This window comes from Leucopleurus acutus, assembly GCF_964270905.1.
Source record: "Leucopleurus acutus genome assembly, chromosome: 18".
Lineage (NCBI taxonomy): Eukaryota > Metazoa > Chordata > Mammalia > Artiodactyla > Delphinidae > Leucopleurus > Leucopleurus acutus.
In genome coordinates, this window is record NC_139160.1 from 1,298,869 (window position 1) to 1,356,725 (window position 57,857).

Consider the following 57,857-nt stretch of genomic DNA (forward strand, 5'->3'; position numbering starts at 1 on the left):
CACATATTAGAAAAAATGAAAAAAAGTGAAATAGATTTTAATTATATATTTTTCTTAACTCCAAATGCTATTTCAACATGTAGTCAATATTAAAAATTTATTGAGATATTTACTTTCTGTTTTTTTTGCACTGAGTCTTCAAAGTCTGGTGTGTATTTTAACTTACAGTATATCTATTATAATATTCAGACCAAAGGAAACCATAAACCAAACAAAAAGACAACATATGGAATGGGAGCAAATATTTGCGAATGATGCAGCCAACAAGGGATTAATTGCCAAAATATACAAACAGCTCATACATCTCAATAACCCAAAAAACAAACAATCCAATCAAAAAATGGACAAAAGATCTAAATAGACATTTCTCCAAAGAAGACATACAGATGGCCAACAGGCACTCGAAAAAATGCTCAACACTGCTAATTACTAGAGAAATGCAAATCAAAACCACAATGAGGTATCACCTCACACCAGTCAGAATGGCCATCATCAAAAAATCTACAAATAACAGATGCTGGAGAGGGTGTGGTGAAAAGGGGACCCTTCTACACTGTTGGTGCAGATGTAAGCTGGTGCAGCCACTATGGAGAACAGTATGAAGGTTCCTTAAAAAACTAAAAATAGAACTTCCATACGATCCAACAATCCCAATCGTGGGCATATATCTGGAGAAAACTATAATGCGAAAAGACAGGGCTTTCCTGGTGGCGCAGAGGTTAAGAATCCGCCTGCCAATGCAGGGGACATGGGTTTGAGCCCTGGTCCCGGAAGATCCCACATGCCATGGAGCAACTAAGCCTGTGTGCCACAGCTACTGAGCCTGTGCTCTAGAGCCCACGAGCCACAGCTACTGAAGCCCGTGCACCACAACTACTGAAGCCTGCTCGCCTGGAGCCCGTGCTCCGCAACAAGAGAGGCCATCGCAGTGAGACGCCTGCACACTGCAACGAGGAGTGGCCCCCGCTCGCTGCAACTAGAGAAAGCCTGTGGGCAGCAGCGAAGACCCAACATAGCCAAAAATAAATTCAAAAAAAAAAGATACATGTAGCCCAATGTTCATAGCAGCACTATGTCCAATAGCCAAGACATGGAAGCAACCTAAATGTCCATTGACAGATGAATGGATAAAGAAGATGTGGTACATATATATAATGGAATACTACTCAGCCATAAAAAAGAATGAAATAATGCCATTTGCAGCAACAGATGAACCTAAAGATTATCATACTATGTGAAGTCAGACAGAGAAAGACAAGTATCATACGATATCACTTATATGCGGAATCTAAAAAAATGATACAAATGAACTTATTTATGAAACAGAAACAGACTCATAGACATAGAAAACAAACTTATGGTTACCAAAGGGGAAAGGGGGGGAGGGATAAATTATGAGTTTGGGATTAACAGGTACACACTAGTATATATAAAACAGATAACCAACAAGGATCTACTATATAATACAGGGAACGATATTCAATATCTTGTAATAACCTATAATGGAAAATAATCTAAAAAAGAACATATACATATATATATATAGGTATAACTGAATCACTTTGCTGTATACCTGAAACTAATGCAACTTTGTAAATCAACTCTATTTCAATAAATATTTTAAAAAACCCTAACAATATTCAGACTAGTCACTTTTTTTTTCTTTTGGCCACACTGCACGGCATGTGGGATCTTAGTTCCCCGACCAGGTATCGAACCCAGGCTCCCTGCAGTGGAAGCGCGGAGTCCTAACCACTGGAGTGCCAGGGAATCCCCCAGACTATCCACATTTTAAATGTTCAAGTCACAGGTGGCTAGTGGCTACTGTATAAGGGCATCACACGTGTAGGAGCAATGGTTAACCAGGACCCCCCATGGCTGAGAGGGAAAAGTGTTGAGCTGTGGATAACAAGAATAATATTGTAGAGCAGATTTTGGTTTGCAGAGACGTTCCCAAACATTATCTCATGCAATCCTTGGAGCAACCCCATGAGATAATTATTTTCACCACCGTTTTGCAGCGAGAAAATCCAGGCTCCGAGGAGTGAAAGTGGTTGAGTAGGTAATGCAGCCGGCTCGTCTCCCCCGCCACCAAGGCATCTCATCTCCACACAACCTCCTGTTAAGCAGAGACCGTACAATCTAGGCGTCACTGAGGAACACAAAGCCCCTTTCATGAAGAATGCGAGGGCTATACCTCCTCAACCATTCTGGAAAACAACACCCCAAGAAGGAATGCTCACATTAATGTGGGCAAAGGCCAGGATCACTCACACTTTAATGCTCATAAGAATTTCTAGATGGGCTTATTTAAAATGAAGATTCCTGGGCCCCAAACCCAGACATTCTTATTCAGCAAGGCTGAGGTGGGAACTCAAGAATCTGCATTTTAATCAAGAGCCCCAGGGTCCTGATACAGGTGGTCCTAAGGCCCATGAGTTTCCATAGATGACCTGGGAGAGTGTGCAGGACCTTGAAATAAGAGTCCTACTGGAGAATTCCCTGGAAGTCCAGTGGTTAGGACTCCGTGCTTTCACTGCTGAGGTGCTGAGGGCGCAGGTTCAATCCCTGGTCGGGGAACCAAGATCCTGCAAGTCGCGTGGCAAGGCCAAAAAAAAAAAAAAAAGAAAGAAAACATCTTACTGAAGAACTGAAACTCATATCAGAAGGTTGTTTGACCTCAGGCAATTCCGGAATCCCGGAGAGGCAGCAGGTTCACAGAGGAAATCTACACTCTGCTATACAAGAGGATTTAATGCTAGGTTAAGATGATTGTCATGTATTGCATATAAAAGGAGGTTGTGGGCTTCCCTGGTGGCGCAGTGGTTGAGAGTCCGCCTGCCGATACAGGGGACACGAGTTCGTGGCCCAGTCCGGGAAGATCCCATATGCCGCGGAGCGGCTGGGCCTGTGAGCCATGGCCGCTGAGCCTGCGTGTCCTGAGCCTGTGCTCCACAAAGGGAGAGGCCAGAACAGTGAGAGGCCCGTGTACTGCAAAAAAAAAAAAAAAAAAAAAAAGGAGGTTGTGCATTTTTCTGTAGTATATATTGATGAAATGTTTAGAAAAAGATTATCAAATAAATGTTACCATGTCATTCCACATTGGCACGTATTTATTTATATACATGTGTATCCACACAAAATGAATGAAAAACACCAAAATATTCATAGTTGTTATCACTCTACCTCACAGGGTTATGGATAATTCAAAAGATTTCTTCTTTCACTTTGATATTTTCTTCTGAATTTTGTGCAATACATGTTATTTTAATAAAAAATAAAACATTTCAGGAAATAAGTAATCATAGAGAAAGGTCTTGAAAGATCAGTCCAACTAGTAGTTACTTCTTTGTATAGATGAGGTCTTAGGAAAAGTTTACATTTGGTAGGTTTTTAAAAGACCCATGTTTTCTCACTTGGGTGATAAATGAAGACGATTCATGTTCAATATTCTTGCACATTGAGTGTAAAACTGAAAAAGTTGGATCTGTCGGGTCCTCCAAGGCTGGAAGCTGCTTAAAGGAGTTTCTGTCCATTGGCGCCAAGCTGCCCCGGGCACTATGCATCTCATGCCAGGTAAGCAGAGATGGAGGAGCTGAGGCTCCAGGGTGTGGGGACCCGAGGGAGGGACAGGGCACCTCAAGTTCTGACATCAAAGCCCAGGGGAACCTCGTGCCTCATAGGGCCAGGCAGATCTGAAACCTAAGGGGCGAGACAATCCACAGCTGCTGATTTAGCATACAGGTAGCTCTACCCCCAAGCCAAGTGTTCTCTGTTTAAGATGAGAATGTTAACGTGCGGGCATCACAGTTTCAAGGGACACATCTGAATATGTGTGTGTATTTATATTTTTACATATAAAAAATATATATATAATGTATATTTTCTAGAAAGTGCAAGCAAATTTCTAAAGGCAGGAAAAAAAGTGTTTCCAGGCAGCCTCTCCAGTCCTGGCAAGCATGGTACAGCCTTCCGTGGGGCACACGCTCCTCGCTGAGGGCCTGTGGGTGCCCCGCGGGGTGAGTCCTGCATTAGGTCCGGGTTTGGACCGGCCTTGTGTGCTCTTGGACAGTTCCTGAGCTGCGATGACAAGGATGCCAAGGGAAGGCGTCTTGAGCCGCCCTCGCTGGGACCCTGCCTGCATCCTTGGGCTCGCAGCTGGGACTCAGGGTCTCCACACCTGAAAGAAAAAGGAAGAAGAGTCGTATAACTTGGCAAGGTTTTTGTGAGCCTTCCATGCACTAATTCATGAGAAGTGCTGAGCCCTCACAGATGAGTAAAATGGAGAAAACTTTGCCAGAAATCCCAGCCCTGTGGTTGCTTAACCGCCAGTTGCTAAGAGCAGGGAGGGCCAAGCACCTGGCGCCCACACCTCCGGGCTTGTCCCCGCCGTGTCCCAGCCCACATCTCTCCTTGAAGCTCACCTGCAGGTCTTAGCATTTACTCCACCAGCTTTTCTCCTCCTTCTTGGTGTCACCCCCTCCTCCTGGGCAGGTTTCATGGGAAGGTCAGGATCTAAGATGATGGAAAGGGCTTTGATGGTCCCATGTGGCCTTCACTCCACCTGGCAGGCAGCACAGCAGACGGAGCTGGGGGAGACAGCAGGAGCCCCCTCTTCTTCCACAGCCAGGGGAGCAGGCCAAGTGCATGGACCTTGGGGGCCACAGAAACCTAAGGACTCAGGACAAAACAGGCATAAAAAGAATGGGGAGGAATTGTGTGAAAATGGCTAAGCCACGTCAATCACTGCAAAACTGCCAGAAAAATTCTCATTTGATGAAAAAGCAGAGTAACTATTCCTTCTGTTCTGTACAGTGGGAAGGTGCATTTCACTCAACGGGACACAAAAATAAACTTTAAAGAAGGAAAAAGACACTGCACAGCATGAGCGAGCTGCTTCTGAAGGAGGCCCCTCCTGCTGCATCACACACAGGACCCGGAGAACTTGCGCTTCTGTAAAGCTCCTTTCAGGGTGCTCGTCCTGACTGAACTCCCACAGCACCCCAGCCTGTACCACCTCCCCACCCCCTTTCCAGCACTGAGCTCCAGGCCCAGCTTCACCAGTCAGCTCCCACTGGTACCAGTCAGTGTGCTTTAGGAAGGAGGTCTGAGGGCCCTCTGCAGAGAGCGTTTGTCTGGCTTTGAGATCAGAGCAATGCCAGCCTCATAATAAGAGTTGGGAAGTGTTCTACTTTCTGGAAACATTTGTGTAGAGTTGGTCTTATTTCTTCCTTAAATGGATGGAAGAATACAGCAGTGGAACCATGTAGGCCTAGAGTTTTCTGTATGTAATAAGACATTCCTTCTCTTTTAAGAGGCTTTTATATCCTTCTGGGTATTCATCCACTTACTTAAACAGTGATTGAACTAGAACTGCTACATGCTTTGGGCCATATTGAAGGTCTCCAACCCAACTGAAGTGACATGGGCTGAACTTCTGAGGCACCTTAAAAAGCTCACTGGTCTCTAGATTGTTTGTGAGCTATTTTTGTTATGTAGTCTTACAACAGACACGAGGATTGGCTGAAAACAGCTATAATTCAGCACTCTATAACAGTTTAAAACCCAGATACCTGGCCAAGAAGCATATGAAAAGATGCTCAACATCACTAATCACTAGGTAAATAAAAATCTAAGCCATAATAAGATATCACTTTAATAGTGGGTGACCACTATTAAAACAAAACAAAATGAACGTGGGCTGTGGATCATTTGGGCATGCTCCCTCTACCTTTCTCTAGCTCACTGGTATCTCCCAGAGAAGAGCTTATACGCTCGTCTGGAGTCCCAGTTTTTGCAGCTGCTGCCCAGGGGACACCTCCAGATAGCCTGGCTCTGGTGGCCAGTGGGGCTTACACTTGCAGTCCCACAGGGCTGTATACATTGCATTCTTTTAAAAGCTGCTGCCTGAGGGTCTGGCTTCCAGTCAGCCTGAATCCAGGTGCTGAGACCCTCCCCTTTGGGACATGGCAGGTCTTGGCACACGCCTTTTACTGGGAGCAAGTAAAAATATCATAGGCTGTTTGAGCTGCATGTAAATCAATGAATTGAGAACACACCCTCACGCCTTATACAAAAATAAACTCAACATAGCTTAAAGACTTAAATATAAGACATGACACCGTAAAACTCCTAGAAGAAAACATAGGCAAAACATTCTCTTACATAAGTTGTACCAATGTTTTCTTAGGTCAGTCTGCCGACCCAATAGGAATAAAAGCAAAAATAAACAAATGGGACCTAATCAAACTTACAAGCTTTTGTACAGCAAAGGAAACCATAAGCAAAATGAAAAGACAACCTACAGACTGGGAGAAAATATTTGCAAATGATGCGACTGACAAAGTATTAATTTCCAAGGTACACAAACAGCTCATACAATTCAACAACAACACAACAACAACAAACAACCCAATCAAAAAATGGACAGAAGGGCTTCCCTGGTTGCGCAGTGGTTGAGAATCCTCCTGCCAATGCAGGGGACACGGGTTCGAGCCCTGGTCTGGGAAGATCCCACATGCTGTGGAGCAACCAAGCCCATGAGCCACAACTACTGAGCCCACGTGCTGCAACTACTGAAGCCTGCGCGCCTAGAGCCCGTGCTCCACAACAAGAGAAGCCACCGCAATGAGAAGCCCGTGCACTGCAACGAAGAGTAGCCCCGCTTGCCACAACTAGAGAAAGCTTGTGTGCAGCAACAAAGACCCAATGCAGCCAAAAATAAATAAATAAATAAATATAAAAAAAGAAAAGAAAACCCTCCTTTATTAAATAAAAAACAAACCACACAAAAAATTTCATTTACTTAGTTCTTGCCTGTGCATTTTCTAGGCAGGCATTTAAAAAAAAAAAAAAACAACAACAATGGGCAGAAGACCTAAATAGACATTTCTCCAAAGAAGACATACAAATGGCCAACAGGCACATGAAAAGGTACCCAACATTGCTAATTATTAGAGAAATGTAAATCAAAACTACAATGAGTTGCCACCTCACACTGGTCAGAATGGCCATCATTAAAAAATCTACAGGGGCTTCCCCGGTGGCACAGTGGTTAAGAATCTGCCTGCCAACGCAGGGGACACAGATTCAAGCCCTGGTCTGGGAAGATCCCACATGCTGCGGAGCAACTAAGCCTGTGTGCCACAACTACTGAGCCTGTGAGCCACAACTACTAAGCCTATGTGCCACGACTACTGAAGCCTGTGTGCCTAGAGTCCATGCTCTGCAACAAGCCACCATGAGAAGCCCGTGCACCGCAACAAAGAGCAGTCCCCTCTTGCCGCAACTAGAGAAAGCCTGCGCATAGCAATGAAGACACAATGCAGCCAAAAATAAAAATAAATAAATAAGTAAAAAAAAAAATCTACAAATAACAAATGCTGGAGAGGCTGTGGAGAAAAGGGAACACTCCTGCATTGTTGGTGGGAATGTATATTGGTGTAGGCACTGTGGAAAACAGTATGGAGAACAGTATGGAGGTACCTCAAAAAGCTAAAAATAGAGTTGCCATATGATCCAACAATCCCACTTCTGGACAAATATCTGGACAAAACTATAATTCAAAAAGATACATGCACCCCAAAGTTCATAGCAGCACTATTTACAATAGGCAAGACACGGAACCAACCTAAATGTCCATTGACAGATGAATGGATAAAGAAGATGTGGTACATACATACAATGGACTACTCCTCAGCCATAAAAAAGAATGAAATAACGCTATTTGCAGCAACATGGATAGACCTAGGGATTATCATACTAGGTGAAGTAGGTCAGAAAGAGAAAGACAAATACCATATGATATCACTTATATGTGGTATGACATGATATCACTTTTATGTGGTATGACACATATAATGACACAAACGAACTTATCTACGAAACAGAAACAGACATACAGACGTAGAGAACAGACTTGTGGTTGCCAAGGGGGAGGGGTGTGGGGGGAGGGATTGTTTGGGAGTTTGGGATTAGCAGATGCAAACTATTATATATAAAATGGATAAACAACAAGGTCCTACTGTAGAGCACAGGGAACTATATTCAATATCCTGTGATAAACCATAATAGAAAAGAATATGAAAAAGAATGTATATATATGTATAACTGAAACACTTTGCTGTACAGCAGAAATTAATTTACACATTGTAAGTCAACTATACTTGAATAAAAAAAATAATAAGCTGTTTGGACAAGCACAAGATTTGAGAGACAACCAAGAGCTGGGGCAGGGTTGAATGACAAATTTCACCTCCAGCACGAGGCTGCTCCTTCAAGACTGGGAGAGGTAGTTGTTTTACCTACTGTATAGAAACCAACACAGAAAGTCAAGCAAAATGAAGAAACAGAGGAATATGTTCCAAATGAAAAAATAAGATAAAATCTCAGAAGAAACTTAATGAAACGGAGATAAGTAATTTACCTGATAAAAAGTTAAAACTAATGGTCATAAAGATGCTTACTGAAATGAAGAGAAGAATAGATGAACACAGTGAAAATTTCAACAGAGAGATAGAAAATATAAGAAAGTATCAAACAGAAGTAACAGAGCTGAAGAATATAATAACTGAAAAATACACTTAAGGGTTCAACAGCAGACAAGATGAAGCAGTAGAAAGAATCAGTGAACATGAAGACAAGGCAGTGAAACTCAACAGAGCAGCAAACAGAAGGAGAAAAATAACTTGTTACATACAAGGGAACCCCCATAAGACTCTCAGCAGATTCTTCAGCAGAAAAAAACTTTTCAGGCCAGGAGGGAGTGTCATGATATATTCAAAGAGCTGAAAGGGGAAAAAACTTGCAACCAAGAATACTCCACCTGACAAAGTTATCATTCAGAATTGAAGGATAAAGAGTTTTCCAGAAAGCAAAAGCTCAAGGAGTTCATCACCATTAAACTAGCCTTAAAAGAAATGTTAAAGGGGCTTCTTTAAGCTGGAAAGAAAGCTGTAAGACATTGAGGAAATTGAGAAAACAATCTCATTTACAATTGCACCAAAAAGAATAAAATACCTAGGAATAAATTCAACCTAGGAGGTCAAAGACGTACATACTGAAAACTATAAGACATTCAGAAAAGAAATTGAAGAAGACACAGCTAAATGGAAAAATATTCTATGCTCATGGATTAGAAGAATTAATATTGTTAAAATATCCATACTACCCAAAGCAATCCACAGATTAAAAGCAATCCCTACAAAAATTCCAATGGCATTTTTCACAGAAATAGAACAAACAATCCTAAAATTTGTATGGAACCACAAAAGAGCCTGAAGAGCCAAGCAATCTTGAGAAAGAAAAATAAAGCTGGAGGCATCATGCCCCCTGATTTGCCTATCTGGGATAAATCCCACTTGGTCATAATGTATAACTCTTTACACATTGTTGGATTTGATTTGCTATTATTTGTTAAGGATTTTTGCATCTATGCTTATGATAAATATTAGTCTGTTGTTTTTCTTTCTTGTAATGTCTTTGTCTGGTTTGGGTATTAGGGAAATGCTGGCCTTACAGAATGAGTTAAGAAGTGTTCTCTCTTCTTCTATTTTCTGGAAGAGATTGTAAAGAATTTGTATACTTTCTTCCTTAAGCGTTTGGTAGAATTCACCAGTGAACCCATGTGGGCCTGGTGCTTTCTGTTTTAGAAGGTTATTAGTTATTGATTCAATTCATTATAATAGACAAAGGTCTATTCAGATCATCTATTTCTTCTTGTGAGTTTTTATAGAGATTTACTTTTTAAACATTACTTTTAATTTCTAAAAGTTAATATATACTCATAAAAAATGTGGAAAACAAAACAAGATTGAATCACAATTATCCATTACTTTCCAACTCAGAAGAATTTTTTAATATTTTTGAATATTTCCTCCCAGAATGTTTGTGTGCATATATTTTAAAAACATAATTGAATTACTTTATTTATAATATTTTATGCTTCCTTTAAATGTAACATTCTATTACCAGCATAGTTTTAGTCATTAAGACCTTTTGTTAAAAAATAAATTTATTTATTTATTTATTAATTATTGGCTGCGCTGGGTCTTGGTTGCTGTGCGCAGGCTTTCTCTAGTTGCAGCGAGCAGGAGCTACTCTTCGTTTCGGTGCGCGGGCTTCTCATTGTGGTGGCTTCTCTGGTTGCGGAGCACGGGCTCTAGGCGTGCAGGCTTCAGTAGCTGTGGCACACAGGCTTCAGCAGTTGTGGCACACGGGCTTTAGCAGTTGTGGCGCACGGGCTTAGTTGCTCCATGGCATGTGGAATCTTCCTGGACCAGGGCTCGAAACGATGTCCCCTACATTGGCAGGCGGATTCTTAAACACTGCACCACCAGGTAAGCCCCATTAAGAACTCTTAATAAACATTTTCCAAATAGAAATGTTAACTTACATAACATCCCTGTGTTTCAGTTTTCTCATCTGTAAAATAGGTTCAATAATATACACATCTCATAGGATGGTTGTGAAAAATAAATGAGATAATGCATGCAAACGTGTAAAGTGCCTAGCATGTAGATTGTTAAAAATGGCCATAAATTCCTCCATCCTACGTGCATGCCCTTTTGTAGTGTGTCTTAGCTATAACTGACCAGGAAGTAAAGTCTACTTCTCCACTTCCTTGATTCTTGGCATGGCTTTGTGACTTGCTTTGGCCAACCGAATGTGGCCAAAGTGAAGTTGTGTAGCTAATGAGCCAAGTGCTTACTATGCCTTGCAGCTTCTGGTCTGACTCTACTGGAACCCTGAGACCACGATGTGAAAGACACATGGCCCAGACAACAGCCATAGCCATCAGCTAGATAGGGAGGTGAAGTACCTTAGCCCACCTAACCCCCTTCCTCCAAGCTGAGCTCTCAGATAACCACAATTACATGAGGGAAACCAGGCGAGACCGGAACTGCCTAGCTGAGACCAGCCCAAATAAAATGGTTGTTACTTTAGCTTCTAGGTTTTCAGGTGGTTGTTACACAGCAATAAAAAGATAACTGATACAGTGATGATTAAATACTATTATTATTACTGCCATATAAATCTAAAAGGTGAGACTATGATACTGGGATACTTATCTAAGCACTTTAAAATGTCTTTAAGCATTCAACACATATTTTACTGTCTCATATATATAAAGCAGAATCTTAATATTCAGGCCATGGTGGACATCAATACCACAAAGAAATCTATTCACATACATTTCCTAATCCCAAAGAACTAACAAATAAATTACTGGAGATCTTTCTTCATGTGTAACCTTTTTTTTTTTTTTTTTAATATTTTTTGGGGACTTCCCCGGTGGCCCAGTGGTTAAGACTCCATGCTCCCAATGCAGGAGGCCCAGGTTTGATCCCTGGTCAGGGAACTAGATCCTGCATACCACAATTAAAAGATCCTGCATGCCTCAACTAAGACCCAGCATAGCCAAATAAATAAAAGAATAAATAAATATTAAAAAACCCCACCATTTCCCACATGAAAATAAAAAATAAAAATATTTTTAAAATTTTATTTTATTTTTCTTGGCTGTTCCGCTTCCCAGGCATGAAGATCCCAACCAGGGATTGATCACACGCCCTGTGCAGTGGAAGCGTGAAGTCTTAACCACTGGACCATCTTAATCCCAAGATTAGTACATCTTTATTTGAATGTGCAGGGTAGTGAATTGCCAGAAATGTATAATTAAGTAATTATGACAGCAATGCTATTTTTTTCATGAAGTTTTCATGAAATCATTTACCCTTGGGCAATAGAGGGAGTTGACGGGAAATTAGCCTCTTATTTTGTCCCTCTTGCCTCACTGCAAAACGAAACAGAATCTACAAGATGATGATGGTGATTACAATGGCTCACATTTGTTGAGTGCTTAGTATATATAGCAGACACTATGCCAACTATTTTAGATGCATTTATTCCTCATAACAGGTTATTTGGTATTCTGTTATCCTAATATGGATCAGGAATCTGAGTTGGAGCAGTTAAGTGATTCAAGATTAACCAACTAGCAACTGACTGAGCTGAAGTTGAAACTTAAGATCTATCTAACTTCAGAGCCTAAGCTTTTTAAGCATTAATTAAGCTTTTTAGTTGCCTTCCACAACTTGCTTCTGGTAAATACACTGTTGACACTCTGCAGACTCTTGAGGAATAGCATATCTGTTTAAAAATCACTTTCAGGGGGCTTCCCTGGTGGCGCAGTTGTTAATAATCCGCCTGCTAATGCCAGGAACAAGGGTTTGAGCCCTGGTCCTGGAAGATCCCACATGCCGTGGAGCAACTAAGCCCATGCGCCACAACCACTGAGCCTGTGCTCTAGAGCCTGCGAGCCACAACTACTGAGCCTGCCTGCCACAACTACTGAAGCCCGCGCACCTAGAGCCCGTGCTCCTCAACAAGAGAAGCCACCGCAATGAGGGGTCCATGTACCGCAATGAAGAGTAGCCCCTGCTCGCCGCAACTAGAGAAAACCCACGTGCAGCAATGAAGACCCAACACAGCCAGAAATAAATAAAATAAAATTTATATAAAAAATAATTTTCAATATAATCACTTAAATGCTTAAAACGGGGGTCACTTAAAAAAGTGAGAGATATTTCAACTCTCTGAAAAGCAAATGTGACCCGTCATTCTGTTCCATTGGCTTAAAATGTACTGTAAATGAGATGGTTCTGAGAACCAGGGAAGGGTTTAAAAAATGGACTCCCAAATCCCATACCTCAGAGTGTGTTGTAGTGGGAGTAGCCTTTAAAAAACGCTACCAACCGCCCCTAGCTGTAACGCGAAGAATGACTAGAGATGACACAGCAAGACCACTTAGGGACATCAGGACTGGTTCACGGCAGCACTGCTTGTAGTGCTAATGCCAAGCAGGCACGTATGCTCATTTGTAAAAAATACACTTTTTAGGGGAATATAAAACAACCTATCTTCTAAGTAATAATTATACTGCCTCTAGGCTTAATTCTTCTAGGAATGGTTATGGAAATGCATATATTTTTTTCTACTCTTGGTAACAAGCAGATGCTTTTCTGAGAGTGTTTACATACACCTTTTTCTGAAATAGAAACCCATAAATAAATATTGTGCTTATAAATGCCATACACCTGGTCTCCCACAGATGTACATGAAGGAAAAATTTGAGAAGTTTAATAACGCCCCCAGAGAGGTTCAAATTTACAATCCACAACTTTTATCAAGAGTCAGAAAATTCTATAAAAAATATATTCTATTAAATCTTTTCCAGAAACATGTTTTGTACATATTCATGAATGCCTATTTTCCTGCCACCAGAAGCTGTCCTTAACCTCAGCATCAGAAATAGCCATGGAGCTATAGTCACTGATTAAGGAGTATTCTGTAAAACTTCACATTACATATTTCTGATTTTAATTAGGATAATTTACCTTTCTCTCAATTTGAAATGCCGGAATATGTAAAAGAAAGAGGGAGAAAAGGAAAAGTGAAGAAAGCTTGATGACCTATTTTCACATACCTCAAATGTTCACTCTTTAAAAAAGTTTTGTGGTAAAATATATATAACATAAAATGTATGATTTTAACTATTTTTAGGTGTACAATTCAGTAACAGTAAGTATATTCATAATGTTGGGCAACCATCACCACTGTCCTTTTCCAGAAATTTTCATTGTCCCAAACAGAAACTCTGTACCCACTAAATAATAACTCCTCAGTCCCATCTCCTGCCAGGCCCAGGTAACCTCTATTCTACTTTTTGTACCTATGAAGTTGTCAATTATAGGTGCCTCATATAAATGGAATCATACAATATTTGCTCCTCTGTGTCTGGATTATTTCACTTGGCATAATGTTTTCAAGGTTCATCACTATGGTGGCAAGTACCAGTATTTACTTCCTTTTTTAAAAAAATTTATTTATTTTTTGCTGTGTTGGGTCTTCGTTGCTGCACGCAGGCTTTCTCTAGTTGCGGAGAACGAGGGCTACTCTTCATTTTGGTGTGCGGGATTCTCACTTGCAGTGGCTTCTTTTGTTGCAAAGCACAGGCTCTAGGCACACGGGCTTCAGTAGTTGTGGTGTGTGGGCTCAGTACTTGTGGCACATGGGCTTAGTTACTCTGAGGCATGTGGGATCTTCCCGGACCAGGGATCGAACCCGTGTCCCCTGCATCGGCAGGCGGATTGTTAACCACTGTGCCACCAGGGAAGTCCACTTCATTCCTTTTTGAGGCTGCATAATATTCCATAGTATTCATAACCATTCATCTGTTGACACTTAGTTATTTCCACTTTTTGACTATTGTGAACAATGCTGCTATGAACATTGGTGTTCAAATAGCTGTTTCAGTCCCTGCTTTCAATTCTTTTCAGTATATACCTGGAAGTGTAATACTCATTTGAGTAAATTCTAAAGAAAAGGAGAATGGATGCATATACTTAAATATTAAAACGTGTGTTCAGAGCTGGACCTAGAAGGCCAAGTGAGGTGGATTAAGGGATGCCTGAAAAACTACCTTAACTGTTTTATGATAAAACTATAGTTCCACTGACTCAAGGTACTGGGAAATTCTGTTTTGATGAGAGCTTATTATTTGGAAAGGTTCAAAATGAGAGCTTCTATCTAAGAAACTAAACCTCCCCAATATCACCAATAAAAGGTTGTGAGGTTCTTCATTTTCAGTTTCAGTGTTTTCCCTTTAACTGATTGACTAGAGTGCCCTCATGTGTCTGTATTTTTATACTACGGTGGTTTTGAAAAAGATTTAATATTGGAATCAGAACTGGGGAGGAAATTTAAGTATCATGCTTTAAAAAGTTGAATGCATGCAAGGTCCCATCCCTAACCAACTTAAAAAAAATTTTGTTTTTACAGTGATGTAAATCACATGCATAAAAGACGATCTAAAATGTATAGCTACAATGTGAAGAATGAAAAACCACGCCGCTTTTAGTGAGAAAGAGTACATTACTAGTGCCTTAGAAACTCCCTGGATGCCCTTCAAAATTGCATGAAGTTTACTCTCAGAGGTAACACTGTCCTGAATTCAGTGTTTTCATCCCCTTGCTTCTCGTTATAGTTTTAACACTTGTGTTTGCTTCCCTATATAGTATTTTTTTTTGGGGGGGTGCATTCCTATTTTTGAACTTTTCATAAATTGAATCTTATTGTGTTTTCTGTGACTTGCTTTTTTTATACTACCTTTTCAAAAAGCATGTTGATTCATTCGTTCACTTTCAAGTCTTTATGGTACTCCACTTTATAAACAGTCTTCATAGACATTCAGATTGTTTCTAGTTATTATGAATAAAGATGTTAGAACATTATTCAACATGGTGCCTGGTGCTCATGTGTAACAGTTCCCCTACAGTATACTAATAGGAGTGCAATAGATGAGTCTTAAGGGGTGCACATATCTAGTCTTTCTAGGTAATGCTGGTTTTTCCAAAGTGGATGAGAGTAGCCCATAATAATTCCCTTTCCTCCAAATCCTTGCCAGCACTTGGTCATTGGACTTTTACATTCCCGCCAATCTAGTAGAGTGAAATGTTATCTCATTGTGGTTTAAATGTGCATTATGATTATTCATGAGGTTGGGCATCTTTTCCATGTTTCCATGTAATCTGTGTTTTCTCTCCTATGAAATGCCTATCATGTTTTTTCCCACTTTTCTATTGGATTGTCTTTTCCTTACTGATTCATAGGCATTCGTTTTTTCTTTAAGGTGCTATTTTTAAAAAATAGCAAGAAATAACATTCATGGAGAAGAGTATGCACAACACGAAAGCACTGTTTATAAAGAATACTTTTAAATCAAACAACTGAGTAACCACCACCTAGGTCAAAAAATAGAATGTTCTCAACACTCCAGAAGCACCTCCTCTGACCCTCCCTGATCACAGTCCCCTCCTTTGCTCGGAGGTAACTACCATTCTGACTTTTGTAGTAATTACTTCATTGCTTTTCTCTTTATAATTACATCACCTGGAAATGCACCCTGAACAGCATAGTTTAGTACTGCCTACTTCTGGATGTTAAAATGGATTCCCACAGTAAATATTCCTTTGTCTTTGGCTTCGTATACCCAGAACTATGTTTGCGAATTTCATGCTGTTTTGTGTAGCTACTGGTTGCCCAAAAAGTTCCTTCGTTTTTAAGCAAAAATAAAAGACACATTTTTCATTTTCACCAAGAACTTTATTGAACAACCTATTCACCCTTTTGTTCCACTACCTTCTGCCATTTTTCAGGCAACTTCATAATTCCATCTTCCCAAAACTTTTTATCTTTTTGAGCAAAGAACTCTTCCGGCTGCCTTTCACAGTCTTCCAGGGAATTGAAATTTTTTCCATTAAGAGAATTTTGTAAAGACCAAAATAAATGGAAATCCGAAGGTGCAATCAATGTCTGGTGAAAACAGCGGATGAATCAGAACTTCCCAGCCAAGCCATAACAGTTTTTGCCTGGTCATCAAAGATACATGCAGCCTTGCATTATGCTGATGGAAGAGTATGCATTTTCTGTTGACTAATTCCAGGCGCTTTTCTTCGAGTGCTCCTTTCAGTTGGTCTAATTGGGAGCAGTAGTTGTTGAAATTGTTTGGTTTTTCTGTAAGGAGCTCATAATAGAGGACTCCCTTCCAATCCCACCATATACACAACATCACCTTCTTTGGATGAACTCCAGTGATGTTGGTGTGGTTGGAGGTGGTTCATTTCGCTTGCCCACAATCTCTTCCGTTCCACATTATTGTACATTACCTGCTTTTCATCGCCCGTCACAATTTGTTTTAAAAACGGAATGTTTTCGTTATCTTTAAGTAGAGAATCGCACGCGGAAATATGGTCAGTAATGTGTCTTTCGCTTAACTTATGTGGAACCCAAACATCAAAGCGATTCGCAAAACCCAGCTGGTGCAAAGGATTTTCAGCGCTTGATCTGGATATTTTGAGTATGCTGTCTATCTCCCACGTGGTATAACGTTGATTGTCCTCCATTAATGTCTCAATGTGATTGCTATCAACTTCAACTGGTCTAACCCGAGCGAGGAATTTTACAAACCATTTTTGACACGTTCGATCCGTCACAGCACCGTCTCCACACGCTGCACAAATCTTTTTGTGCGTTTCAGCTGCATTTTTACCTTTCTTGAACTAATAAAGCATGACATGCCGAAAACATTGCTTTTTTTCTTCCATCTTCAACAGTAAGATGGCTACACAAAAATTCACCAAGTTTTATAAGTCTTTTTTTAAATACACGCTGATATGATAGCTGTCACATACAATCTAACAAAACTTTCCAATGAAGTGAAAGACAACTAGGTACGGCTAGAGACAGCTTACCGGGAAAAACGAACGAACGTCTTGGCCACCGCAACAGTCCGTTCGTCCTGGTTGCCGTATGCCACCCACTGCTGCTGGGCAGTTGTGCTGCTGCACGGTCTACCACAATTCACTGAAGTATCGTCGCCTTAGACACGTGGGGGGGGTTCCAGACTTCGTCCTTTTTAACGACGCCGCCAGGAATATTCCTGTAGCGTCTCCGGCTGTCCTTGAGCCAGGTTTTCTCTAGAGCAAATCCCACAGAGCGGAACTGTTAGATCGCAAGTACACGCACCCTTCACGACCCTCAACCGCCCAGCGTGGGCGCGCGGCCTACGCCGCCGCCAGCGTCAGAGCGTCCCCGCGGCCCACCCACGGCGCAGGGCAGCGCGTCCGGTTTCCGCCAAGCCAGCGGGAGCCGCGCGTCTAAAATCCAAGCAGCCTAAGCCAGTCCCTGCGGTTTTAACGCGTCCCCGGGTTAGCGCTGCGCCCGAACGCCTTCTGTGTTGGCCGGACACCTGGATCCCTCCGTTTTAAAGCACTTGCCCAACTCTTCTGCCCACTTCCCACCGGGATGTCTGTGCTTTTCTCCAGGAGTCCTTGGGCCTCCCGGACACTAGCTTTCCAGACACCACACGCCTCTCGGGCGTCTCCTCCGGGCCTGCGGCTTGTTTCTCTGAGAAGCCTTTTTCTTTTTTTTTTTCACTTTAGTCAGATTTGCCAGCCTTCTCCCGTTAGCGCCTGTAGTACCACGCACCCCACCCCTTGGCCGCGAAGGCGGCCCACGGTTATTCCCAGAGCGCGCTCACCCTTACCTTCCATAGCCCGGCGTCCGCCTCCCTCAAGCAGCCCCTCCGCGCGCGCCCGTCCCTCAGCGTCTAGCTCGCTACGCCGGCGCCCGCCCTTTCCCAGGACGCAGCGCGCAGGCGCGCCCGCCGGGCCCCCGCACCGCACCGCTTAGTGCGCCTGCGCCGAGAGACGCCCCGCCCTCCACGCCGGTCGTCTATAAATTCTCGAGCGTCTCCTCGCGAGAGCCTTGATTCTCATGCTCGCTGTTGGGGTCGGAGGTCAGGGCGAGCGTCTAGCGGGCCGCAGGAGAAAGATGGCGGTGGAGTCGCGCGTTACTCAGGAGGAGATTAAGAAGGAGCCCGAGAAGCCCATCGATAGGGAGAAGGTGCGGGTCTAGAGAGGTAGAGGGGGCCCCGGGGCGGAGGGGCGGCCGGGAGGGGGCGGCCGTGCGCGGGTGGAGGGGAAGGAAGGGGCCGCGCTCGCCGCCGCCTGACTCTCGCCTCTCCCGCCTCCAGACCTGCCCGCTGTTGCTGCGCGTCTTCACCACCAACAACGGCCGCCACCACCGCATGGACGAGTTCTCCCGCGGAAACGTGCCGTCTAGTGAGCTGCAGATCTACACCTGGTGAGTCAGGGCCTGGCGTCGGGGCGGGGGTCGCTGGGGGCCCGCCTGGCGCGTTTTCGGTTTCTCCAGCGCTCGGGGCCTCTGGGCGCAACTCGCGGGAAGTCGGGGTCTTAGCTGTTGGAGAAATGAGTATTTGCTTATCTTGTGGCGCTTTTATGTCTGAGGTTGAAACTTTTGGGTTGTAAAGAATTGAGCCAAGGTTGCTGTCACTGTCTTGGCTGCTTGGTACGAAAGTGACGCGTAGGTCGTTCAGTGCGGTAGCCGCCCCTAAACTTGGTCGAGTTCGTGGTGCTAGAATAACATGGGGCGGGGGAGTGGCGCTGTTGGCTGATATTTGTCGTCCTCGTAGAGCGTCTGCACATAATACTAAGCCTTAGGTGTCCTAGCATGGTTTTTGTTGTGGTGCTTAATGGAGAAACTTTTGATGTGTGTTTCCTGAAGACCTGCCCCTGAGCGTTTTCCACTCAAGCGTACCTTTCCTGCCCCGCGTCTGACTAGGAGCGTCACATACAGCAAGCTGCATGCAGCTCCTTGGTTGGACATTATCGTGGCTTTTTAGTAGCAGTAAAAGGTGTATAATTTTTAAAAATACATCTAGTGTGGTAAAATATATATTTGCCATTTTAATTGTTTAAGGGTACAATTTGATGGCATTAAATATATTCACATTGTGCAACCATTACCACTATTTACAAAACTTTTAAATTCCCCCCAGCAGAAATTCTGTACCCAGTAAGCAGTAACAATGGGAATTCCTCCCTTACCCCAGTTCCTGGTAGACACTCCTCTATGTCTATATGAATTTATCTATTCTAAGTATTTAATATAAGTGCTCTCATATCGGATTTGTCCTGTTGTGTCTGGCTTATTTCACTTATGTTTGCAAGGTTCATGGTTTAGTATATAGTAAAGTCATTCTTTCTTAGGGTTGAATAATAGTTCATTGGAAGGATGTGCTACATTTTGTCCGCTTGTCTGTTGATGAACACTTAAGGGGTTGTTTCCACCTTTCAGCGAAATTTATGTAGTATGATTCTAGTTAAGTATTGTTCCAGGATAAAAGTTCAGGAAGGTTGATTTAACTTATAGGGAAGAACTGTTATCAATAGATTGATGAACACCTCTGTTCAGATGTTAAAAGTCTATATTTCCTCCAACAAATTAAGAGTTCCTATTTGCCAGGTGCTTTGCTTAGACCCAGAGGGTATAAAGAGGGTACTGCCCCTCTCTAGAGTAAACACAATCTCAGAGAGAAAGCAGATGAAATAAATGCTAATTAAGACTTTAGGGTGGAGATGGCAGGGTGAGACTGTTCCACAGACTCTCTACTCTCAATCAAGAAAGAAATTACAAAAATTTCCTGTCCTAAACTGTCCTGTCCATAAACTGCAACCAAACTAGGAAAGACAACCTTATGTTATACCTCAAAATGGTGGCTAAAGAAAGACAGGATGGTTGGTGAGGGGTAGCACAGAGCCCTGCTGCCACTCCCAGAAGCAGTAATGAGGGAAGATTGGGAATTCTCAATTTGTAGAAGTAGACTGAGGGGCCAAAGTAGGAGGCCTTAAGACAAATCAAGGAAAAAGGAGTGAGGTCCAGAGGAGCCCAGCAGAAGCTAGTTGAGTTTGCTAATGTCCAAGGCACTGTGTGGAGCTGTGGGAATACCCACACAGGAGTGATACATCCTGTGCTTGGGTGACCACTAAACAGGTTATGGGAAGAGAATTATGTAGATCACTGTAACGGTTCAATCAGAAACACAGACCAATAGGAGATGTAAAGAGATTTATAGCAAAGAATTGGTTCACACAATTGTGGGGACTGCTTAGGTACTTAAGTCCCTAGTCTGTGGTGCATAACCTGTGGTGCAGGTTATGATGAAGGGCAGGCTGGAACTCTGCAGCATAAGCTGCTGAATTTCTTCAGGGAATTCAGTAGCTCTGCTCTGAAGGCCTTTTCAACTGATAGCATGAGGCCCACTCATTGATTAAAAGGGTTTACTCAGATTACCTAGGATAATCTGCCTTAAAGTCAACTGATTATAGACTTTAATCCCATCTAAAGAACAGCTTACACAACACCTACCTTAGTGTTTGAATAACTAGGGGCTGTAGCTTCTCGAAATTGACACATAAAACTGACCCTCACAGTCACCTAGCAAAGGCTTCAACCCCGAGAAAGCTCTTGCATTTGTCGCCTGTGTACTCACCTTTTAGACTGCTAATCAGAAAGCAGCACTTGGCACTGCAACTGTTGGTTTGGGGAGAGTCCTCAGCAGGTGGGAAGCTTGTGGAGGACTCCCACTGTTTAGGACTGACAAAAGGTGTGAAACGAATTCCCCACGTTCATTATGAGCAGGATGACAATATGTGGGAAATGTTGTTGGAAAGGAAGAAAGAGTCCTTTCTGGTACATAAGTATACACTGTACATACCAGGGAATAATTGACACAGAATAAACATCATTAGAATGTCAGGTTAAAAAAAAAAAGTTGAGATGAGTTGGAAGCAACATACAGAGATTTGAATAATGAGAGGTTGAAATAAAGCTGTGATGGTGGAGATGGAGAAAAAAATAGATTTGATCTGTCTTTTGGCTGTGCCACGTGGCATGTGGGATCTTAGGTTCCCGACCAGGGATTGACCCTGCACCTACAGCAGTGGAAGCGTGGAGTCTTAACCACTGGACCGCCAGGGAAGTCCAGTTTGATCTGTCTTTAGGAGGTAGAAACAACAAGATAGAGATGGGAAGAACTGAACAATGCTTAGGTTTGTGACCTGGGCATCTAAGTGGGTGACGGTAGTTTTGAGGGTAATATGAGAGGAAGGGCATGTTTTGCGGGGGACACTGTTGAGTTCTGTTACGGGCATATTGAGGATTCAGCAGCAGTAGAGAACGGAAGTCGATGTGGTCATCGTGGATGTTTTTGTTCTCACTGCAGCTGAAGCCATGGTTCTACTTGAGGATAATGTGGTAGAGATGGTATAAATAGGGTGCAGAGTTAAAGCTAGATGATGCCTTGGGTGTTTGATTCCCTGCTCGATGCTGTCCATTGGAATTGTCATCTTTACAGGTGCCTTGTGTCCAGGGTCATTGTATAGCACTCTGCAGGCTGTGTTGCTTCAAGTTCCAAGTCCTCTGTTTCATGTTCCCAGTTGTCAGGGAAGAAAACAATTCAGAAACTTAGACTGTTGCTTATAATACAAGATGCTTATATTTTAAAAGGTTTTTCCAGATTGTGCCATATTAGCTCAAGGGACTATATTAAATTCTGAGTTCAAATAGAAGTTGGCAGGGCAAGAATATATATTGTGAAAGGAGCCTATGCTTAGTCTTGAAAATTCCATAGGTTTCATTGGCTTTAGGAGTCCATCTATTGTAAAACTCATCAGAACATTCAGTCTTAGAAAGGAGATGCTAAAATGTAGAAAAGTATGTCTTTGAAATAATGAAAAACAATTATTTTAAGAATTTGGATTAATTTGAACTAGTTATCCTTAAGTGGGTAAATCACTAGGCCAGTGAGATGTTACACAGCAACAAAAGGTAGCATATGTAATTCTGAAGTCCCTTTTAGCATATTACCAGTCTGACCTTAATTCATGAAAATTTCAAACACTGAGGCTGGTAAGGGGAATATTTGGGGGCAAATAGTATTAGTAGGTGCTTCAAAATTAACTTAGTTGTAAGACCCTGACAGTTTCTAAGGTAAAGTTGCAATTGAGACACAGGTAATTAACTCACTGTGTGTCAGTATCCTTGGTTACATCATTGCTGATTAATCAAATGTAATGTCTTTTTTTCTAAAAAAAAAAATTCAGGATGGATGCAACCTTGAAAGAACTGACTAGTTTAGTAAAAGAAGTCTACCCAGAAGCCAGAAAGAAGGGCACACACTTCAATTTTGCAATTGTTTTTACAGATCTTAAAAGGCCTGGCTATCGGTAGGTAACTTTTCATTCTTAATTCCTATAATCTCTTTGATTTCAGTATGTTCTGATAGGGATAATCCCTTCAATGAATCCCTTTAGTGGAGGGGGAACTACAGATTTATACGTCTTAATATCTGGTTTAGATTAATGCAGTACCTACATTTTAACTGTGCTGTAAGATAATGGAGCAAGTCCAGCCCCACGGTCACTTTGTAGCACACACTGGCATTGACCAGCCACCCTTTAACAGTTGGTCTCCTTCCCTGCAGAGTAAAGGAGATTGGCAGCACCATGTCTGGGAGAAAGGGGACTGACGACTCCATGACGCTGCAGTCGCAGAAGTTCCAAATCGGAGACTATCTGGACATAGCAATCACTCCTCCAAATCGGGCACCACCTCCTTCAGGGCGCATGAGGCCATACTGAATTTTATTTACTGTTTCTTGAATTTATTTTCCATTCAGTTATGTAAAATAAACTTTCGCTTTTTCCTCCTCCCCTTATTGCCATTAAGCCTTTAAACTCTAAACAAATTGTAATGCATCTATTTAGGAGTTAGATTTGGCTTTGCTGTGGTATGAATATTAATAGAAAGTCCATGTTTCACGTTCTTCTGTAAAATATGAAAAGTGCTCTTAGCATTATATGTAAAACTGTATTATGTTGCAGTCACTTGGAGTGTGAAAGTTAATGGGGCATGGGTTCAGGGTTTAATTTAGTATTGGGGGTTTATACTAAGTAGTGGAGTTGGTATGTTTAAGCCCAAATGGGGCAGAACAGGAAAGCCATGAGATTGTATTAAATAGAGCAGGAGTTGGTCGCCCAGAAGGTTGTATGGAGTTGGGAAGACCTTTGGGAAGGTGAGAGGGGCAGCTGAGGCGTTTTGGAACAGTCTGAGCTGAGGCAAGTTGAAGAAGCTGTCTGTGTTTGAAGGGAGCGGCCTGCCTGAATCAAGGTGTGATGACAAGTTAGAGAAAAGGAGAATGGGTGCCACAGTGATGCCTTTTTATATTTTAAAAATGGTGAGAATGGGGCATTCTGAGGGCAGGAAGTAGTATAGAGGAACAAGGATTAGAACTTAGGATAAGGATGGAAAGGTTTACCTTGAAGATCTGAAAATGCAGGGAGGAATGAAAGAAGAATCTTAAGATCAAGGGAGAAGGTCAGGGATGAGGTCAAGTCAAGTAGGGGATGTTCACACACCCTGTTCAGTGCTGGGGCTGACTCGCTTCTGATTTGAGAGGCAGTATGCACAGTGGTTATAACCAGTTGGGCTGAACATTTAAATCCTGGTTACACTAACAGCAACCTTGGACAAGTTACTTGAACCTGTTTTTTTTGTTTGTTTAAAATTTGTAAAATGGAGGTTAACAGCCCACAGGATTGTGAAGACTAATTAAATGTTTGCAGAGGACTTAGAATAGTGTTTGACGTGTAAGAAACAAAGTTAACTATAGAGTTCAGTCAGAATGGGTGCCGTCTCTTCCACAGCACTGTTACCGTCTCATTTTGAAGTTTATAAACAGTGTGCAGTATGTGATAAGGCCAATTACCTTTAGTCTACTGCAGTGGAAAATTTTGAAAATGTGTATTCCAAAATTTGAAAAAATGTACTAGCAAAGTAAAATTGCAGTAATTTGATCTTGTACCTACAAAAGCAGCCTTTTAAATCTAATGACTGTAGGATTGGGGTCCCCGGTGCAGTCAACAGGTGACAGATGCAAGCCTGCAACCCAGATCTAGGGCCTCTTCTCCACTGAAGTTTGCACAGACCCTTCGATTCTTTATTCATTCACACTAGATAGGCTTGAGCTCCTTAAGTCACACAATTAACTTAAACCTAATTTTTTGGAGAAGAGGAGCCATGATTACCTTCCTGTTTGTGGAGAAGATACGTACTGTGCAGATCAAGAAGGCAGGAACTCATTAAAGGACTTTGAAAGCCAACTTTTCATAATGGTGTGAACTCCTACAATGGGGGCTTCGCCTGTAATTCCAGGCGAGTTGAAAATACAGCGGTTTATTTGCTTGGTTCCAACGTGGATTTTTTTTTTTTTTAGGTAAAATTGGTACCTAACAATGTATTAGTCTCAGGTATACAGAATAATTCATTATTTGTACGCACTACAAACTGATCACCACCACAAGTCTATAGTTACCATCTGTCACCATACATCTAAGTGAGATCATGTGGTACTTGATATCTTTCTCTAATTCTACTCAGCATAATGCCCTCTAGGTCCAAGTTGTTGCTAATGGCAAGATTTCCTTCTTTTTTTATGGCTGAGTAATATTTCATTGCATGTATGTATGTGTCTGTATGTATCTCACAACTTTATCCATTCATCCACCCACAGACCCTTAAGGTTGTTTCCAAACCACGGCTATTATAAATAATTCCTTAGTAAACATGGGGGTGCAGAGAGCTTTTCTCCACACCCTTGTCAACACTTATCTCGTCTTTTTGACAGGTGTCAGGTGTTATTTTTGTGGTTTTGATTTGCATTTCCCTGATGATTAGTGATGTTGAGCACCTTTCCATGTGTCTGTTGGCCATCTCTATGTCCCAACATGGAATTCTCCCATCAAAAGTACAGTTAAAGAATACCTAGTGAATTTATCATTGAATATAATGCTAAGAATGAAAAGACTTGTACTTGGTCCTTATTCACCTCTGGCTGTGACAGTACGGCTTTGAGTGAGCAGCTGAGCTGTTTCACGGTCACCGTGACGGCACGTGCTCAGCCTTCAGTGTCCTGACTGCCTCACAGGCTCTTGAAGTATTTTCCCTTCGGAGGTTGGTATCTTCAGTTTTCTCACAGCATACAGGAGCTTGGCATTTTCAGCTACTTACCGGATCCTCGGTAGGGAGTCGATGTTAAGTTTATACTTAAATTTTCATTACCATCGTGGGCACTGGCTCAGGGGATGTTTCAGATATCAACTCTGTGTGTGTGCATGTAGGGGCAGCTGTGAAGGGGAAAGAAAGCTGTTAAACTGTTAGGCAAACTCTTGTTACTCTTACGTAGAGCAGAACTCAGCCTACCTGTTTCTATTCTATCACAAACTCCAAACTTAGCTGTTGTGAAATGGAGCAGCTTATAATTTGAGTGCTGAGCTGTGCTGAGGAGCTCGGGTGGTGCCTGACCTCATGTAACCTTCAGCACTGAGGTGCAGGCAGTGGCTACCATTTTCACTTCAGCCGAAGTGGAGGCCTGCTTTAAGTAACAGCTCACAAGTGGGCTGGGAACCTCTAGGTAGACAACAATAGATGACTTGAAACATACGTTTCCAAAAATAGTGTTGTGTTGTCCTCAGCTCACTGCCAGCTGGCTTCCCCCCGCTGCACTGGTACTGCTCTTGCTGGTACTGCTCTTGCGGTGAAGCTGTCTGCATTACAGACTTCTGCCAGGGGACCGTCATCCAGAGTATGTGGGCATGCTTCAGTTCTGGTGCAAACCAAAACACCTGTCTTTTAAGGAAATGATATGGTCATGGTTTCCAGGTTGAGTGTCAGAGCAGCCAGGTGAGGTCTGAGTGTTCTGGTGTGTATTGTATTGCTTAGATATAGGTTGTTCTTACAAATTGCTACAGTTTCTTGGAATCTGTGATGGAACAAGCTTGAAGGAAGCATATTTATTCTGTTAAGATTAATCATGAACTAGGCAACTCTTCTATGAAGACAGTCATTGATCTCCCCCCACCCTGTAATCCCTAGGAGGAATAAGCTGAAACCTAAAAAGCAATTTTAATAATAAATACTAAAATAATTTTAATAAGCGAAACCCATCAGCCTGGGAATGTCGTGAGTTTACTCTATAAAGGTGATCTAATCACACGCCTACCTCAGGGCACTGTTGAGAAGAGCCAGATGAAAGGGGGCTTAGAGGAGGGCCTGGTAGAGAGGGCATGTTCAATAAACAGCTGTTTTAAAAACAAAGAAGAAAAAAGGCATATGTAGCCCCCTCACTTCATGCCTTCAGCTGTCAGAATTTCCTGCTCCTACCCACGCTGGCGGGCCAGCCCAGCTGCAGCCAACAACTCCTCAGAAAGCGTCCAGGAGAGGATGAAACTATGAATGAGGTGAACCACCCGAGGCCTTTCCAAAATCTGCATACATTATTGGAAACTGTCAGAATCTGTAGTAGTACTAGCTCCTTCCACACTTCAGGGAATAAAATATGGGATGAATGCCGTGGGCCTGGGGGTGCAGACAGACCTGACACGCAGACCCTTCCTCAGAACGCCGCAGTCTGGTAACAAAAGGTGTAAGTGGCGATGATCAAAGGCGGATTAGAAGGTGTCGTGAGAAAGACAGGTTGCTGCTGAGGATGGCATGTGACCTTGTTCAGCGCCCACAGGGGTTGGATTTAGGCTCCCAGTAGATAAAGGGTGGCGTGAGCTGAAACGCCAGGAACACCGGAGCACTCACCAGGAGTTTGGCCAGAGATCAGGATGAAGAGGACCGTAGGATGCTTCTGCCGTCAGGTGACAAGCGGGGGCGTGGTGGAGGATGGGGGGAGGGAACACAGCCCAGAGGCGGTCAGCAAGGTCTGGGCTGGGAAATGGGACGTGGAAAGAGAAGTCCATCATTAAAGCCTCAGTTTCCTCATCTGAAAAGTCGAAATGCTAGCACCTATTTGCTAAGAGTTACTTTTTAAGAATTAAATGGGTTAATGAATGTACTTAGAACCATGCCTAGCATAGTAAGACCTCAGTAAGTGTTTGATGTTATCACTAAGCAGTAAATATTTTAAGTTGGCAGGTACCAGTGTAATAATGAACAAGGCAAGCAAATGAGGTCCTTGACCACAGTGACCTTATGGTTCAGTGGGGCAATGAACATTAAATAAATGTACACTCAAATATTCTGTTACAGATTCTACCAAGTACTATAAAGGATGAGAATAGGGTGCTGACTGGGAAAATCGGTAAAATCTTTGATAAAATGACATTTAATCTGAGACCTGAAGCAGATGAGGCAGGACTGTTAAGAGCTTCACAAAACGAGAAAACAAGGAGTTTATGAATCATTTACCTGAAAAATTGGGGTTAGAGTTGGCCTCCAAGCTCTCCCACGTCTCCTGCTGGAACTTCGGTGGCAGCTCCACCTTCGGCCTCTCCCTTCGTGGCTCCGGGTACACATCTCTGCACATCCAGAAAAACGTTCTGCTCTTCCTAGTAGTTCCCCAAAGTCCCACAATTGGCTCTCTTGGATATGACGTGGGTCACGTGCCCAATACCAACTGGTCAGGGACTGTGACCCTGCTTGGTTGGTCTTGGAACTGGGCTGAGCTCAGGGAAAATCGGAGCATTTTCCTTTAAGGGGGTAGGAGTGGTGGGCAGACAAAAACGTCAGGTATCTACAGCATAAGGATGTGAGGGATAGTCAGCTGAGCAGAGTGGGTGGGAGAAGCCATTTGGGCAGAGAGAGCACCTGTGAAGCCCGGGGCTTATGAAGCCCAGGGCAGGAACGAAGGGAAGGAGAGGAAAGGCCGGCTGCCAGCTGGAGCCCAGGTTTTGAGACAAGAGGGAGGGGCAACTGAGGGTCGAGTCACAGGGGGGTGGTCCTGGAGGCCATGTTGGGACCCTGGATTCCTCTTGAGAGCAGTGGGAGGACACTGAAGGGTAACATTTGAAGTTTGATAAGCCGGAAGCATCCTAGTTCTAGGGACAGAAACTAAGATCACAGGAGGAGAGTGGTAAGGGCCAGGGAAAGAGAAATTCTGGTCAAACTGAATTGAGGGGCCATCACAAGACAGGTGGAGACACCCAGCAGGCCATCGGAAATGATTAATGGAACGTTCTTTATTTCCCATCTTCAAAAACCTGGTTTCACTCACACCCCTTCTGGCTGCAGCACCATTTCTTCTCTCCCTTCTTGAGCAAAACTCATGAAAAGAGCCGTCTCAGTCCGTGATCTCTGCTTCCTCACCTCCGACCTTTCCAGCCCACCCCAGAAGTCCGTCCTGAGCGCTGTGTCAGAATTCATCAGTGCTGTCAGCAACGGCAATTTTGCCAAGTCCAGTGGTAATTCTGTCTTGTCTTGGATTCTCAGCAATATTGACAGAATCGATCACTTGGCTTGAAGTATTTCCTTCCTACTTCGCCAGCTGCTTCATCTCCTTTGCTAGATTTTTCTGCCTCTTTCCATCTTCTAAAATGGAACTCCAGGACTCAGCCCTGCATGCACTTTGAATATACTCCCTCCCTCAAGCAATCTGTCCACTCTGTGGGCTTAGGTACACAGAGCCATGGTAAATAGTGTATAAAAGGCTGATATAATTTGGGAGTCACCATCGTATATACAAGGCTGACCAGAGCTTACCTGGAAAAATAAAACTAAATATCTTGAATTTTACATTGTATCAATATTTAGCAAAAATTATTACACAGTAGTTCCTAGAACAAATTGTTTTGTTTTAGTGGCAATTTTCTGACAAAATGAAGATTCACAATGTGACAGGTCTTCACATTTGACTTTCAAGGCCCAACCATAGAAGAGGATAATCTTTGCTGCATCAACTTTACTTAGGCTGGAAGGATCTTGGGCTCCATGGACAGGGCAGCCTGGAGCTCTCAGACAGCTCTAGAGGCACAGCGGACAGTCCAGAGATGAGCACCTGGCCAGGAGGAGTCCTGGGACCCTCCGCAGAGTGTGAGGCTCAGGCTCTGTTGGGCTGCTGAGCTGGAGGGGGACCTGGAGAGGTTGCAGCCATGCTGGTAAGAGGTGATTTGAAAGGATGAAACTGACAAGTAAAAATAAAACGTCCTTCCTGACTGCAGGCAAGCGTCTAATTTCCAAAAGTCCGAGACACCTACTTCAGTATAGTTACCTAGGCCTGTAAATTCCTCTTCCTAAATTAATTTAAGCTGTCATTTGTAAACAACAGTGCCTTAAAAGAGCACTGTTGAAATAAAAGGTATAAAAGACTTGGGATAGTCATGAGAGGAGACAGAAGGGCAGAGCTAGACCCAAGGAAGAAGCCCAGGTCTAGCAACAACTGTCTAGCCCAAGAAGACTGAAAGTGGCCTTATCTGAGTAGCAAACTGTAACGTTTAAATTTCAAAAATTATTTATCCTGCTTCCTAATATTACTTAAACCATACTCTTCCATTAGGCAGGGTAAATTTGAAATCAGTGAAATAGTAATGATCTTTCCAAACTGAGTAACTGAACTACACGTCAACAAGACTGAGGTTAGACTAAATCAAACTTAATAAAAAGCATTTAATGACATCAGTGTCCGTGCTCATCTTTAATATGAGTTGGATTTTCAAAAGGGGAAAGATGTCGGGGAATGTGAAAAACAAAGTAAGAGCAGGTTTGCTTTCATCTTTCAGTTTCTATAATGGAAGGATGGATCCACTACAATTTCTGTAGAAAGATACAAACAGAAAATATCAATTAGGTATAACCAATAGCCTTCAGTGAAACAAATGACATGACACCGAAGCCATCTATTTTTACACTTATAATATGGTTGGGAGTAGATTCCCAGTGACATTGTAAAACATGGTAGTGTGGGAGCCTGGGATGCAGGGATCACGAATTCTGGACCAAAAGAGAGATGGGGGGGCTTCCCTGGTGGCGCAGTGGTTGAGAGTCCGCCTGCCCATGCAGGGGACATGGGTTCGTGCCCCAGTCCGGGAAGATCCCACATGCCACAGAGCGGTTGGGCCCGTGAGCCATGGCTGCTGAGCCTGCGCATCCGGAGCCTGCGCTCGGCAACGGGAGAGGCCACGACAGTGAGAGGTCCACATACCGCGCAAAAAAAAAAAAAAAAAAGAGATGGGCTGTTACCTAGCTGGCAGATGTCAATTACAAGTGTTTATTACCATTCCAGTGTTCTCCTCAGGTAACAAATCTAGTCCCTCTAGGATGGGAACATACGCACTTTCACCAGTTTTCTCTGTTGCCAGCATCTCGGACGTCCTGTCCTTCACACCGAGGAAGGAACACTCTGCTGGGCGGCACTTCTCTAACTGCTACCAGGGTAGCTAGGTTTGAGTTGTATTTTGATAAAATCTAAAAGAAAGCAAACTCCTTTCACCAAGTCATATGAACAACATAAATTTGGAAGCTGTTATAAAACATTCAAGAAAAACCAAGGAAAATTTGAAGATCTGGGTTATTTGAAACAGTCAGAGTATTTAGCAGCACAGACATTCAGCAGCACAGAGGTGGAGATATTAGAAGTTTAACTTGGGTGTAGCGGGGATTTCCAAAGCTCCTAAATGCACTGCTGGGTTAGCGGAAGCAAGCAGCAGGGCATCCCTGTGAGCAGGTCAGGCCTTTACAAAGGCGGTGGGGAATCTGTATAGGAAAGAAGTGAGATAAATGCGCAAAAGAAAGATCATTAGGAAAGAGGTGAGATAAACGCTGAAAGAAAGATCATTAGCTATAAAGATTATAAAAACAGGAACCTGAAATGTCAACTATGATTTTTTCACAAAGAAGTAATACATTAAATGCAAGTTTTCCCTCCTTTAACACAGAAGTGAAGAGAGAAGGATCACCATGGCCAACTGGAAACTGTATATAATGCCTGTAGACAGAAGCTGCTCCTTCCGCAGTTTATTATAGTGCCAGGAAAGCACAAAAGATAGAGAAGGAAGGATAACAAATACTTTACTGCTGTCTTAGGATGAGTCCCTTCCAATGGCATTTGGGTATTTCCCCAAGTAGTTTTATCCTTCTCCATAAGCTAGGAAGGTCTCTAGAATGGTTATTAAGAATTCCATTTGCTTAAGCAATAACTCCCCAACACCGTAACTTTTCTCAAGAGGGAATGCTCAAAGAATCAGGCTGGTGGTTATTTAGTAGAGTCGGTAGTTGCTATAAACCAGTAACAGACTACTGGTAAATTATGTTGTACTAAAGAATCAAACATTCTGTGGGAATTCCCTGGCGTTCCAGTGGCTAGGACTCGGCGCTTTCAGTGCTGGGGGCCTTGGTTCAATCCCTTGCCAGGGAACTACGATCCCACCAACCTCGCGGTGGCCAAAAAAAAAAAGAATCAGATATTCTAATATATTTAAACAAATGTTCCTCAAACTGAGGCCCAAGACATCTCAAGTTCAAGAAACAGTGATACAAGTTATGCATGATACTCCAACTCTGGAGAACTGGAGGGTAAATGACATTTCTGACTTTGCTAGAAACACCAGTGGAAACAATGGTCACCATGGTGATCACATTTGAACAATGATTAGAAAATATTATGAGAATACATTTCAGAACAAGAAGTTAAAGAGAAAATGCCTCATGAGGGAACAAAGGCATGATGACATCACTAGCTTGTGCTCAGCTCTGAAGAGCCTTAGCCAGGTGGTCTTAGACAGGCTTAACAGCCCAGAATTTAGATTTAGATCCAAACGAGCACATTAGCCCGATGATAAATAACACAGTTAAATATGGTTTAAGGTATTTTTGCAGAAAACAAACAATAGCCTAGAAAAATAACCTGGCGAATATCTTCTGGAATTGTAGTTACTTCTGGAGGTGTAGGTGTTCTGAGCAGATTCTCATAGGAAGAAATCGTAGGAGAAGAGGGATCCGCAAAATTCTCAAAGCACTCGTCTGAATTTAAAACTAACGATGTACTGTCTTTCATTTCCAAGTCATTTGATGAACTATTTGTTTTTGATAATGGATAATTTGTGGATACCTATAGAATAAAAAGAAATAATTAAATTATGGTGGTATAAAGTAATATAGTAAATAAAAATTGTTAGTTCTGCTGTGATCTCTAAGCAGGCCCCCAAATTACCCCCTCTTCCCCGACCGAGAACCAAATAAAATGAAGGGCACGAGAAATGGCATATGGAGGAAAAGCACCACCGCCACTACTGAAGGCTGAGCAAGAGCTTCACGTCAAATCTAAATAGGCCTGTTGGCTGAACCCCAGATTGAGACGGATTCACCACCCAGACTCAGGCAGCACTATCCTGGGCCAGGTAAGAGTCGTAGGAGGATGAGCTACGCCCTCACTGCTGCCAGGGAGAAAGCCCATCCACGCCAACCTGGCCCGTCTCCCTACGGCAGAGTCAGCAATGAGGCCAGGAACATAAGCAGTGGATTACCACAAGTCGCATGGTGCTATTAAAATTTAATTATACATTAATAAAATTTAAAAAACTGAAAATTAGCTTCTCGGATGCACTAGCCACATTTTACATGCTCAGCAGCTAGCTACCACACTGGATAGCACAGATTACAGAACATTTCCATCACTGCTGAAAGATCCACTGGACGGCCCAATCTACCATATCGGTTGTCTTAAGTGTTCATACCAACTTTCAACAGGGATGAGGTTCTGATTACAGAGTAAATTTGTTCAATGGGAAAAATTTGGAAAAAAAAGGCATAAAAATCACCCATAGATAACCACTTTCTGGTGTGTTTCTATCCATTCTTATTCCTTAAAATAAAATATGTGTGTATGTAGGGCTTCTCTGGTGGCACAGTGGTTGAGAGAGTCCACCTGCCGATGCAGGGGACACGGGTTCATGCCCTGGTCCGGGAAGATCCCACATGCCACGGAGTGGCTGGGCCCGTGAGCCATGGCCGCTGAGCCTGCACGTCGGAGCCTGTGCTCCGCAACGGGAGAGGCCTCACCAGTGAGAGGCCCGCGTACCGCAAAGACAAAAACAAAAACAAACAAAAAATATATATATGTGTGTATGTGTGTATTTATATACATACACATATATATCATTTTCCATATCATTAAATATTTCTTGAAGACATTCTTTCTATATGTTCTTATCTGTTTTTCAAAACATCCTAGTCACATGACACTGGCTCTTATGGATTACCGTAATATACTTTGCTTCCCATTTATCATTTGACATTTAGTTTGTTCCCATATTCTGCTCTTATAAATAATGCTATTCTTGGGCTTCCCTGGTGGCGCAGTGGTTGAGAGTCCGCCTGCCGATGCAGGGGACGCAGGTTCGTGCCCCTGTCCGGGAAGATCCCACATGCCGCGGAGCAGCTGGGCCCGTAAGCCATGGCTGCTGAGCCTGCGTGTCCGGAGCCTGTGCTCCGCAACGGGAGAGGCCACAACAGTGAGAGGCCTGTGTACCGCCAAAAAAAAAAAAAAAAAAAAAAAAATCTTTGTCCCAATGTGCCTTAGAATAAATGCTGGTTAAAGGGTATGGAAAAATTTTAAAGCTCTTGATATTTCCTGCCGAATAACCCTCCAGAAACACTGTAAATATACTCCCAAAGGCTACAACAGTCTACGTTTTTTAAACAGACTGTTTGAGTCTGGAAATAGTGTATCGGATTCACTAGGGAAAAGATTAGCACTTTCAATTTTTTTTTTTTTTTTTTTTTTTTTTTGCTGTACGCGGGCCTCTCACTGCTGTGGCCTCTCCCGTTGCGGAGCACAGGCTCCGGACGCGCAGGCTCAGCGGCCATGGCTCATGGGCCCAGCCGCTCCGTGGCATGTGGGATTTTCCCGGACCGGGGCACGAACCCGTGTCCCCTGCATCAGCAGGTGGACTCTCAACCACTGCGCCAGCAGGGAAGCCCAGCACTTTCAATTTTATAGAAGTTTACCAAAGCTGTGCTGTTCTTTGTAGAAGGGATTTTCAAACCAGGAGTGCAGAATGTAGGTGCCACAGGAGAATGTGTATGCTCGGCATCTAGAAGACACATACAATGGCATGAAATACATATTTGAAAATAAGGTTGAAATAAAGATTTTAACTTTTATATTATAATCTTTGTCAGTTTAATTTGTGCACTTTATTTTTAATAACTGAAGAAATTATAACTATTGTGTACTTGACTGGACAAGAAAAAACAAAACTGTCATATTCACAATCTAATTATCATTAGCACTAATAAAAGTTCAGCAGGGTTGCAAGATGCAAATGCAATACACAAAAATGAAGTTCTAGTATAAGATCAACAAACAATAAAAATTATATTTGAAAAAGAATATTTTTCACAATAGCAACAAAAAAGATAAGATACCTACATATAAATCTGTTAAAAACTGTGTAAGACCTTTAGGGCAAAATCAAATTTCTGAAGAAGAAAAAGGAGGAGGAAGAGGGCAAGGAAGGCCACTTGCCCTCCAAGATATGAGGACTTCCTCTAAAGCTGTAGTAACTAAAAGCAGTGTAACACTGGCCAAGGATGGAAGAACTGGCTACTGGAACGGAAGAGAGAACCTAGAAGTGAGAACATGTGTATATGGACATTTGCTATCTGTAACAAAGTATGCAAGCACCCTAAAAATACCAAAGAGAAAAAGTAAACATGTTAGCAAAATGGTCAAACTGGCAAAAGATTATTAAGTCTAATCATCAAGTGCTGAAAAAGATGGAGAAACAAAAACTCAAACACTGTTGGTGAGAATAAACCACAATAGCCATTCTACAGTGGCAATTTAGCATTTTCTAGAATAAGTAAAGATATGCATCCCCTTTGATCTAGAAATTCTACTCCAAGATGTGAGAGACATGTGTCCGAAGGACAGTTTAACTAGAGCACTGCCTGTAATAGTAAACAAACGAACAAACAAAAACAATTTAACTATCCCTTAAGAAACAAATGAATAGGGACTTCCCTGGTGGCACAGTGGTTAAGAATCTGCCTGCCAATGCAGGGGACCACAGGTTGGAGCCCTGGCCTGGGAAGATCCCACATGCCATGGAGCAACTAAGCCCACGTGCCAGAACTACTGAGCATGTGCTCTAGAGCCCGTAAGCCACAACTTCTGAGCCCGCATGCCACAACTATTTAAGCCCATGCGCCTAGAGCCTGTGCTCCACAACAAGAGAAGCCACCGCAGTGAGAAGCTCGCACACCGCAACGCAGAGTAGCCCCCGCTCGCTGCAACTAGAGGAAGTCCACGCAGAGCAATGAAGACCCAATGCAGCCAAATATAAATAAAATTATAAAAACAAAAAAACAGCACAAAACAGAAAACCAAGGAGGCTGAAGGATAACATTCTAAAATATATCTTACAGGAATCTGAGGAAAAAAATCGAGGAATTAGGAGAGAAGTAATATTATTAAAGAGGTAATATCAGAGAATTTTCCAGAATTAAGGACATGAGTCCTTAGCTTGAAAAATCATGGCTTCACAGGCAAATTCTATCAAACCTTTAGAGAAGAGCTAACACCTATCCTTCTCAAACTCTTCCAAAATATAGCAGAGGGAGGAACACTCCCAAACTCATTCTACGAGGCCACCATCACCCTGATACCAAAGCCAGACAAAGATGTCACAAAGAAAGAAAACTACAGGACAATATCACTGGTGAACATAGATGCAAATATCTTCAACAAAATACTAGCAAACAGAATCTAACAGTGCATTATAAGGATCATACACCAAGATCAAGTGGGGTTTATCCCAGGAATGCAAGTATTCTTCAATATATGCAAATCAATCAATGTGATACAACATATTAACAAACTGAAGGATAAAAACCATATGATATTCTCAATAGATGAAGAAAAAGCTTTCAACAAAATTCAACACCGATTTTTGATAAAAACCCTCCAGAAAGTAGGCATAGAGGGAACTTTCCTCAACATAATAAAGGCCATATCTGACAAACCCACAGCCAACATCGTCCCCAATGGTGAAAAACTGAAACCATTTCTACTAAGATCAGGAACAAGACAAGGTTGCCCACTCTCACCACTATTATTCAACATAGTTTTGGAAGTTTTAGCCACAGCAATCAGAGAAGAAAACGAAACAGAAGGAATCCAAATCGGAAAAGAAGAAGTAAAGCTGTCACTGTTTGCAGATGACATGATACTATACATAGAGAATCCTGAAGATGCTACCAGAAAACTACTAGAGCTAATCAATGAATTTGGTAAAGTAGCAGGATACAAAATTAATGCACAGAAATCTCTCGCATTCCTATACACTAATGATGAAAAATCTGAAAGTGAAATCAAGAAAACACTCCCGGGCTTCCCTGGTGGCGCAGTGGTTGGGAGTCGGCCTGCCCATGCAGGGGACACAGGTTTGTGCCCTGGTCCGGGAAGATCCCACGGGCCGCAGAGTGGCTGGGCCTGTGAGCCATGGCCACTGAGCCTGTGCTCCACAACAGGACAGGCCACAACAGAGAGGCCCGCGTACTGCAAAAAAAAAAGAAAACACTCCCATTTACCACTGCAACAAAAAGAATAAAATACCTAGGAATAAACCTACCTAAGGAGACAAAAGACCTGTATGCAGAAAATTATAAGACACTGATGAAAGAAATTAAATAGGTGGAGAGACATACCATGTACTTGGGTGGAAGAATCAACATTGTGAAAATGACTATACTACCATAAGCAATCTACAGGTTTAATGCAATCCCTATCAAACTATCAATGGCATTTTTCACAGAACTAGAACAAAAAATTTCACAATTTGTATGGAAACACAAAAGACCCCGAATAGCCAAAGCAATATTGAGAAAGAAAAACGGAGCTGGACGAATCAGGTGCCCTGACTTCAGACTATACTACAAAGCTACAGTAATCAAGAGAGTATGGTACTGGCACAAAAACAGAAATATACATCAATGGAACAGGATAGAAAGCCCAGAGATAAACCCACGCACATATGGTCACCTTATTTTTGATAAAGGAGGCAGGAATATACAATAGAGAAAAGACAGCCTCTTCAATAAGTGGTGCTGGGAAAACTGGACAGCTACATGTACAAGAATAAAATTAGAACACTCCCTAACACCATACACAAAAATAAACTCAAAATGGATTGAAGACCTAAATGTAGGCCAGACCCTATCAAACTCTTAGAGGAAAACATAGGCAGAGCACTCTATGACATAAATCACAGGAAGATCCTTTTTGACCCACCTCCTAAAGAAATGGAAGTAGAGACAAAAACAGACAAATGGGACCTAATGAAACTTAAAAGCTTTTGCACAGCAAAGGAAACCATAAACAAGATAAAAAGACAACCCTCAGAATGGGAGAAAATATTTGCAAATGAAGCAACTGACAAAGGATCAATCTCCAAAATTTACAAGCAGCTCATGCAGCTCAATATCGAAAAAACAAACAACCCAATCCAAAAATGGGCAGAAGACCTAAATAGACATTTCTCCAAAGAAGATATACAGATTGACAACAAACACGTGAAAGAATACTCAACATCATTAATCATTAGAGAAATGCAAATCAAAACTACAATGAGATATCATCTCAAACCAGTCAGAATGGCCATCATCAAAAAATCTACAAACAGTAAATGCTGGAGAGGGTGTGGAGAGGTGGGAACCCTCTTGCACTGTTGGTGGGAATGTAAATTGGTACAGCCACTATGGAGAACAGTATGGAGGTTCCTTAAAAAACTGAAAATAGAACTACCATACGACCCAGCAATCCCACTACTGGGCATATACCTGGAGAAAACCATAATTCAAAAAATGTCATGTACCACAATGTTCACTGAAGCTCTGTTTACAATAGCCAGGACATGGAAGAAACCTAAGTGTCCAGTGACAGATGAATGGATAAAGAAGATGTGGCACATATATACAATGGAATATTACTCAGCCATAAAAAGAAACGAAATTGAGTTATTTGTAGTGAGGTGGATCGATCTAGAGTCTGTCATACAGAGTAAAGTAAGTCAGAAAGAGAAAAACAAATACTGTATGCTAACACATATATATGGAATCTAAAAAAAAAAAAGGTCATGAAGAACCTAGGGGCAGGACGGGAATAAAGATGCAGACCTACTAGAGAATGGACTTGAGGACACAGGGAGGGGGAAGGGTAAGCTGGGACGAAGTGAGAGAGTGGCATGGATATATATACACTACCAAATGTAAAATAGATAGCTAGTGGGAAGGAGCCGCATAGCACAGGGAGATCAGCTCGGTGTTTTGTGACCACCTAGAGGGGTGGGATAGGGAGGGTGGGAGGGAGGGAGAGACAAGAGGGAAGAGATATGGGGATGTGTGTATATGTATAGCTGATTCACTTGTTATAAAGCAGAAACTAACAAACCATTGTAAAGCAATTATACTCCAATAAAGATGTGAAAAAAAAAAGAAAAATCATACTAAATGGTAAACATAATAAATAAAAATCTTATAGACTACCAGGGAAAAAAAGACAGATTTTCCACAAAAGAAAGCTAATCAGACCAATAGCACTCTGCTCACCAGCAGCTCACCAGGTCACAATGGAATACTTTCTTTAAAACGTTCAAGAAAAACAAGCTGCCAATCTAGTCGTCTATATCCAGCTAAATTATCATTCAAGAATGAGCAACGACATTGTAAATCAACTATACTTCAATAAAATTTTTAAAATAAGTAAATAACATAAATGATAGCATGGGGGGGGAAGAATGACACAAAAAAAGGGAAATCTAAACCCGGAAGGAATGAGTGGGATAAAAGAAGCCATGGTAAATTACTAAATTTTAGTAAGTAGAGACTGTAAAAACTGTAATAATCACACTTTTGTGGCATAAAAATAGGGTCAAACTAAATACAGTAGAAACTCTATTAACAAACAAGCCTCCACTTAACCAAATTACTAATGGGTAAACGTAAGCATTGTGTTCCTTCCGTGAAATATACTGCTGATGGTATATTAAAGGATTTCAGTTGGTAAGCTTTTCTTTAGAAAATCCATCCCACTTCAGAAGGCCTAAAGATATTCTCCTTTATCATTTTCTAAAAAGTTTATAGTCCATTGGGAATTGATTTCTGAGTATGATGTGAAGGAGGTAGTGGTTCATTCTTCCTATTAAAAAAAAAAAGGCCTTTATTGAATATAATCATGCTCTTATAAGTTGAGCTCAGCTTACTATGAGTCAGTTGTATTTTTGTTTTTTAATTTATGTTTGGCTGCTTTGGGTCTTCATTGCTGCACGTGGGCCCTCTCCAGTTGTGACGAGCAGGGGCCACTCCTCCCCTCTCCAGTTGTGACGAGCAGGGGCCACTCCTCCCTGTGGTGCACAGGCCTCTCATTGCGGTGGCCTCTCCCGTTGCAGAGCATGGGCTCCAGGCACGTGGGCCCCAGTAGTTGTGGCTCACGGGCTCCAGAGCGCACGCTCAGCAGTTGTGGCACATGGGCCCAGTTGCCCCATGGCATGTGGGATCCTCCCGGACCAGGGCTCGAACCTGTGTCCCCTGCATTGGCAGGCAGACTCCCAACCACTGCGCCACCAGGGAAGCCCCCAGTTGTATTTTTTCAAACCTGTTTATGCCAGCAGTATTTGTTAATTTAATAACAAGTCAGTGCAAATAGCGCAAAAAAAGAATTTCTCTGAAAACATGTCCAAAACTTTGGAAAGACCTGATAGACAAGTTACTTTAAAAAATTTTCCAATAAATTTGGTATAGACCAGATGATTATAAATAATTATTCAGGGAAATCATAAAACTCTAGGATTTTTCATTTTATAGTATGTGAAAACCAGTGTTTTCATGTTTGCTGGGACAAATACGAAAACACTACATGAAAATGATTTTCAGTTTTTGTACTATTAAAAAAAACCCAAATTGAAATGGTAGCTGATGTATTCTGGGCGTGGTTTAAATAAGGAAGATAATATAGAACTCTAATCAACAGGCTGAAGCTAAACTAAAACAAAAAAAAGTATTATTGGCTCTACATCAAAAGATTGGTGAATGAATATATATTTATGTTTTAAGTTAAAATGTTAAAAACAAACAAACAAGCTGAAAAATACTGAATACAATCAGGAAGAGTATGAAAAGCATTCCAGAAAATTATTTTTCTCTTGTATGAAATCATGCTGAACCTGAACGGAATGGCACTTTCTGTAATTCAATATTATGAACCGAGAAGATGCAGAAGGCTGGTAGAATGTCTCAGGTGATAGAACCATTTTTTTGTACAAAGATAGTCTGAAAAGAGTATAGCTGAGAAGTAACTTGATTTTCACACTTACCATTTTTTTCCAATGGCTGGGTTATGGGGCCAGGAGTGGCAAAGAAATTATTGTTGGTCACTGGTTCTGTTTCTATGGCCTCCTCACTGGCGTGATTCATAAGGAAATAATAAGGTCAAAAAAAAGTTAATATTTAACCTCTGGAAAAAAAGTTAATATTTAACCTCTGGAAAAAAATTTCATCTTACTATATATCATCAAGTCTGGACAAATATTCAGTTATGTTTTATGGAACAGTAGTCCCACGGAACAAATTGTTTTTTTGTTTTTAAATGTATATCCATGGCTCAAAAAAAGGTTAAGAACCATTTTGTATTGACAGTTTTGACTTAGAAGTGGGTTAAAAGTCTTTAACGTAGGGACTTCCCTGGCGGTCCGGTGGTTGGAACTCTGCGCTTCCACTGCAGAGGGGCACAGGTTTGATCCCTGGTCGGGAAACTAGGATCCAACATGCCGTGCGGCCAAAAAAACCCAAAAACAACTTTGACTTCAAGGAAAGCTATGAGTTCAACTCATTAGTTCAAATATAGGAATTGTATAGCTCATGGCTTCAAAATCATAAAGTGGAATTTTATACCAGTATACAGATAGAGATTAAGAACGTTTTTTTAGACTAAGAAGACTCATCCTATCTTAAGGTAGTTCTAGCCAATTACCCAGATGTCTGAAATACAGTTATAAAGAAGAGTATCACTGAATACTAGAAGATGGTTCAATTAACCAACTGTCCTAGTGTAATTTACTGAATAATCTTTACTTCAAAAACACCTTCAGTATATATTAAGTTCTTATGTAAATTAGAGGCTGTTTCTGGGCTATTCTGTTCCTGCAATAGGTCCATTCTGTCACAATTTTATACTGCTTTACTTACTGTAGCTTTATATATTTTAATAACTAGCAGGTTAAGTCCCCTCATTACTGTTATTTTTCATTATTTTCTTAGTTATCCTTACTTTTTATTCTTCCAAATAATTTTAGACTAATTCTGTCAAATATCCCTCACTTTCTACCTTAAAAAAAAAATCCCAAGGAGGTTTTATTGTAATTGTATGATATCCATAAATTAACTTGATATGATTGAACATCTTAATAATATTCAGTCATTCTATTCAGGATTATGGTCTATTTTTTCATCCTAATTTTCCCTTTATATAACTCAGAAATATTTAATGGTTTTATTCATATAGGTCTTTCACATACAACTGGCATGAGTATTTTACCTTTCTGTTTCAAATTTGAATGATTTTCCCCCCTGTATTTACCAAGTAGTTATTAATAAAATATAGGAAAGCATATTACTTTAAATAGTTATAACTATATAAAATATATCTTATCAATATATCAACTTGTTTCTTGAACTTTTATTATTTCTAGAAATTTTAGATGTGACTTTCTCGAGTTGCCCAGGCACAAAACATGGCCTAGAAATACATCAGAGTAATACTTATTTCTGTTTCCTATCTCAGTACATAGGCCAGAACATCAAGAATGACATTAAAAAAAAATGATGTTTAATAGTGGTAACAGATAGCTTCACTATTAAGTTAGATATTCATATTGTTTATTATGTTAATGAAGTATCTTTCCACTTATAATTTGACCAAACAATTTAAATGAAGAACAGGTGTCAAATTTCATAAAATTCCTTACTGAGGAATAATAGGATAATCTATTGAGATTATCCTAGTTTTAAATTAATTAATTTTATTTTTGGCTGCGTTGGGTCTTTGTTGCTGCATGCGGGCCTTTCTAGTTGTGGCGAGCAGAGGCTACTCTTTGTTGTGGTGTATGTGCTTCTCATTGTGGTGGCTTCTCTTGTTGCAGAGCATGGGTTCCAGGCGTGCGGGCTTTGGTAGTTGTGGCTCATGGGCTCTGGAGTGCAGGCTCAGTAGTTGTGGCGCAAGGGCTTAGCTGCTCCGCGGCATGTGGGATCTTCCCGGACCAGTGCTCGAACCCATGTCCCCTGCACTGGCAGGAGGTTCCTTAACCACTGCACCACCAGGTTAAGTCCTCTTTTTTTTCTTGTTGAATCACAGAAATGGTGTATTTTATGAGTTCCCAAATATTAAACTATCTTTGCATTCCTGGGACAAGCTTAACGTGGAAGTTATGCATTATAGTTTTACTATTCTGTAGAATTCAATTTATGAGTATTTTAATTGGGATTTTAACATGTATATTCACAATTAGATTGGGCCATAGCTTCCTTTGGTGTGCTCTTTCTGTGTTTGTATCAAGGGTATATCAATGTCAAACTGAACTGCAGAGTTTTCTGTCGTATTCTAGTTTTAGAAAAATAACTTTTTTTTGAGTGTGTGTTCCAATAAAATTTTATTTACAAAAAATAGGCAGTAGGATGGGTTTGGTCTCTGGCTATAGTTTGAAGACCCCTGAGAATGACAGTTCTTTTTAAAAATCATTATTTTCATAGTATCTCATTCTTAAGGCAGTTTATAATTTTTTATCCATTACACCCCACTAACTCTATGTAAGCAGGATGGGTATGGTTGTATCCATTTCACTAGCGTTTGTGAGTCTGGAGGTCCCCAGGTTAGGTGTTGGCATCTGAACTAGAACGTATGTCTCCTTCTCAGAAAAAGAACTTTTATGTAAGATGGAAGGTATATGTTCTCTGAAATTATGAAAGGATTCAATCCAGGAAACCATCTGTGCCCAGAGCTTTTTGGAGCTACTTCTCTGATAACTTTTCTAGTTTTCTTCTCTGATTTTTGGTCTATATAGGTTTTCTAATTCAAGTCTGTTTTGATAATTTTGTGTTGTTTTCAAAACTTTTTAATTTATCTGAATTTTCTAAATTTCCCAGTATTATACCCTATAGTATTTCTAATAGCTTGAAAAATAAAAAATATAGCCCATAGTTCCTAATTTTGCCATTTATATTAATGTTTAAATAAGAACCAATTCTTCAACATATCAGTTTTACCCTTCTGAAAATATTTTGTAATGACATTTTATCTTTAGTGTTTACTCTCTTCACTTTTCCCCACAATTGTGGGGTTTTCTTCTGACACTTTGAGTTGAATGTTTATTTTCCTTCTTTAATAACTACAGTTCTTAAAGGTATGGATTTATATGTGGTACTGTGATATGCGGTATTTTCATTTTCATTGTAACTCATTAATTACCACTTCCATACTAATCACTCCCCATCTCTTTAGTCTAGCATGGAATTCATCACTGCGCTTCAAATTCATATTAAAATACCTAAGCTTAAGAGCACCTCAAAACCAACATGTAAGGAAACTCATCACCTTTACTGCATCCCAAGCTGCAGGTATTTCTATTTTAGTTCCCAAGCATCACTTCAGGCAACAAAACAGAAATCTGTGATTTACCCAAGATCCTCTTCTCTTCCCAAGTCTCCATACCAAATCAGTCGTAAGTTTTTAATAATTTTACTTTTTATTTTATCCCTTCTTCTCTATCCTACCATATACCATCTGTTTTCAGGCTCTTACCATTCCTTCTATATCTTCTAACCTGAGGAAACTAATAGCTAACACTTTACTGATGGAATTGGTGATTCAGAGAAGTTTGAAATATGAAGTATCTGAAAATCTTTGAAGGAAAGATACTGTCTGAAACATACTTCTTCTAGGGAAAAAAAAATCAAATACAAAAGATTTAGAAAGTTAGATAAAATGCTCCTTTTAAGAAAGCTGCTTACCTGTTATTCTTCACATTTTTAAGTCCCATTGTATAATCTTCATTTAAACACACAGTATATTCAGAGATACCAAAGTGTTCTAATTTAGGAGTCACACACTCAAAATCATCCATCTTTAGTGCGCATTTGGGAGTTTTTACTAGTGGCCGTTTGGAAAATGGAGTTAAAATGTTTGGCTCTTCCTTCTCGTTGTTTACTGCCTGGGGAGGGTTTGGCAGAACTTGGGATATCATGTACCGCTCAAGTCCAAAATCGGAAAGTTGTGGACTACGTGGAGGCTTCTCAGAAACAGAACTGCTTGGAGGAGCGGAATCCGACAAATCACCCTTCACATCCGGCTTCTCAGGATTTTCACGTTTATTGTTCTCTGGTTTAGAGTCAACGACTTCTTGCTCATCCACTGGGAGGAAAAGCCAAGGTCATATTCTGGTCAAACAGCAGACTAGAAAATGTCATACACTAAAACCACATAAAACAGCTCCATTTGAAATGTCCCAAATCAGCAAAGGTCCTGACTCTCTCCTTATTCTCTAAGGTTTTATTTCAATTGTCCCTTTAAATTTCTGACATGTACCACCTTGTCCATCCATATCTCATCTAGGGGATTACATTAGAGAAGGGGAGTAAACTAAAATGTTACAAGATGAAAAAACAATACTCACAAATAAAAGTGTAATTTCCTTACTTTCTCAGTTAATGTGATTTACCAGTCTTTCTTAACATATTATGAAACTATCTTATCATGTAATGACATTTAATTACAGTGTGGAGTTAACTACAATCTAGATTTAACACAAAGTAAAATGATATTATTTTAGATTTCTAACTTACAGATGGCCTAAGGTAAAAAGGAAAGACTGTTACACAAATATAAATTTTTAACCTAAGTCAGTCTGGAACACCTGTATCAAAAACCTAGTTGAGAGAAATCAGAGGAGAAATTAGTGGGACAAGTAGTTTCTCAATCTTTAATAGGTTTTATCTGACTCTAGACCCCCATATGCTTAACCACTACACTGTACATTTCAGACTAAATAACTTTACTAACAACTATACTTTTTCCCACAGTCCTCTGCCATTTCCTGGGTATACCACTGGTTAATAAGTTTGGTGTGGAACTTAGGTTGGATCCAGGATAGCACTTACAATGCCAAGAAAGAGTTCAAGAAGGAGAAATACTAGTTTTTGGTGTGAGAGACAACAGAAAGTGAAAGAGGATACCTAGAAAGAAGGTAAGTGGATTTGGTCAGGATTTGGGCAGAGATTAATTTAACAAATGATAGGGCTTCAGTTAGACAGTGAGATAGCAAGGTATAAAGGTATAAAGTAGAGAATGGAATGGTGGAAGAAAATGCAGAATGACAAATATAAAATGTGTATTAAAGAAATGTAGTATGAAGTAGAGAAGGAAAATTAACCAATAATTGGAAAGGGCTGATAGAAAGAAGAGACAGAGGAGAGGGTGAGATGAAGGAAGAGAAACTAAAATGTATTTAGAATCCCCGATGGGATAGGCATTTTTTTTTTTTGGATAGGCATTTTTATATTTAATTTTTACTCCATTTAATTTTCATATTAACTGCTCCAAGCACAAAAAAAATCTTTGACTATTTTTTCCTCATTTAAAAAATTAAGGTACTTAACAACATTTTGGAGAACATTCAGCTGATAGAATTTAAAGAGCCAAGATCTGAACCCACATCTTTTGATTCTAAATGCTGCCATATGTTTAAGCATTCGGAGGGAGTTAATAAAGAGATTTGTTTTAGATAATTTTGAACAGATAACATTTGGTTGCTAAATGGGAAATATTAATTGTAATAATCATGCATATTTATTGAAAGAAATGGGAAATAAAATTTTCTAAAATTTCCTGTTTGTTGCATCCTTTTTAAGAAAATACCGGGAAGGGACTTCCCTGGTGGTCCAGTGGCTACGACTCTGTGCTCACAGTGCAGGGGGCCCGGGTTTGATCCCTGGTCAGGAAGCTAGATCCCACACGCTGCAACTAAGACCAATGAGCCAAATAAATAAATATTAAAAAGAAAATACTTATACTTTTTTATTTTTTAGGAGTCATTACAGATTGAAGGAAGTGAAGGCTTGAAGGAGGTGAAGAGGTACACACTTTTTCTATGAAGATATTACTTTCCTTGTTTTGACTGGCAACCGAAACGAACTAGGATAGGATATTGCTTTTTGTGCATGATAAGCCATGACATGTTAAATGTGCAGGATGCACCATTAAAAAAAAAAAGTTATAAACTTTGATTTTGTGGCTTTTGGCCCTTGGAAGAGCTGCTGATTCAGAGCTGTTCTGGCATTGTACTTTCTGTTAATTTTGAGAAATGTTACAAGAACTACCAAAAAACCTATTGTTGAATTTAATTACAAGGCTGTCACTGATGAGTTTAATAAAATAAAGTTATCACCATTATTACTACCTCTTAGGGAGGTATTAGCATCTCTAGTTCACTAGTGAGGAAAAGCAATTTAGAGAAATTATCCAAGGTCACACTTGTAGTAACTGGTGGAACCAGTTTCTGAGTAACCAAAGTCAACCTGTCCACACCAAAGTCAACTGAATTCTTTCCATTATACCATGCAGATTATTTAATATACCTTCATATATATCCTCGATATATACATATTTGTTGAATCTAATTAATGTTTTATTTATGTACAAAGACTCTCATAGCAGAAATGAAGACACTGAAGCATATTGAAATTAGTTACTCACAGTTATGGGTATAACAATAATAATAGTTAACAATGGGTGATTAGCATACGAGGTACTGTTCTAAGCAAATTTTATCTCATTTAATCCTTATACAGCCTCAGAGGTAGATACTATTAAACATATCTACTTTATAGGACTTCCCTGGTGGTCCAGTGGTTAGGACTCGGTGCTTTCACTGCCGTGGTCCTGGGCTCAGTTCCTGGGCTCAGTTCCTGGTCGGGGAACTAAGATACTGCAAGGCATGTGGCGCAGCCAAAAACAAAAAAAAATTCTCTCATTTATAGATGAGAAAGTGAGGTACAAAGTTAAGTAACTGGTCAAAGATTAATACAGCTAGAATTAATAATTCTAAACCATCATGCTATCCTACCCTTCATTAGAATTTTAGAACTAAAAAGGACTTTACGAATTTATATAGCCAAAAATCTCTCATTCTATGGAAGAAGAAACTGAGAACGAGAAAAGTGAAATAGCATGCTTTAAGGCTGGTCTCTCAGCTGTTTACTGGCAGAGCTGACCAGAAACAACTATCCTCAAGTGACATAGATTTATCTGGTACCCTTCTTTCATCTAGCACTGTGTTGGTTCTCATCTAGCATTTGCAAAGGAGAGCAAGGACTGTCTTTATATTGTACCACTGATCAGCACTGCATCTAGAACACAGTGATTGCTGAATAAATGATCAAAGGACTATCATATAATGGCAGAGTCAGAACTAGAAACAATGGCCAAGCCTATAGTAGTCTTAATCATGCTGCCTTCTTTCTTTAATACTAAAACAAATGCTATAAAATGCAAGTTATTCACACCTGAATTTTCCTTGGCACGTGGATTATATCCATACTTCTGGAAAAACTCTCTAATTTTCATGATATCCATTGAATTTTTTTTCATCAGTACTTTTGTTGCCTTTATGAAACCAATGCTTTCTTGACTTTCCAGGCTTGCTTCATCAAGAAGAATATTGACATCATCCTTTTATGAGGAAAGAAAGTACATTTTAATTTAACTTTTGACTAAGTCTATTTAGTTTTTTTAAATTACCACATAAAAATGATAAATTAATATTGTAGGATTGATACCTTTAGAGTCCGGACTTCTGAATGAAGGTCATGTAAAACTCTCATTGGATAATCTTCAAAGTCTTCCATATGAATATTGAAAGAAAAAAGTATAACAAGGAAAAGGAGGAAAAAGAAAGAAAATGTAATTTAGTATAGTTATTTAGAATTATAAAATCCTTGTAGATACTTATTTATAATTTATATCCTGTCATTTGCAAAGAAAAGTGTTAAGACTTTTCTTTAAAATTTTTATTAAACTATAACATACATACAGAAAAGTATAGAAATCATAAGTATATAGTTTGATGAACTTTCAAAGTGAACGTACCTATGTAATCAGCACTCAGAGCAGGGACTGGAGGAAGGAAGAGGGAATGTAGTCCTACTTATCTGTTTTTCATTTATGGTGAGTACGTTTTGGTTCCTATTTTTAAAATCTTTGCCAGTGACAATGCTTTGTTTTCTTCTAAAAGCTTTATTGTTTGGCCTTTTGCATTAATTTAATTAATTAATTAATTCTTGGCTGCATTGGGTCTTCGTTGTTGCACGTGGGCTTTCTCTAGTTGCGGCGAGCAGGGGCTACTCTTCATTGAGGTGTGCGGGCTTCTCATTGCATTGGCTTCCCTTGTTGCAGAGCATGGGCTCTAGGCGGGCTCAGGAGCTGCGGTGCATGGGCTTAGTTGCTCCACAGCGTGTAGGATCTTCTGGGACCAGGGCTCGAACCTGTGTCTCCCGCATTGGCAGGTGGATTCTTAACCACTGCGCCACCAGGGAAGTCCTGGCCTTTTGCATTTAGAGCTACAATCCATCAGGAATTGATTTTTGTGTATGGCAAGAGGTAAGGATCAAGATCCATTCTTTTTTTTCCATATGAGTGTGCAATTGACCTGGCACTGAAAAGAAATCCTTTATCCACTGTACCATCACCTTTCTAATTAACCAGTTGGTCATATACCTGACATAGAAGCAGTTTTTAAAAAGATTTCTCTTTTCTATAATATGCCTCCTTTCAAGACTATCTCCTTCCACCTGTTAAAAGTTGATCAATTTTCACATTTGTAGAGATGTGGATGGACCTAGAGACTGTCATACAGAGTGAAGTAAGTCAGAAAGAGAAAAACAACTATTGTAGATTAACGCATATATGTGTAATCTAGAAAAATGGTACAGATGAACCGGTTTGCAGGGCAGAAATACACGCAGAAAGAGAAAAACAACTATTGTAGATTAACGCATATATGTGTAATCTAGAAAAATGGTACAGATGAACCGGTTTGCAGGGCAGAAATACTATTGTAGATTAACGCATATATGTGTAATCTAGAAAAATGGTACAGATGAACCGGTTTGCAGGGCAGAAATACACGCAGAGAACAAACATATGGACGCCAATGGGGGAAAGCGAGGGTGGGCGGTGGTGGTGGTGGGATGAATTGGGAGATTGGGATTGACATATATACACTAATATGTATAAAATGGATAACTAATAAGAACCTGCTGTATAAAAAAAAGAGTTGACCAATTTTCATTAGGAAAATGCAAATCAACAACACAGTGATATTGTATTTCATACCACTAGAATGACTATAATTAAAAAGAAAGACAATAGGGCTTCCCTGGTGGCGCAGTGGTTGAGAGTCCACCTGCCGATGCAGGGGACACGGGTTCGTGCCCCGGTCTGGGAAGATCCCACATGCCGCGGAGCGGCTGGGCCCGTGAGCCATGGCCGCTGAGCCTGCGCGTCCGGAGCCTGTGCTCCGCAACGGGAGAGGCCACAACAGTGAGAGGCCCGCGTACCGCAAAAAAAAAAAAAAAAAAAAAAAAAAAGACAGACAATAACAAATGTTGATGAGGAAGTGGAGAAACTGCATCCCTTATTCACTGCTGGGGGAAATGTACAGTGGTACACTTTGGTAAACAATTTGGTCGTTCCTCAAAAAGCTAAACACAGATTTACCATATGACCCAGCAATTCCTTCTAAATGCATACCAAAGAGGACTGCAGATATTACGTTCACATAAAGCGTTGGCACACGAGTGTTTACAACAGCATTAGTCATAATAGCCAAAGTAGAAACAACCCAAATGTTCATCAACTGATGGATAAACAAAATGTGGTAAATCCATACAATGAAATATTATTCAGCAATAAAATGTAATGAAATACTGATACATGCTACCATGACAGGGATGAACCTTGCAACCCTTCGCTAAGTGAAATGTCAGTCACAAAAGAGTACAGATTGTACAATTCCATTTATAGGAGATGTCCGGAATAGGCAGATCTAGAGAGACAGAAAGTAGATTAGTGGCCGCATAAAGCAGTGCGGTAGGTGGGAGCAAGATTCCGGGGACTGGCTGTCAACAGTCACCGGGGTTTGTTTCGGGGGGTTATGAAAATCTAAACTCAGTGTGATGATGGTTGCACACCTCTGTGAAGATACTGAAAACCACTGAATTGTATCCTTTAACATGGTGAATTTTATGAGATTCATAACTGTGATCATAGAAGGCGAATTTAGGGGATGTTCATTTTCTCTAATTATCACAATTCCATATTTTCTGTAATACATGCAGGCCAGGAATTGAAAAAATTATTCCAAAAGAAAAGAAAGAATGTGTGTAACCAGGCAATAGATTGGTAAGGAGGTAAATTAGCAAAAGCTTTATGGAAAACTATTCAGCTGTCTAAAAATTCCAAAACCATTAATACAGTTTTGTGTCTTATAGTGCTATCTCAACTACGTAAACAAAGTCAAGCAAAACAAGGCAACGCTAAAAGTAAGAATGGTAGAAAAGCTACTGAACTATTAATAGCTGTGTCTTCTGACGATGAAGTTATAGCAAAGACTTACTTTCTTCTTTCTACTTCTCTGTTACCTCAAATTTTTTGCCGTGCACATAATATTGCTTTCACAGGCACAAGCATAAACATTTTTAAATGGCTGGAAAACTATTCATAATATAGTTAAAGGAAAATGAGTCTGCGTCTACAGGGTGCGATATTTTAAGGCGGATTACAGTTATGACGCACAAAATAATCTCAAAATCTGCACTACTCTTGGAACAACTTCAAAAAGTCTCTTAATACAAACGTTAGTGGTGGAGAATTTTGCTTTACCTATATCTTAAAAAGCAGTACTGCGTATTAGCTTTCGTTTTGGCAGTACGGTTTGTTGGGAAAAATACAGACACTGCAACTGTGGACCATCTGGGTGAGACCAAAGTCACTCTACATGTCAAGAACAGGGCTGAGCGGCTGCGGTTAGAAGAAACATTCTCTTGGTCGTATTTTTCTTGATAAGCCCCCATTACGTGCACTTGAAAGCTCGTCGTGTGTAAATGAGCGCGTGCATTGCGAGCCCAGCCTGCCGGCTCGAGTAGGGCTTTGGTTTCTAAGTGCGGCTGTTTCTCCGCCCCGCGTCCCTGGTGGGGCAGAGGCTGCGCGCAGCGCTGGTCGGGCCCGGGGGTGCCTGGGGCGAAGGGCGCCGCCGCCTCCCCCGGGAGGGCTCCTCACAGTCAGCCGCCTGTCGGTCGGCCAGTGCGCGCGCCACCGCCCCTCACGCGGCTCACTCACCGCTGTCCTCTCCGTCCAGCGCTCGATGCAGCCGAGCCGTCTCGCCGTCCAGGGTGACGGCCAGAGACCGCAGCTTCCCGCAGAAGGCCCGGATCAGATCCATGGACGAGCCCCACGCTCGCCCTCAGCGCCCGCGCACGTTTGAATCCCGGCGCCGGAAACGCCATTGGTTCCGCGACTCGCGCAAGGCCCTTCTCGCGAGAGCTGAAGCCTCGCGCGAGGAGACGGGCGGCGCGTCGAGAAAGCGCGCTTGCGGCTTCCGGCTTCCGGCGTCGTGTGCCGGCGTGAGGAGGGCGGCCGTGAGGCGCGGCTGGTGAGTGTTGGGGCGCGGTCGGGTTGGCCAGCGGGCGGCGGCGGGGCTCCCCTCTCCCTTCTCCCCGTGGCCGGCGCGCTGCCGACTCCCGCTTCTGTGCCCTCGGCAGGCGCCATGTTCCTGACCGCGCTCCTGCGCCGCGGCCGCATCCCCGGCCGGCAGTGGATCGGGAAGCACCGGCGGCCGCGACCCGTGTCGGCGCAGGCGAAGCAGAACATGGTCCGCCGCCTGGAGGTAGAGGCGGAGAACCACTACTGGCTCAGCCGGCCCTTCCTCACGGCCGAGCAGGAGCGCGGCCACGCGGCGGCCCGCCGGGCGGCCGCCTTCCAGGCGCTCAAGGCGGCGCAGGCGTCCAAGTTCCCCGCGTCCCGGCGGCTGGAGGACCAGCTCGGCCACCTCAAGGTCACCGGGAAGTGGTCCTGACCCGCGCCACGCCGCCTGCGTCCTGCGGCGACGAGCGGGAGCCTCTGGCCGGAGCCCCGCGGAGCCCCGGCCAAGCCGAGCGAGTGCCTGCGACGGAGGCCCCGGGCCCGCGCTCCCCACCGCCCGCAGTGTGTCTCGGTCGGATCGCGTCTCGCTTCTCTTGTCCTGAGGACGGAACGGACGGCCCCTGCGTCTTACGGGATGCGGAACGCAACCTGCGCGCAGCCGCACTAAAGCTGCCGACCGCGCTCTGGCCTCTGGGCCTCGGTGCGAGGTTCTGCCGGGGGCTTTGCCGTGCATGCTCGCTTACCTTCTGCCGACAGGTCTTGCCTAAGCGGACATGAAAAGAATATACTTTCCCAGTTAAACGCGCTCCTAAAAATAGCGGTTTCTGGTGAGATTTGCTCCAAAAATTGGACAATTGGACATCGTCTATTTTGGGGGACTTCCCCCGGAACTAAGACCCTTAAGCCAGGCGGCGCAGCCAAAAAACAAACCAGACAAACAGTAGTCTGTTTAAAAAAAATCAGGTTGTCACCTCAGTATTGAAATTTAAGGATGATTTATGTGTTTTGGATATGAGTCCTTTTTCACGTATTCTTTTTCCAGTGTTCGACTTTTCATTCTTTTAACAGAATGGCTTTCAAAGAATGGAAGTTCTTAGGTTTGATGAAGGGGACAATTGAAAATTGTTCAATAAAAGCTAAATTAAAACGTTTTTGATAAAGCCGTGTGTGCTCTGGCGTAGGCAGACCACAGTGTCGTCGCACTCAGGTAGTCCCCGTGGTTGCCGAAGGATCAGCCCCATCGCTTTCCCAAGGCAACACTGTACCTTGCCACACCTGCCAGGTGACTAAAGCAACAGTCATACTCTAACAACAACAACAGCAACAACAGCTGTTCAAATACAGGACTTTATTTATTTATTAATAAAGTAATCATTATTACGATTTTTGGAAAAAAACAAGTTTTAAAATGTTCAGCCTTCATGTTAATGTAGGTTAGGCCACCCAAAAGGCAAAGCAAAGATAACATTAAGTCATGGTCCAGGGTTACACTTAGGAAAAACAAATACAAGATTTACGGGACATGATATGTAAAAACAACCAAAGTAAACTATTTCAAATTTGTTTATATAAAAACATATTAAAGATCACTTTAAAATAGTGTCCACCTTTTCTGTAAATGGGCATAGACTAACCTGCTATCATGTACAAATGCGATAAACTCAACAGCTTTCTGAAGCTTTTAATACAAATACAATTCCTTGCTTCTTTATGCAACTCAACAAAATAATACAAAGTGAAGTCGTTAGAAAAATATGGACCTTGCTGAATCTATCTTGCATTTTTAATTCAAGTTGGAAAATATAGTTCAGATCATAAGAAACACATGAATTTTAGATTTACATATTAGCTGTATCTTACAGAATATGAGATACGGTCTTTATTTTGGCTGAAATGCAAAAATATGGTTAATTTCTCTAACAGATTAGTTAAAAATACTTTCCATTGATAGCAGTGCTAGTCCTAGAACAAAATGTAAGCAAAACATCTGTAAGTCAGTTGTCTTATCAGCGCCCCAAATACGCAGATCCTAACACTGAGCCCTTAAAATGCATCTGCTTTAAAGATGACTGAAGGGAAATCTCACATGACTGAAAATCTGACAATCCTACAAACAGTCAAAATCTGCTATTAATAGAAATAAATTCAAGTAAACATTGCATATTTGATTTAAGCTAAGTTAACTTATGACACTTTGGATCATAACCACTAAATATGTCAAAGGATTTTAAAAAATCATCCATATGCGAAGATGAAACTATACTATGTAAGCGGTGCAAGTTCAGTGACCACTAAGCTGTAGCTGCTCTTTGGTTTGGCACAGTGACAGTGGTCAGATGCCTCAGGTACTGAATATTCAAGTAAGTTTGTACCCACGTAAAACCAAGTTTCCTGTCTAATTTGTTTTTAATGGCAATGGCAAGACCTGAAATTCAACTTTTATTTTCCTTATATATTATCACAACTGTTCAAGTGTTTGAAGGAACAAAGACAGTACTAATAAATTTTGACAGGGCTTCATTCTGACCATTTCTCCGCAAAGGTTGGCAGCACTAATCAATCCCAGAGAAATACCAAAGAGTCAGCCTTTCCCTGATTCCCATACCACTTGGAGGCCCTTGCCAACAGTCATTAATATGTACAACTAAACGAAGCCAAATATTTAGAACGTGGCAAATGTTGGCCATAAATTAATTAAACCAAAGGTAACTAAATTAAAAGGCTTTAGCTGAAAATTCCTGAAAAGGTGTTTACTAATGCTATTAAGATGATGTTAACATAGTGAAAGAACTGAAAAAGAAACACCACAAAAGCACCCAAATAGGTTAAAGGGAAAATTAAGTTTCCTCAGTTGTTAGTCAGGTGCATGCAAATCCTTTGACCTGAATGTAAAAATACCCACAAGAAGTACCAGGACATTTCTGAAAGCAGTCACTTACGTTTAAACATTTACTATTTCCTTATAATACTCAAACCGCCAAACTGAAGTGGTGTTTCTGGTTGGTAAACCGATATCCCTTAACTCTCATAAGTTTTCTAGAATCAAGATTATTAAGACTACAGTGTTGAAATAAAGGTAGAAACTGTATTACAGTATTCCAAACTATATTTTCAAAGCTAAACTCATTCCTCTAGTTCAAAGGGGAAAAAAATTACTTGCTTTTAACATCTAATATTAATATAGCCCATGGAATTAGACAAATCCTATAAATTATAAACCTGGAATAGTAGGCTATAAAATTTATGCTACATTAGGAGATTATAGAGCTATCCCTAGTATATTGTTTGGCGTCCAGAAGGAACTCCAAATATACCTGTTGGACGAATGTTAAGTAAGGTATTATGCAAAATTAGAAATTGAAGAATGTTGAAGGTCGTCCAGTCGAAATCATTCTTAACACCCCTCTCCCCAACCCCATTTTATAGACAAGGAAACTATAACGTGTTTTTACAGACGCTGGTTAAAACTGATCTCCACCCACCACTGGAAGCAATCAGTCATTTTAGCTTGTGTGTGTGTGACTAAGCAGAGTATAAAGGAGGAGTAACATCTGTATATTGTTCTCTCCGCTATAGGACACTATTTTCCTTTAGAATCAATGCAACGATCCCTGTCACTTAGATTGGATTTCAAAAGGAAAAGGGGGATAAGTGTCTAGGCAGAAAGGGGTTGCTGTTAGGAAGTCAGATTTAAAATCCTGCATGTAAGAGTGGAATCCACCTCTCAGAGAATGGAAGCTTTGAATCATACTCAAGTGAGAATTTCCTTCTCGAGAGCAGTGTTATGCTAAACAGTTTGACCCTAGTTCAAATTGTATTTTATGTTCCTGTTTAAGCTATTATAGGATTACTGTAAAAAGTTTCAAAGCAAATTTCAGTCATTACCTAAATTGAAATTTGCAAGTCAGCTCAGCAGCAGGCAGCACTCTGAAAACATACTTTAACAGCTTCCTGTAGCTTGTCTTTCGCTTTATTTTTCTTCTAGCCACTTCTACCCAATCCTACTGTGTCCAGTATTTCTACAGCACACGTAACCTTTGTTTCCCTACCTGTATAAATACCCATGAAAGTTCAACAAGAGTATATTGAAAGCAGAGAGAAACAAAATAATTTCTTATACTGCCAAACTTTCTTTAAGCCTTGGGCACAGCACTGCACATGGTTTAATTAATGCTTAGAACTAAGCCTTCAATGAATTATACAAATATGCTCCATGTTTTAAATGATTAGGTATCTAAATCCTTCTGAGTGTTATTTTATAGCAACAATAAAAAAAATCTTTAGTAAAAATGTTGAAAAGTATAAAACAGTAACTATAAATTAGCAAACACCAAGTTGTTTTTAAAGCAATTGTTTTCTTTTTCTTACATAGTACAAGCACTCTCAGCCACCATACTGACCTAGATGTACTTCACTTAAAACAAGTTTTTACCTTGTGTTTCTGGAGTGAAAATTTATATGGATACTAAGAACTCTAATAATGTAACTCAGGTATCAAAAGAATACATACGCCATGTTAACATGTGACCTGACAGCTCATATTATAGCATATCATAATACGTTATTATGAGTAAATGTTATTTCCAAAGTAAAATTAAGTCACTTTTGTAGCTGTAAGTCAGTGTTGAACAAGTGGGCTCATTTAAGATTAAGGCATCTTCCAGCTCTGGAGCAGTGCTTCTGTGGATCCAACAATCTGTACAAAGGTTTCCTTTTTTAAAAAATATATCTTCATTTATACTTCAATTATTTAATTCCACTGATCATCATCTTGCGTATAAAACTGAAAATATTCAGTCCATAATGTTTTTTTATAAACCTATAAAACCAGAAACAATTGAATTATTGATTAAAACTTGATTTTATATTTCTGAAAATAAGATTAAAGAGTTCTTTGGGCTAAGGTATAAAGCTGCTAATACAACACAAAAGGAAAGAAATACTTTAATATTACTAATACTCTAATAATAATAAAGGTTTTTAGACGCTGTAAATAAGGGACAGATCACTGACTTTCCCTGAAGCCATTAAGTGAGCATTTTAATAGAGGCAGATCCTTACACTTTTCCCTTAGTGTTAACTTGGGCATAATCTGAGAAGGCTGCTATCAGATGTTTATGGGAATTTCAGTGAGGATTCTCAGCCACCGCGAGCATCAGCCATTGTTCCGCCTACAGCCTACACCGAGAAGACGCGGTGGGGCTGCCAATGACACGGGATCACCGCCTGCAGCTCCTGCTGCCCTCTGCCTGCCCGGAGCCCCACCGGGGGCTGTTTCTGATGCTCTCTGAGTCTTAGGCTCTGGCTGTGACTTGGACATGGACTCCAGGTCCTTGTAAGGAACTGAATGCTAAGGAAGCAGATGTCCCCTAGATGAGACTACAGATGAGAACAGAGCAACTGAGGTAATAAAGGTGTGTTGTCTTAAGCTGCTAAGTGTGTGATAATTTGTTACGTAGCAATAGGTAACCAAGAAACACTACACGTAGGTTTTCAGAACTCTAACAGCTGCGCGTGATGCTGCTGAGCCAGTGAGCTTAGCTTCCGACTTGAATGTGCATACCTGTCTTCTCTGTTTTTAAGCAGCAGGAGAGTTCACTACATCCCTGCGTTCAGTCAGTGTTAGCACTGCCCTCACTGCTCCTACTGGCCCACGGGGAAGGGCTTCTATTCCTACTTCAATCAACCTCCTCTGGCTACTGCGCCTCCTCTGGCTACTGCAAAGGCATCACTGACTCATGTACTTGGCTGCAGTAAGCTGCTCTTCTGCTGTATCTTTTACCAAGTAAATAACATCAATGAACCTCTTAAGTCTTTTTTTCAGACTTTAATCTTAGTCACTCTTCTCTGGATCAAATTTCTTCAGTAGTGGGCAAAAGTCACCTTTTTTCCTTAAACTAATTAATAAGGTACC

General features: G+C 41.2%; 3 protein-coding genes and 1 long non-coding RNA gene across 5 annotated transcripts; 2 read left to right on the forward strand and 2 right to left on the reverse strand.

The window, feature by feature from the left end:
* Positions 1–3,111: 3,111 nt before the first annotated feature.
* Positions 3,112–17,533, reverse strand: LOC309974894. 2 transcript variants are annotated; one of them, XR_014326929.1, is made up of 3 exons: positions 17,313–17,533; positions 4,425–4,515; positions 3,112–4,180 (listed from the first exon to the last, which is right to left on the reverse strand). It is a non-coding gene; the product is annotated as an uncharacterized lncRNA (long non-coding RNA). The 2 variants fall into 2 exon arrangements; XR_014326930.1 differs by having other exon boundaries at positions 4,069–4,180; positions 4,425–4,653.
* Positions 17,534–18,336: 803 nt separating this feature from the next.
* Positions 18,337–23,135, forward strand: SAP18 (Sin3A associated protein 18; the record flags this gene model as incomplete). Its single annotated transcript, XM_082859178.1, has 4 exons — positions 18,337–18,465; positions 18,596–18,705; positions 22,527–22,649; positions 22,907–23,135. 4 exons carry the CDS (start codon positions 18,337–18,339, stop codon positions 23,061–23,063), a joined length of 519 nt encoding a protein of 172 aa, XP_082715304.1. The 3' UTR covers positions 23,064–23,135.
* A 7,111-nt stretch (positions 23,136–30,246) lies between these two features.
* SKA3 (spindle and kinetochore associated complex subunit 3) lies at positions 30,247–51,744 on the reverse strand. Its single transcript, XM_082859179.1, is given in 9 exon segments — positions 30,247–30,617; positions 30,619–30,666; positions 32,105–32,308; positions 34,207–34,292; positions 40,572–40,657; positions 44,260–44,659; positions 47,809–47,974; positions 48,082–48,143; positions 51,641–51,744. Coding segments are annotated over 9 exon segments (1,317 nt in total). The 5' UTR covers position 51,744; the 3' UTR covers positions 30,247–30,455.
* Positions 51,745–51,892: 148 nt separating this feature from the next.
* On the forward strand, positions 51,893–53,094 carry MRPL57 (mitochondrial ribosomal protein L57). Its single transcript, XM_082859698.1, has 2 exons — positions 51,893–51,953; positions 52,063–53,094. Exon 2 carries the CDS (start codon positions 52,068–52,070, stop codon positions 52,374–52,376), a length of 309 nt encoding a protein of 102 aa, XP_082715824.1. The 5' UTR covers positions 51,893–51,953; positions 52,063–52,067; the 3' UTR covers positions 52,377–53,094.
* The last annotated feature ends 4,763 nt before the right edge of the window (positions 53,095–57,857 follow it).

What these genes read in the sequence shown, in the direction of transcription:
- MRPL57 (XM_082859698.1), top strand. Translation starts at nt 52,068, where the DNA reads ATGTTCCTGACCGCGCTCCTGCGCCGCGGCCGCATCCCCGGCCGGCAG.